Source organism: Haliotis cracherodii, unplaced genomic scaffold, assembly GCF_022045235.1.
Source record: "Haliotis cracherodii isolate W230 unplaced genomic scaffold, xgHalCrac1.p SCAF_17, whole genome shotgun sequence".
Classification (NCBI taxonomy): Eukaryota; Metazoa; Mollusca; class Gastropoda; order Lepetellida; family Haliotidae; genus Haliotis; species Haliotis cracherodii.
The window spans coordinates 16,204,018-16,276,106 of NW_027266272.1; the positions used below are offsets into that span (position 1 = coordinate 16,204,018).

A 72,089-nucleotide genomic window follows, 5' to 3' on the forward strand; every position below is an offset into this window, starting at 1 on the left:
AAGTCAGGAGACTTCTCATCCAGTCTAGATTTTCAAGTATGACCAAAAAAACACCATCTATTTAGAATGATTAAAGCTGCTTTTATTTCAGTATTTATTAAGGTCCATGTATTTAAAACTTTATGATTGTAAACAGCAAGCTGTTACTGTTCATTGTTTGCATGAACTGAATTTTTTCTCTTTCCAGGTTAAGTCTCTCCTGTTGAATCTCTCCGAGGGACCTCAGCTCACACAGAATGCCCTCAAGGAGCTGCCCTTTTCTGTCTTCATACCCGGACAGGGTCTTCATGTAGTCATCCCCTTTATCTGACAAACAGAGATGATTTATTCCATTCAGTGTGACAACTTTGTTAACAGGGTCATTCACTGTGGGACACCAGAAAGCTATGTCTGAAGGATACTTTATATCAAAATTTAAAGAACTGTTCAAAATAATGATCACTAAGCGAAGGTTAATATTATTGTTGTTGTTGTTGGTTTGTTTAACGCCGCACTCAGCAATATTCCAGCTTTACGACGGCGGTCTGTAAATAATCGCGTCTGGACCAGACAATCCAGCGATTAATATCATGAGCATCGATCCACGCGATTGGGATCCATGACATGTATCAACCAAGTCAGCGAGCCTGACCACCCGATCCCGTTAGTCGCCTTTTACGACAAGCATAGTCGCCTTTTACGGCAAGCATGGGTTACTGAAGACCTATTCTACCCCGGGTCTTCACGGGTCGGGATCAGTATATGATACTTAAAAATCTATATTAACAGATGCATCCAAGGATGATAATGCAGTTGCTAGTGCCACCATTATTGGATCCATGACTATATCATCTTGAACACCAGATAACTGTTCCATTTTTACAGCCGAATCAAACGCCATAATAACAGCACTAAAATACATTCATAAACAATCAAAGCATCAACAATTTATAATGTTTTCTGACTCTCTTTCTTGTCTCCAGGCAATTACAAATCAATCTACCAAACATGGACTTTTAATCGAAATTGTTTAATTATATAATGAACTTGCTACTTGCCAATACGACATTGTTTTTTCCTGGTTACAAAGCCATGTTGGCATCATAGGTAACACAATGATGCTGCAGCTGAATCGGCACTCGACAAATCTGTGACACCACTTCGTATTCCATACACTAATTACAAGCATGCATTGGATCATATATCCTATATCGGTATAAATAAATTACATGACATAAAACCAAATATAGGTAGAATAGATCTTCAGCAACCCATGCTTGCTTAAGGCGACTATGCTTGTCGTAAGAGGCGACTAACGGGTCAGGCTCGCTGACTTGGTTGATGCATGTCATCGATCCCAATTGCATGGATCGATGCTCATGATATTAATCACTGGATTGTCTGGTCCAGACTCGATTATTTACAGACCGCCGTTATACAGCTGGAATACTGCTGAGTGCGGAGTTAAACAACAAACCAATCAATCAAACAATCAAATTATACAAAACAAATTAACAAAATTTACTATACAACTCTATTTCCTTTAAAAAAACAATAATGAAATGAGAACAAATAGTATTAAAACTGATCTGACCACTTGATAATGGAGGGACGGGGTGGAGACTCGGATTATTTTGACAAAATTATTTCTAATTTGTCCCAGCAATACTGGAAAATGGGACACGCCCTGAGGTTTACACACAGAAGATTGGTCTGTTGTTTAACGCCGCACTCCAGCAATATTCCAGCTTTATGACGGCGGTCTGTAAATAATCGATTCTGGACCAGACAATCAAGTGATTGACATCATGAGCATCGATCCAGTGGATCGCAATTTGGATCGATGACATGCATCAACCAAGTCAGCGAGCTTGACCACCCGATCCCGTTAGTCGCCTGTTAGGACAAGCATAGTCGCCTTTTACGCCAAGCATGGGTTGCTGAAGACCTAATCTACCCCGGAATCTTCACGGGTAAACATTGGTACTGCCAAACTACCAGTCTTTATTGTCTAGTGATTGGTTAAATAGACAGGTCTATGGAATGGCGTATTTTTACTGAATATATCATTCTTTTGGGCGAAAACGAACATAAAATAACTCCATGAAATGAGACTCCACAGCATTCATTGGCGGTGACATACATTGCATGCAGCACCACGCCATCAGATCGGAAACAAGTGTACATGACAGCATTGTGATACATTAATTGATTCATACACTTTCCGAAACAGGAGTCCAGTTGATCACAAAACGGTTCATTAGAAAACATTGCAAACATGTACCATATGTTATATTCTATCGCACACAATACGTGAATTACAGACGTACATGTAGGTGTCAGGGCTCATGTATGTGCATGCTAAATTCATGTGTGTGTCGGTATCGTCATTCTTCTTATATTGCATGTTAAAAACATGAGGCTAGATGGTGACAGCCACGACTATGCACACATACATGCAGTTAAACACCTGCTACCATTATACCTCACACTACCCTTGACTAGCAGTTCTACCTTAACTGGATCACTGCAAGCGTTGAGGACTCCCGTGGTCTCCCTTCCCCAGTGTCAGCTAAGACTTTGCGTTTACCCTCTCTGTTGGTTGTTTCAGCAATATATACACTTACTACTTGACAGTCAGGAAACGGTTACTATGGGGAACAAGATCTCTCAAAAGGAAACGGAAAAATGTAAATTTCAGAAGTTACGCCACAAATTTACCGAGCATCTGATACAGTTGGAGCCTGCGTTGAAGGAAGATGACTTACGGGATGAGGTAGATTCTGATAATACCCTTGATAAGATCGACCCTGGAAGATATGATTTGCCTTTCGAAAACCTGGCGTTCGAAGGAGGTGGAAATAAAGGACTTGCACATGCCGGAGCTGTGAAGGTAGTAAAAAATCCTGTGACATGGGACTACATACACATGACCATAGATGTACACCCTTTATTGCTTTAAACGACTTCTTCTCTGGAAGGTAGAGATAGATATCAACCATATTTGGTTGGAAGCATTCTCCGGTGGTGAGAATTCAAAACAATACTAATTGACTAATTGTAAGAGGCGACGCGACTAACGGGGTCGGGTGGTAAGGTTAAAGCATGTCATCGATCCCAATTGCATGGATCGATGCTCATGATATCAATCACTAAAATTGTCTTGTCCAGACTAGATTATTTACAGACCGCCGTCAAAAAGCTGGAATATTGCTGAGTACGGCGTTAAACTACAAACAAACGTCACCTTCAGGCACGCCTATTTTGGTGTAGACAGCTTATGAGGTTCAAAGACCAGTCTGGGAAGATATACTGTTCCCAGATGAGTCCAGGTTTCATCTGCACAGCTCTGATGGTCGTGTAAGGGTCTATCTACATGCGTCCTAGTGAAAGCTTCCGTTACTTAACGTCGTCAATTTTGAGTTAGATGTGTAGTGGTGTTGGGTGGCATGACAACTCATTGGAGAACACAAGTCATCATCGGACCCGTGAAGATTCCGGGGTAGAATAGGTCTTCAGCAACCCATACTTGCCGTAAAAGGCGACTATGCTTGTCGTAAAAGGCGACTAACGGGATCGGACGGTCAGGCTCCCTGACTTGGTTGATACATGTCTTAGATCCCAATTGCGTAGATCGATGCTCATGATGTCAATCACTGGATTGTCTGGTCCAGACTCGATTATTTTACAGACCGCCTGCATATAGCTTGAATATTGCTAAGTGCGGCGTTAAACAACAAACAAAGAAAAGAAAAGAAACAAGTCGTCATCGTTAATGGCAAGTTGAATGGCGCACGCTACCGAGACGGCATCCTTGGAGATCTTGTTCTACCCAAATGCAGGGACGTAACGTCAAGCAGCAGCAGCAGCATCATGCACGCCATCATGTTGTAACTTTTTGAGGGGGCATAACATTGTTGTGCTGCCATGGCGGCTGTTTCTCTCGACCTTTCCCCCCATAGAACATGTCTGACCATGAGATGGAACAACATCTACAACAGGAAACCAGAACCAGCCATCAACGCCAGCAATCTTTGGTTGACATTAAGAATATGCCCCCACTGTTTTCAACCATCTGCTGGGGACACGGATGGCCCAGTCGTCTGAGGCGCCGTGATTCGCTGTGCAGATTTGCGTCCCTTGGGCACGCCAGAAACCTATGATTGTGGGTTCGAATCCCGGTTCGGCCCGATTATGTTTCTAGGTTTGTCAGCACCATACCCGTGCTCGTTGGTTTCACCGAAGTGGTAAACGTCTGAGACCTGCATCACTTCGGGCTTTCCTCCCACATTAAGCTGACACGCCGCGATATAACTGGAATACTGATAAAAGCGGCGTTAAACATAACTCACTCACTCACTCACTCCCTCACTCAACCATCTGCTGTCTTCAATGCACCGTCGCTGCCTTGCCTGTATCAACGCGAATGGTGGTCTCACTCAATATTAACATTGTAAATTCAGTTCATCAATACACACACAGACATATATGGGTTACGTCAAGGATTTTGTAATGATTGAGCATTGGTCAGACGAATGACCAAATATTATGTTGATATGATCAAAAACATAACATTTGCGCCAGTTTACACTTTTCCGCTTGTGAATGCAATTATTTATAGTTGGTGTTAATTTGTGTCTTATGCAGCAGGTGTCGATAGAAGCCAGATTATGATTTGTTGTAATTGTTCTTCTTGTCATGTGACCTCCCTCGTACGACCAATATGGAGTTGCTTTCAATAAAACTGTTTGCAGATAACATGTCTACCAAAGTAAGGTGTAAAGAAATCAGCGCCAAGATACTATCTCCAATCATAGCCATTTTTGACTGGATGAGTGAGTGAGTTGGGTTTTACGCCGCTTTTAAAAGTATGCCAGTTATGTCGCGGCGTGTCAGCTTAATGTGGAAAGCCCGAAGTGATGCAGGTCTCAGACGTTTACCACTTCGGTGAAACCCACGAGCACGGGTATGGTGCTGACAAACCTAGAAACATAATCGGGGCCAATTTTGACTGGGTAGCAGCGATATATTGGCTTAACACTTACCTTCTTCTGAAAGTTGTGTGAGTGGCGGGTGTTACCAGTAGAGCAGGACCAACTTGCCCTTTTCGCGTAAACCTGATGTCATGCAATGAATGCCAGTGATCCATTCACATAATCTTGTTTTGTGCTGCATTCACTCAAACTCACTCACCAGTTACTCACTCACTCACTCGCTCGGGGGCACGGGTGGCCCAGTCGTCTAAGGCGCCGCGATTCGCTATGCAGAGTTGCGTCCCTTGGGATCGCCAGAAACCTATGATTGTGGGTTCGAATCCCGGTTCGCCCCGATTATGTTTCTAGGTTTGTCAGCACCATACCCGTGCTCGTGGGTTTCACCGAAGTGGTAAATGTTTGAGACCTGCATCACTTCGGGCTTTCCTCCCACATTTAGCTGACACGCCGTGATCTGACTGGAATACTGTTAAAAACGGCGTTAAACCCAACTCACTCACTCGACACATGCTACCTTTCGCGTATATACACATAAGTTGAAGTATGGTTTCATTCCAGTATCTGGAGGAAATTGGAGCCTTGTCAAACATCATACGTTTGGCTGGAGCCAGCGCAGGGTCATTGATGGCTGTGCTAATTGCCGTTGGATGCCAGTCAAGTGAGCTACAAGTATACATGGAACAGGATTGGAGTTATCTGATGCGCGGTAAGATCTATTTCGTCGTACATGCAGCATGATACAAACTATTTGGGACAGAACATTTCTACAATTGTTTACAAATGCCAATAATTCTGAGGTGCACAGAGACACAGATAGTAAAAAGAATGTACATTTTATTCATCTCATGGACAGATATTCTGATAACAGCTAATTTATTTAAAAAGGTTTTCACCATCAAGGCCTGGTTATGTCATTCGAATTTCTTATGGTAGACATTCAGAGCATTTTTTTAAAATAGGACACGTTGCATGTGATCGATCCCAATTGCATGGATCTATGTTCATGATGTCAATCACAAACAAACCCCTCTTTGCAAGGATTGGGATACAATTACATTCATTGCAGTCAACTGATTCACCTTACATGACCACTTTATTCCTTTCATTGCCTCGTATGACAAGCTGTATTATTGATGTGGATCCCGAAATTCGGCTTGTCTTCATTTGCCCTACACCTATCGCCTGCAATAAATAACATGGTAAATTACATCACCCCTATCAGAAGGGGTATTGTCAGCTCACCTCGACCTCTATTGATTGTATAAACTCATAGTCTTGTTAACAAATGGACATACGCTGGAAGTTCAAAGCAGACTACTAACACTTCTCATCGTTTGTTATTTGTCCTCAGTGTACAGTGTATGTTGTTATAGTTGTTATTAGTCGGTATATATATACCTCTGTCAGTTTTAAATTCTATAAAGGATGAAATCATAATCAATACGAAAACAGAAATGTTTCATTTGGTAGGTCAGCACAAGAGGGATGTGCAATCAGCTGTACATTTGTTTGGATAAGGGTGTAGGCCAAATGGCGTGTAGGCCATATAAATGACAGGCCCGCTATTCTTACGTAAAATCTCCTTGGGGGTCAAATGAATTGCGAGAGGGTGTAACAAGTCCCTTTTTGTCAATAGAATCTGCGTTTTGAGAAATGAACAAAAAGTTTTGGAATTGTTTTGAAAGTTGTCATATGATGGTTGCAAATTGGTTGGTTGCTTTGTTGTTTAACGCCGCACTCAGCAATATGCCAGCTATATGACGGCGGTCTGTAAATAATCGAGTGTTGACCAGACAATCCAGTGATTGATATCATGAGCATCGATCTACGCAATTGAGATACGATGATATGCATCAACCAAGTCAGCGAGCCTGACCACCCGATTCTGCCTCTAACGACAAGCATAGTCACCTTTTACGGCAAGCATGGGTTGCTGAAGACCTATTCTACCCGGATTTTCACGGGTCAGTTATCGTATGAGTTCATATGAATGCGCAAATATGCCTAGTTCATTCCGATATTTGCATATGCCTGTTTTGGCCTTATAACAATAATAAATGTATAGAAAGAGTACAATGTGCCAAATACTGATTGTTAGAGATTTTCACGTCTTAAAAAATACATTTATCGCCCTTGTCCTTTGTATAATGTGACCTGTGAAGATTCAGGTTAGAACAGGTCTTTGGCATTCCGTCCTTGCCATATAAGGCGACTATGCTTGTCGTAAGATGCGACTAACAGGATCGGGTCGTCAGGCTCGCTCGTTCTTTAATCGTTCGAGGATCCTATACTCGTGGATTCGAATCCGAGAGTCGTCCTGATCTTTGCTGTTTGGATACAGAGTTTGAAAAGTCACACTTAGCTTGATCAGGCATCAACCTGGGGTAGAATAGGTCTTCAGCAACCAACGCTTGCCGTAAAAGGTGACCACGCTTGTCGTAAAAGGCGACTAACGGGATCGGGTGGTCAGGCTCGCTGACTTGGTTGATGCATGTCATCGATCCCAATTGCGCGGATCGATGCTCATGATATCAATCACTGGATTGTCTGGTAAACACTCGATTATTTACAGAACGCCGTCATATAGCTGTAATATTGCTGAGTGCGCCATTAAACAACAAACCAACCAACCAACATGTGTAATTATCTTTGTCTGGTTTAGCTACAATTTCAATGAGAGATCTTCTTGGATATATTGATTGATCTCATCCAAGTTATATGGGGGCGGTCGGGTAGCCTCGTGGTTAAAGCGTTCGCCCGTCATGCCGATTCCCTGCATGGGTACAATGTGTGAAGCCCATTTCTTGTGTCCCTTATTGCTGGAATGTTGCTTAAAGCGGCGTTAACCCATCCTCACTCACCCACTCCAAGTTATATGTCCCGTGGTAGCTAGTCTTGGATGATAAATACTTAGTTTTCATGAGATATTATGATAGTGTGCGTGTGTCTAGTCAGAACCTATTGGAAAAGGACCGACTTTTTATCTCAAATCTGTTTAACAGACGGGGGATTTTTTGGTGGTTTACGAAACATGGTCAAGAGGTTTGGCTGGCATCCTGGAGACAGAGTGTACGACTGGCTTGGCGAAATATTACGGAAAAGGACAGGATCTGAAGACATCACATTTGAGGAGGTTGAACATTCATGCAGTTGTTTTTTTATTTAGCAATGCGTAATTATCGATAAATATCATGATCAAATATTCAACAGGATGAGAAAATACACTATATAAAAGTGTGATTATTCAACAATGATAGAGATGAGTGATTTTCATCAGTGATGAAAAACAAAAAATGACAAATATAGAACTCCTATCCATTTTTCACGTGATAGGTCAAACTCATATGTACATTCTTATTACGTATGGCTTTCGTTGTGGGATGTGGCAACTGTTCCTGCTCTGTCGAACGCTGTCAACGTTGACAACGCCTCATTGATATAATGACGTGTTGACAACCCTCAGGGCAGGTTACTCCATTCGTCCGCGAATGCCAGCTCCGGGAGTTATGTGCACTTGTTCGAGTTCAACCTAAGGGCCCTGTGGGATTTGGGTTGAGGTGAGGTGAAATGGGGTTTAACGTCGCGTCCAAGATTATTGCACTTATATAGCGAGGTGCATGCACGTGTGTGTGTTTGTGTGTGTGTGTGTGTGTGTGTGTGTGTGTGTGCTTTTACTAGTCCGGACTGATGCCGATTTATTGTGCTAGCACTCTGGGATACCATGCCGCAGTTTAACATGAATACTCCACTCAGACACAGTATACTGACTCCGAGCCGACCAGTCCTTGTTTTAGCCCCTTAATGCCGAGCGCACGACAGGGTAACAACAAGTACCATCTTTTAACGTCTTTTAGAATGACGCGGCTCGGGATCGAAAGGTACGACTAAAGAGCATCGTGTGATCATGCTCCGTTAATGATTGTTTGCGTTTTAACGCTGCACTCAAAAATATTCTGGCTGTAAATTATCGAGACTGCACCAGACAATCCCATGACTGAAATCATCAGCATCGATCAACTCAATTGGTTGGTTGGTTGGGTTTATTGCTTAACACAATATTCCAGCTGTATGACGGCGGTCTGTAAATAATCGAGCCTGGACCAGACAGTGATCCAGTGATTGATATCATGAACATCGATCCACGCAATTGGGATCCATGACATGTATCACGTCAGCGGTCCTGATCACCCGCCACTTCGTGGATGCATGTCATCGTATCCAAATTGCGTGGAGCGATGCTCATGATACCATCATTCACTGGATTGTCTGGTCCAGACTCGATTGTTTTCAGACCGCCGTCATGTAGCTGGAATATTGATGTCATGTAATCAAATCATGTAATGTAGCGTTAAAACGCTTATAAACACAAACAAATTCCATTACTGTAATGCATGTTGCACTGAAATCCTCCAATGTCTTAGGTACGGAAGAAATATGGCCGCGAGGTGTGTGTGGTTGTCACCAACCTGAACCTCATGACTGCAGAATACTGTCACCCCAAAACTACACCGGATATGCCAGTCAGAGTCGCAGTGCGCATGTCGATGTCAATTCCAGGTAGGCATTTTATCAGTTGCTTTCTCATTGTCATCCGTGTACGTACGGAAGCGTCGTGGGGACACGGTAAAATGTATTTTTCTAAGTATCTCCTACGTAGGACTTATTTTCTCCTACGTAGGACTTAGTATGGACAAGAATAACCATCTCCTACGTAGGACTTAGTATGGCCTAGAATCACTATCTCCTACGTAGGACTTACTATCTCCTGCGTAGGAGATACTAAGTCCTACATGTACGTAGGAGAAACGTAGACAAAAAACATTTCACGTAGTGTACGATATTTAGGAGGATAAGAATGTTGGGTATAACTGTATGTTTTGTTATTCACAGGTCTATTTACTCCCATAGAGTATTATCAGCACGGATCGGAGGACACGTTCATTGACGGGGGAGTCCTCTGTAACTACCCAGTGCACTGTTTTGATGGTGAGAATATTGTTTGTTTGAATGTTTGTTTGTTATTTAACGCAACACTCAACAATATTCCAGCTATATGACGGGGAAAACGGTATATTGCCACGGTATTTTTTACGTTCGAGGCAGTCTGTCAGTCTGGTCATGTCACCGATCCCAATTGCGCGGATCGGTGCTGATGTTATTAATCACTGGATTGTCTGGTCCAGACTCGATTATTTACGGACCGCCGTCATATAGCTGGAATATTGCTGAATAATTAAATTTTCGTTGCATAAACGTGCAGGCTCGCTCGCCTGTTTTTTTCCCCGCTGGCCTCGGTTCAACTTTCATTTCTAACTAGTATTTCTCCAACTGTGTTTTACCGTAATCAGGGAGGTAATGTTTGAATCTCGCGGTAACTGACTAGTTATTTGAAACAGCCGCCTTCTCTTGGACATATTTCTTCCGGTTCGTTACATTCTGACTGTTGCAGTTGTTTTCGCCTCTTGCCTTAATTGACAGGTCCAGTGAACATTGTTTTGATCCCACTCTCCGTTGACTGGCTACTGACTGTGTAGGCGTGTCAAGTTATGTGCACGATTCATGTCACGCCACTGTATCTATTCCTACACCTGGAATGTTTGCCAATCTCGTCATTTTTGTCTGTTTTGATATATACAACTGTTTTTGGTTAAACAATATGACTGTATTTTATTTCGTTTCATTGAAGTATGAATAAATAAAAACCGATGTGCAAACTTTTGTACGCGGATACATACAGTTTGCACATAGGTTTATCGATTCATATCTGAATGAACCGAAAAATACACAGTCAATCCTTAAGTGCAGCGTTAAACAACAGCCCAACCAAACAACCCATAATTCCACGCGTCAGTCAGGGTAACAAGTACCATGTTTTAAGGTCTTTTGGTATGATGTGGCCAGACCTTCCTCTCTTTCCACTCCATCACGGTGATGCTCACGTAGAACGTTACATACATGAAAGATTTCGTCAAATGCTAGACTGGAAGTCAAGAAAAGGTATGCTTTTTTTCCAAATGGGTTCCAAACACAGAACTTTTTAATTGCTTAGTCGGGACTGAGTGGTTGAAGGTCTATGTTGAAACTATTGTAAATATTTTTTCTCTGCTGTGAAACGTATTTAACACATGCCATTCAAAGAAAAGGTAAGCAATTATTTACAAGTAAAAGCTAATTACATCCATGTTTTCGGTGGTGTGTCGACCTATATACCAACAGTTTCATAGGAAGAAACTTGTTGTATTCACCGATACACCAAGGAAACAGAGGAAACAAACATCTCTTACAAACACGGTCCCTCTATTTTTACACATCCGGGTTGGGTTGAAGCATCTGATCATGACATGAACTGGTGTATGTCACAGGTTGGTTCCTGTCAATGGACAAATCTGACAACTTCATCACACGTCTACAGCCACTGGAAGACCTGCCTATATTGTATGAAAACAGGTTCCGCCCGACCAACAGCTTGAACAAAACACTTGGCTTTCTTCTTGTAAGTAAGCTTGCCCCAAACGTATATGTATAATATGCATAATCGTTTGGTGCGTACAAAATTTAATTAGGAAAAGAAATATAGTAACTCCGACTTCAAAAATGATCTTCTTTGTATACGAATTACTTTTTCTCCTTCACGTCGTTCATCAGTGCATGGCCGTTACAATGCGCCGTCATCATTATAATATGTCGCCAAAGTGTTTGCAGTAACAATGTGTACCGTTCCTGCACCAAGAAGCAATTTTCGATTAAATGAAAAGAGGATAATTCACCTTCACATACTAATTAATGCATAAGAAATAAATAACCCCTGTGCTTTATGTTCAATTTGTAAAATGTTTTTTGTCTTTTTGCTGATGGTTTCTGGATAGTTAACAGAAAAAGTTATCGGCCTTTCTCTATGTGGCCGCTGTTCCCACGTTCCTGGGTTTACTATGGCCTAATCATACACTAATGGGTGTAAATATAATAAATTTAGAGGTTTACCGGTTTAGAATGGTATAGTTGCTGTAAAGAAGACCCAAGCAATGGTTCCAAAATGCCAGAAATAAAGGATGCGCTCCATTTTGAAATCGACGGAAATAGAATTATTTTAACTTGCCTCCTTTGTTCTGTCTGTCTGTTTGTTGTTTAACGCCACACACAGCAATATTCCAGCTATTTGACGGCCTGTAAATAATCGAGTCTGGACCAGACAATTCAGTGATTGACATCATTGGCATCGATCCACGCAATTGGGATACGATGACATGCATCAACCAAGTCAGCGAGCCTGACCACCCGATGCCGTTAGTCGCCTCTTACGACAAGCATAATCGCCTTCTATGGCAAGCATGTTGTTCCTTCTGAAGGCTACTACGACATGTTTTCAGATGTCAGAGAAAATTCTCAGCAGTATCAAAGAAAAAAAAATCATTGAAAAGTCTATTACAACCTTTACTGGTTTCATTTTTATTTCCTCGCACAGTACTCGGACGCTGAGAGAGATTATCTGAGGCCCAGTCTGGAAAGGAAGGTCGGGCCTGTCAAACCGGTCAAACCAAGCGTTGAAACGAAACTATACAAGTGGGTATCTTGTAAGGGTGAAACGATACACCGATATTCCGATGCATCGCGATACTTAACCCACGATACGATATACGATAAACGTGGGCCCATTTATCGATACGCCACGATACGGAACGCAAATCTCAAGTACAGCGTTTCCTCGCTACTGTGCCTTTCAAAAAACCGCAAACTTGGTTATAGCGCGCGGTAACGCATGGCTCCCAAAAACGTACTTACATTTTTAATAAGCTCAGGTTTTACAACGACAGATGTTTTTCCCCATCTCATTAAACATTATCAGCTGATCCCCGCAAGCACATAACAATGGAAATACAAGTCTGCAAGTCCGAACTGAAGTACGCAATTCAATACCATTATTATATTATCTTGTTATTAAAACGTGTTCATTGTATATCTGGACTTGTGTTTGTAGTATATTTTATTAATTTTACTCAAAATTTCATTTAAAGTCTTGTTTTTTTATCATTGCGTATCGAGATACGTATCGTATCGTGACCAGAATATCGAGATGCGTATCGTATCGTGACCTTCCTGTATCGTTGCAGCCCTAGTATCTTGCCTTATGTGTACTCAACCACTTAAAGCTTCACGGTTACATACAGTCTACATGTACATGTACATGTACAAGTGTACATCCATTCGGATGCAGGATTCATCTTAAACGATACACTTTAAATGTACTAGGTGAGGCGAAATGGGGTTTAACGTCGCGTCAAAGATTATTGCACTTATATAGCGACGTGCATGTACGTGTATGTGTTTGTGTGGCTGCTTGTACTAGTCCAGACTGATGCCGATTTATAGTGCTAGCTCACTGAGATACCCCACTCAGACACAGTATACTGACTCCGAGCCGACCAGTCCTAGTGCCGAGCGCCAGACAGGGTAACAACAAGTACCATCTTTTAACGTCTTTTGGTATGACGCGGCCGGGGATCGAACAGCGGATCTTCCGCTCTCCGGGCGGACGCTCTACGACTAGACCACGGAGGCGGTCTGTACTAAATGTACTAAATAGGCACAATGTCTACTCTCTTTATAATGATATTAAAGGCGTCTCAGTTTGATATGAAGAGTTGCGTCCTCTGACGTGACAGAAATCTATGAGTGTGTGTTCGAATTTATCAGTACAATTCCCGTGATGGTTCCAACAACAAGCTGACACGCCGTGATATAACTGAAATACTGTTTAAAACAGTGATAATTCTACCTCAATTAATCTGAATCATGACCCGTGAAGATTCCGGGGTAGAAAAAGGTCTTCAGCAACCCATGCTTGTCGTAAAAGGCGACGAACGGAATCGGGTGGTCAGACTCGCTGACTAGGGTGATACATGTCATCGATCCCAATTGCGTGGATCGATGCTCATGATGTCAATCACTGGATTGGATTTTACGACAAGCGTAGTCACCTTTTACGACAAGCATGGGTTGCTGAAGATCTATTCTACCCCGGAATCTTCACGGGTCTCGTCACGATACGGCTGAAATATTGACGATGTGACTCACTCACTTAACTCACTCACTGTAACTGTCTCTGTCACTTTTTGTATTGTGCTAATTTACTTTACCCACATACATATATGTTCATTACAGGAAATGGTTAGAAAAACGAGAGGACATGATGAAATCAAAAAGAATTCACGAGAGGATCACAGACGCGATGAATTCGTTCTTGAAGGTAGATCATAGTTGTTCTATATATGTGTAAACGTTCCAATATAACTAACCTCCATACAGGTTTTATGGCATATACACTTACAATCACATTAATTAACTTCATTAATACTGTAAAGAGTTGTTATCCATAAAATTATGTCTACTTTGACATCCGTCAACTTCTAAGTAATGCCAATCAAACAACTTACATTCTCAACATGAACGCCGCGTCTTCCATGTATCTGGAAATCTGGAACGATTCTGATTAGTTTTATTTACAAGTTCGTTGGTTAAAATAGGTAACACTTTCGACTGTCAAGGTGGGAGAGAGAATGTTCATTTATGTAGTCGTAGTCGGCGATGTTATAGCTACTTAACAACTGCCCGTGAAACAACTGACTCTGGGCTCCGCAAAACCGATGGTTGATGGTATGAGCAACGACCCATGCAGTCGTGGTGCGATGACATGGTCCAGGAAACAAACAAAGCCCTATGAACGGTAGATAAAGTATTTAAGTAGTAATTAAGAGGTAAAATACTAATTTAACCCTCAGCTGCATCCTTTATGCAAAATACAACTGAATATTATATTGGCCTACCACTCAGTCTCACATGTAACTTTCAGCTGAATCCTACATGTAACCTACGACTGAAACCTACATGTAACCTACAACTGAATCCTACCTGTAATCTACAACTGAATCCTACATGTAACCTACAACTGAATCTTACGTGTTACCTACAACTGAATCCTACTTGTAGCCTATAAGTGAATCTTACATGTAACCTACAACTGAATCGTACATGTAACCTACAACTGAATCCTACATGTAACCTACAACTGAATCCTACCTGTAATCTACAACTGAATCCTACATGTAACCTACAACTGAATCGTACATGTAACCTACAACTGAATCGTACATGTAACCTACAACTGAATCGTACATGTAACCTACAACTGAATCCTACATGTAACCTACAACTGAATCGTACATGTAACCTAAAAATGAATCCTACTTGTAGCCTATAAATAAATCGTACATGTAACCTACAACTGAATCTTACATGTAACCTACAAATGAATCCTACTTGTAGCCTATAAATAAATCGTACATGTAACCTACAACTGAATCTTACATGTAACCTACAACTGAATCGTACATGTAGCCTACAACTGAATCCTACTTGTAACCTACAACTGAATCCTACATGTAACCTACAACTGAATCCTACATGTAACCTACAACTGAATCCTACATGTAACTTACAACTGAATCCTACATGTAACCTACAAATGAATCCTACATGTAACCTACAACTGAATCCTACATGTAACCTACAACTGAATCCTACTTGTAGCCTATAAATGAATCGTACATGTAATCTACAACTAAAACCTACTTGTAGCCCATAAATTAATCCTACATGTAACCTACAACCGAATCCTACTTGTAGCCTATAAATGAATCGTACAAGTAATCTACACCTAAATCCTACACGTAACCTACAAATGAATCCTACATGTTACATACAACTGAATCCTACTTGTAGCCTATAAATGAATCGTACATGTAATCTACGACTGAATCCTCTACGGAGTATGTCATTCAACTGATTCTCGTCTTTCAGGTCATTGACGAGTGCAATATGGATAAGGGCAAAGTCATTAACCGGGAGGAGTTGGAAAACGCCTTGAAACGTGTACGTCAGTTTCAGTAGTGAATACTGTCTGTTCATTGAGTGAATAAATATTTTTTTAGTTATTAATAGCTGATTAGCGAATTCACCTTGCTTTCGCTTGTTAGATACCTTTTCACACAACTCGTTGTAAGATAAATGGTATCTTAAAAAGACTCGTGTAATCGCTATTTCTCGCATTTTGTGTACACTTTGATAATCTAATCCAGGTCTATTCGACCAGCAATTTCACGTATGACTAGATGGCAATCTGCCTCTATTATTAAATTCTATTTCAATTCTTTTAATATGCTAATTATTATAGAATGGAGATATTCATACTGGATTGGTGGTGTAATATATTGGAACACGAAGATGGGCTGATGGTAACTGAATGTGTATTCCAGAAATCGTTCACGAAAGACCAGGCTGACATTCTGTTCGGGGAGAATGCGAGTCCAGAGGAAGTGTTTCGTCTTCTGGACCAGGATGACACGGGGCAGGTAAATGTGGACATGACTGTTAACAGGTGGGCAGGGTGGAGGTTGTTAGACGCCACACACAGCATTATTCCAGCTGTAAATAAGCTAGTGTGAGCCAGATCATCAAGTGATTAATATTATGTGCAAACCGTGGCTGCTGGTCACCAAGCCATTAACTAGCCTCTAACGATCAGCAAAGGTTGATGGAGTTCAAAGCGAATTCTTGAACTGATGTTAACTGATCAACCTAATTAATATCACTTAGACATATTTCTGACTTTCGAGTTGTGAGTTTCAAAGTATAACATGGTAATTCTCAACAACGTAATTCTCACATATTAACATAGACTTGCGATAGTTCTAGCGCTATAACAATCTAAGTTCCAATACTTTAACATGGACTTTACGACAGTCGTAGCGTTAAGACGACAGTAACTTTCATACATTAACATAGACTTGCAACAAGTCTAGCGCTATAAAGATCGTTGCTCTCATACTTTAACATAGACTTACGATAGTCGTAGCACTAAGACGACAGTAGCTTTCATACATTAACATAGACTTGCGACAGTTCCAGCGCTATAACGATCGTTGCTCCCATACTTTAACATGGACTTACGATAGTCGTAGCGCTAAGACGATCCTAGCTCCCAATTGTGTGGATCGATGCTCATGATATCAATCACTGGATTGTCTTGTCCAGACTCGAGTATTTACAGACTGCCGTCATATAGCTGGAATATTGCTTGGTGCGGCTTTAAACAACAAACAAACCAATCAACACATACATTAACACAGACTTGCGACAGTTCTAGCGCGAAAACGACCGTAGCTCCCACACTTTAACATAGACTTACGATAGTCGTAAAGCTGAGAGGATCGTAGATCCCATACTGTAACATAAAATTACGATACTTTAATATAGACATACGGTCCTCGTAGCGCTAAGACGATCGTAGTTCCCATACTTTAATATAGACGTACGGTCGTCGTAGCGCTAAGACGATTGTAGTTCCCATACTTTAATATAGACTTACGGTCGTAGTAGCGCCAAGACGATCGTAGTTCCCATACTTTAATATATACTTATGGCCCCCGTAGCGCTAAGACGATCGTAGTTCCCATACTTTAATATAGACTTATGGTCCCCGTAGCGCTAAGACGATCGTAGTTCCGATACTTTAATATAGACTTACGGTCGTCGTAGTGCTAAGACGATCGTAGTTCCCATACTTTAATATAGATATTACGATAGTCGCAGCGATAAGACGATCCTAGTTCCCATACTTTAATATAGGCATACGATAGTCGTTGTGCTAAGATGAAACGAGACCCAGAATTTGGGGTGACCGAGGGAGTTGTTTACGCCTTTGACGCTCTGGCCTCCTGTGTCGTCTGTGTGTGTACATAAGTACGAGTCTACAAGGATTGCTTTTTTCAGATCCATTACACTGAACTTGTGAGTTTCATGGAAGACCTGGGCATCAATATTCGGCACCGATCGATTGGCTTTAGAAGAAGCGTCGTCAACAGTATACCCAGCTATGTCAACAGCATCTTAAATACACTTCTCATTAACGTCAAGAGGATCACCACCAAGGTATTCTTTATATCAGAAAGGAAATATTCCCTCCTTAGTCAATCTCATTAAAATCAGATCTTAGTTCTCGCTACCGCTAAACAAAGATCTGAGGACATCCCATTACGGGTCACGTGAGACCGACCTTGCGCGAACTTTGACAGACCAATGGTAAGACCAATCAGAAGGCAGCTTTCTCGTGTTTTATGGTACTAATTTCAAATTGGCGACTCCGCTTCGAAACATATTTTGACAAATTCTCGATTACAAATTTGAAACCTGAACTAAAGAACTTTCTGGGATGGCTAAAAGATGGTCTAGATTGTATGGATTCAGTCGTTAAAGGGGGCTACCCTTGGGCATGCCAGTTTATGCAAACTGAATAACATCTTTATATTTGATTTGAACCTATTATAGACCAATCGGTTCCAATTAAAACGGATTATCTAACCCTTTTGACCAGATTTGATATAAGCGAACACGATTCACGTGTGCTCAGGTTTTTAAAAATGTTGACACCTTCGGGAAGTGCATGCGTCAATGACTACCCTCGTAAGTTTGCCAAACAAAAGTGTAAAAACGACAAAACCATATCCATTATCGGAAGAAAGATCTGGTAAAAACGCGAAACGTCCATTGTACCATTCCGACTATATTTGAATCATGTGTTTTTGAGTCACTATAAATAGTAACAATACCGACCCATGAGGATCCGTGGTAGAATAGGTCTTCAGCAACCCATGCTTGCCGTAATAGGCGACTAACGGAATCGGGTGGTCAGGCTCGCCGACTTGGCTTATGCATGCAATCGTATCCCAACTGCGTGGATCGATGCTTATGATACCAATCACTGGATTGTCTGGTTCAGACCCGATTATTTACACATATAGCTTGAATAGTGCCGAGTGTGTTGAACAACACACATGCAAACAAACACATGTAATGATACCAGATGTTTTCGAAATTGTGAGCGTATGCTGCGCCACTGATGGCACCCGTCACAAACACATGCAAAGGCATGTCAATTGTACATCTGAAAACAAAACAGCGAAGCAGTGTCTTCATTGGTTGGTTTGTTGTTTAACGCCGCACTCAGCAATATTCCAGCTATATGACGGCGGTATGTAAATAATCGAGTCTGGACCAGACAATCGAGTGATTGATATCATGAGCACAGATCCACGCAATTGGGATCGATGACATGCATCAACCAAGTCAGCGAGTCTGACCACCCGACCCCGTTAGTCGCCTTTTACGACAAGCATAGTCTTCATTGAATTCGAATTCAAGCGATGCAACCCAAATTATTTTAACTACCCATTTTTCCAACAGCCCAGTGACATTGACAGAACTGTTGGCATCAACACGGGACACGTGGACACGACAGACTTCGAAATGGAGGGGGCAGACAAGGAGTTTTTGTCGATGGTAAGTGCTCTTCTTAATGCAGAAAGGTAGGGAGCGAGTGAGTATCCTTGTCAAGGTATATAACTCAAATGAAGTTAAAAGTACACCCGACTTTTCGTATGACTACAATTTATCTGTCACAAATTGTACATGTATGTATGTTATTTAGTAAATAGTTTACAGAAAATCATGCTTGTGGTATTTTTGTAGCGGGGATACAACTCCTGCCGCGCCTTCTTACAACATTTCATCGCTGATAACAATCTGCAACCCAAAGAGGACAAGGACAGGGCCGAGGACACAAAAGTGGAAAACACGGCGGGTTAGATATGCAGTGTAGGTTGAACTAAATACCAGACTCCGATACGACCATCCTCAACTACCACATCCGCACTCCGACACCACCACTCTCCGATACCACACTATAATACCACACTCCGACACCATCACACTACACGACACCACCTTCCTACACTACCACTCTCCGATACCACCACACTCCGACACCACCACACTAAACTACACCACCACACTACCCTACAACCACACTAAACTACGACACCACAACACTACACTACCACTCTCCGATACCACACTATAATACCACACTCCGACACCATCACACTACACGAAACCACCTTACTACACTACCACTCTCCGATACCACCACACTTCGACACCACCACACTACACTACCACTCTCCGATACCACCACACTCCAACACCAATCTATAATACCACACTCCGACACCACCACTCTACGCTACCACTCTCCGACACCACCACACTATAATACCACACTCCGACACAACCACCACACTATAATACTGCACTATAATATAACACTCGACACCATCACACTACACTATGACACCAGCACTCTACACTACTGCTCTCCGACACCACCACCACACTCGGACACCACCACACTATAATACCACACACCGACACCATCACACCACACTACACTACCACACTTCGACACCACCACTCTACACTACCACACTCCGAGACCAGCACACTACACCACCACTCTCCGACAGCAGCACACTACACTACCACAGTCAGACACCACCACACTACACTACCACTCTCCGACTGCAGCACACTACACTACCACTCTCCGAAAGCGGCACACTACACTACCACTCTCCGACACCAGCACACTACACTACCACTCTCCGACACCAGCACACTACACTACCACTCTCCGACGCCACCACACTACACTACCACTCTCCGACACCACCACACTACACTACCACTCTCCGACACCACCACACTACACTACCACTCTCCGACACCAGCACACTACACTACCACTCTCCAACACTACCACACAACACTACCACTCCACGACACCAGCACACTACACTACCACTCTCCGACACCAGCACACTACACTACCACTCTCCGACACCAGCACACTACACTACCACTCTCCGACACCAGCACACTACACTACCACTCTCCGACACTACCACACAACACTACCACGCTCCGACACCTCCACCCTCTACTGCCACTTCAGAACACCACCAAGCCACACTGCCCCTGACAACATCACACTATACCACCACACCCTACCATCACCATGATACACTACCCCTCTCCTACACCATCACGTTACAGTGCCACACCTTGACACCATCAACCTTCACATCAACAGCCGACACCACCAAACCTCAACCTTCACATCAACACCTGATATCACAAAACCCCAACACAACAATGTTACACTGCCACATAACCCCCCTACACAACAAGACCACATGTCATCTCGGTACACAACCAGTCAACACCAACCCCGGTCCCCAAGAAAACACACCACACACCAGACCCGTGAAGATCCGGGGTAGAATAGGTCTTCAGCAACCCATGGTTGTCGTAAAAGGCGACTAACGGGATCGGGTGGTCAGACTCGCTTACTTTGTTGATGCATGTCATTGATCCCAATTGCGTTGATTGATGTTCATGATGTCAATCACTGGATTTTCTGGTCCAGACTCGATAATTTACAGACCGCCGTCATATAGCTGGAATATTGCTGAGCGGCATTAAAAATCAACAAACAACACTCAACACACCACCATCACCATTAGAATACATTCCCACAACATCATAGTCAACACAAACTTATGCTCTGACCTTATCTATCTTCAGGAACCACCACATCCACAGCTGGAAGATTATGTCCAATGGAAAGTGAAGGATGTGACCATTTGAAGATGCATTTCACTCTGGTGATGGTTTCGATATATACTTATAGCTGTCAGAATATGTTTTATATAAAGAAGTATTAACGAGTGTGTTTGGTCAATTGAACATGTCTATTGTACAGTTGCACTGTAATGATCAACACCGGATCCCACGCCACCATTATTACTTCCCCGAACTAATGAACTAAGTGGGTGGGACCTGATTTGTTTCAGTGACTTAATTGCTAGTTGGTCAATGATAATAAAGCAAACCGATCTTTACGCCTTGCGTTTGATAAGTTCGGAACACGTGTTGTGATTGACTTGGTTTTAAACGCTGCTTTTAGCATTATTCCACTTATATCACGGCGTGTCAGCTTAATGTGGTAGGAATGTTCAAAAGGTTTCTAATCTCGACGTTTACCACTTTGGTGACACCCACTCGCACGGGTTTAGTGCTGACTATCCTTTAAACATAATTGGCACGAACGTAAAATTCGAATCCACAAGTCGCCACATGGCTGAAATAATGCCGATACGACCTTAAAATTTAAGGTGATGCATGTCATCGTATCTCAATTGCGTGGATCGATGCTTATGATGGCAATCACTGGGTTGTCTAGTCCGAACTCTTATTATATACAGACCGCCGTCATATAGCTCGAATATTGCAGCGTCGTTAAACAACCAATAAACAAACAAAATATCACTTAATTCTTCAACAGATGAGTGGATCTTGGAGTATGATCCGTCAGTGTTCCAACTAACAATACTCCTTTGGTCTTCCACATGTTCGTTGTTTTCATAGTTTGGGCTCTTGCCGTATTCTTTAGGTTCCTTCCCTTGAGCGGTACCTTTTACTGCCGAGTTGTTTTGTGTTCAGGGTTAGGATTATATGACGCTTCGCCCCAACTCAAACAATTGTTTTTTTCTTGCAATAATTGTATCGTCGTAGGAGTAGTTTTGAAAGAGTGGCATAAGAAAACTGACATTTGTGTGCACCCAGTGGATGAAACTTTGCCATCCACTACCCAAAAGAGTGAGTGAGTGAGTTTGGTTTAATGCCGCTTTTAATAGTATTTCAGTTATATCATTTCGTGTCAGCTTAATGTGGGAGGAAAGGCCGACGTTTACCACTTCGGTGAAACCCACGAGCACGGGTATGGTGCTGACAAACCTAGAAACATACATGGGGGCGAACCGGGATTCGAACCCACAATATTAGGTTTCTGGTGTGCCCAAGGGACGCAACTCTACACAGTGAATCCACCCGTGCCCCCTACCCAAAAGAGTGAGTGAGTGAGTTAAGATTTAACGTCACATCGGCAGTATTTCAGCCATATCGTGACGAGAAGTACATTAATAATACATATATTGATACATTATAAAAAGCTGTCAACGATGGACAGTACAATAACAAAATATCACAGAGTCTATTTAAAACTAGTTGAGGAACATTTAAAAGCAGAAAAAATTAACAACACAATATAAAAATGGGCTAGAGATCGTCAGTAACTATAGGGAGATCACCATACTAGGGACCATGGGGACTTACAGTGCCTGTGCTTCCTGCATGGACCCCGGCAGGATTTATATCATCTCTTCAGTCACTGGCGATAGTATTCCAGTTAAGCCTTATATTAAAATGACACAAATGCGTTTTAAAAGTATGGTATGCATAAAAGTACTTCGAATGATTTGGGACTTACATACCCTCTTAGGGGGACAATAATTTTACGCTACTTCAACCCCCTCGAGGGTACAGCCACTCACAATCTAAGTTATTAATTAGCACTACCAATTTATAAAATAACACATTATGTACATCAAAATGTATGGACAAGATCGATTTCTTTCAAAAAACATAATATTAAAAGAGAATTAACATAATCAAAAAGGTCCTAAACTGTTTTGACACTGAAATATCTATCCCTTGTGATGGAAACATCAATGCAGTCAAGCAGGACATGCTTGACCGTGATTCTTTCATCACAAGGGATACAAAACGGAGGATCCCCACCTTTTAATAAATATTCATTTGTGTATCTGCTGTGGACCAATACGACATCGTCGCATAATGACCTTTTCAAATCTGGTCTGACAGTCGAAGTAGGTGTAACCGACATTTGGTTTAATTTCATGTTATTTATTGATACCTACTTGGGTGTCCCACTTCTTTTACATTAGTTGGTTGGTTGTTTTGATGTTTGACGCCGCACTCGGCAACATTCAAGCTATATGACGGCGGTCTGTAAATAATCGAGTCTGCACCAGACAATCCAGTGATTGATATCATGCGCATCGATCCACGCAATTCGGATCGATGACATGCATCAACCAAGTCTGACCACCCGATCCCGTTAGTCGCCTTTTACGACAAGCATGGGTTGCTGAAGACCTATTCCACCCCGGAATCTTCACGGCTCTTTTGCATCAGATGACGGATGTAAGATCTAATAACAGGTTTATGATCAGTGTATGGGATAAGAAGTGGTGTCACAGATTTGTTGAGTGCTGCTTTTGCAGCAGCATCGGCCATTGTGTTACCAATGATACCAATAAGGCTTGGTAACCAACAAAAGACGATGTCATATTGGCCATTAGCAAGATCATTTAATGATTCGAAAATTTTGATTAAAAGTTGATGTTTAAATGACATATTTTTAATTGCCTGAAGGCATGAAAGTGAATCTGAAAAAATAATGAACTGTTTAAGTTTTTGATATATATTTCAATGCGGTAAAAAATGGCGTTTGCTTCTGCTGTAAAGATGGAACTGTTATCTAGTTGGTTGGATTGTTTGTTGTTTAACGCCGCACTCAGCAATATTACAGCTCCATGACTGCGGTCTGTAATTAATCGAGTCTGGACCAGACAATCCAGTGATTAATATCATGAGCATCCATCCACGCAATTGGGATCGATGACATGTATCAACAAAGTCTGCGAGCCTGACCACCCGATCCCGTTAGCCGTCTCTTACAACAAGCATAGTCGCCTATTACGGCAAGCATGGGTTGCTGAAGACCTATTCTACCCCGGAATCTTTACGGTCTAGCTGTCAACCAAGGTAGACATCAGACCACTTACAGAGCTTTCACTCTAAATGGGGCCAAGTATTCATATTTGAACAGCTTATTTTGTGCTTCTACACCATTGTTCGTGTTTACAACAAATGACAACAAGCTGTTCCTGAAGGCCATACCCATTTCTGAAAAGATGGTAAGTCAACATATTTTGGAATGTTTGAAACATTTCTGTATGAAATACATTTCTTAACATACAAACTCATTAAGTCTCTTGTTGTAAGAGGGCAGTTTCATGCTCTTTCAGATACTACAGGTATTTTAACTAACAAATGGTACACAATGCACCAAAGTTACTTCAGTCGTGTTGTTGCCAAATATATTAGATATATTGGAAATGGATCATCTGCAATTAGTTGATATACACTTTGCTAATTCACTACCCGTGTAATCGAAACATTTAAAATGTCACATGGTAGACCATAACTGATACATTACCCCCCTGTGTATAGTTTGGTAAAGTAGCAAAAATAATGTACAATTTGTCACATACAAATGGTAATTCTCTATCCATGATTGATGATGACAACTATACGTGAAGTGACCAACCTTATATTTGTCCTCTGCCAGCCAATGATTGCTAATGTAATTTCTAAACCTCAAGTTGCTCCAAATAGAGATTTGCCTCAGCACCTCTTTGTTTCTCTCAAATTTCTCAGTTGTTAAGGATTCTGCAACACGCTTAGGATAAATAATTAAATCAAATACAAATCATATTCAACCTTTCTTAAATCCCTGACAAAGACCGTACGTTCAGAAATGTTGTTGATATTGCCTGATATTGAGAATGTACATAAGAGAGTTCAATAACGTATAATGTAATATATCAGATTAATGTACTTTGTTCATTATGATAACAGACCCGTGAAGATTCCGGGGTAGAATAGGTCTTCAGCAACCCATGTTTGCCGTAAAAGGTGACTATGCTTGTCGTAAAAGGCGACTAACGGGATCGTGTGGTCAGGCTCGCTGACTTGGTTGATGCATGTCATCGATACCAATAGCGTGGACCGATGCTCATGATATTAATCACTGGATTGTCTGGTCCAGACTCGATTATGTTGTGACTTTATGTTATGCATTTTGTCTAATTATTGTTCTTACAGACTCTTCTTCCACTACTATGGAATAAACTCACAAACCAGAGCCTGTTGTTACCACTATCTCATGACTACAACACATACCCACCCAACTGATTTGTGGAATGGACGAACAGATAACCTGAGCTGACACGCGAGAAACATTTGTCAAACTTACATTCAGCAATCTCATTATTTCTTCCTGGTGTTCCACCACTCCATTCTTCACAGCGGATGTCCACCTCTGCCAAGCCTGTTCCCTGTGGAAGTCGCAGATGAATATGTCTGCATCTGAAATATAAGAGGTAATGATTTTTCGGCTTTATTGGGGGTACTGAAAAAATTGTGAAATGAACTACAATGAATATTGATCTAAAGATCGTAATAGTTGGCATATCAATAAAGTACAAATATATTCACAATGATCATATGTTTGTAAGAACCAACTGTAACACGTGCATGCTTTTTCAACATAACCGTATTTTTAGGCATCACTCTTTATAATCAGGACCTGTGAAGCTCCGTGAAGAGAATGGGTATTCAGCAACCCATGCTTGCCTAAGAGGCAACTAAAAATGCTTGTCGTAAGAGACAACAAATCGGAATTGGTTGTCAGTCTCGCTGACTTGGCTGATGCTTGTCATCGTATCCTAATTGCCTGGATCGAACCTCATGTCAATCACTGGATTGTCTGGTGCAGACTCGATTATCACAGACCGTCATAAAGTTGGTTGGTTTGTTATTTAACGCCGCACTCAGCAATATTACAGCTATATGACGGCGGTCTGTAAATAATCGAGTCTGGACCAGACATTCCAGTGATTAATATCATGAGCATCGATCCACGTAATTGGGATCGATGACATGTATCAACCAAGTCAGCGAGCCTGACCACCCGATCCCGTTAGTCGCCTTTTACGACAAGCATAGTCACTATTTACGGCATGCATGGGTTGCTGAAGACCTATTCTACCCCGGGATCTTCACGGGTCAGGCCGTCATAAAGCTGGAATATTGCTGAGTGTGGCGTAAAAGAACAAACAAACTTTATAATCTGTATAACTTTAACAAACACACACTGACCTTGGAATGTGTTTGTTATTGCATTTGCTTCAATCTCAGAAGCATCTATCATGCAGCTTTTGGGTTTCCATGATGAACTATTCCCCTTGATGACTTCAAGAGCCTCCCCGACTGAGTCAGAATCTTCACGCTCGACAACAAAAGTTGCAACAACAGCATAGCCTTGGTTCGTTTTTACACATATGAAGAACAGTGGCAGAGCATACCTGGTGGTTCTGTATGTGGCATCCTAAAAGACGATCTCTTGTCCGTATCTCTTCAGCAGCTGTTGTTGCCAGTCCGATTGGAAAACAAGGAGCAAACTTTGACATAAATGTCCACCTTCATCATTTGATGTTGTTGTAGAAGGCCGAAAATGCCGACTGTCTGAAGGTCTTGCTTTCTTCCAATTTTCGATTTTACTTTGTAAGAACTCTTGGTCCAGTAGGCCACGCTGAAGATTTCTACCTTCTCTATAGATTATCATCTATTAAATCTCTTTGGCAAGGTATTGGGAGCTTTCAAATCTGCAGCCTGAAAAAGAATCAAAATTACAGTTATAACTGGTGTGAGTGAGTGAGTGAGTGAGTTAAAATTTAACGTCGCATCGGCATTATTTCAGCCATATAGCGACGAGACCAAGCTAATATATACACAATTTAGTTATTTATGCAATGTCATTTTCTAAAACAATTAACGAAACATATTGGAGCATACTATATTTAAAAACAATTGATGAAACATATTTTAACAATATCATTAATACAGTTTAAAACACGGGCTATAGGCCACCAGTAACCAAAGTTAGGCCACCTCGCTGGGGATCATTGGGACTTACAGTACTTCTGCTTCCTGCATGATACCCCAGCAGGATTTACGTCATCACTTTAGCCACTGGTGGTTGTGCATAATACTAGCCAATATTAAAAAATACCCATCAATGAGTTGGCTTAAAACACTGGTTGGTGATAGGTACATCGATTACTATAGGATTACGTGTCACACAGGGGGACACTATTTTTACGCTACGTTAACCTTCTGAACAGAGCCTTTAATAATGTCAGTTGCTAATAGCATCACACCAAATTTAAAAAAAACATTTAATTATTCACATACATATTTAAAATTTATTATACAGACCAATTTCTTTCAAGTAATTTATGATGAGATGCCCGCTGACACGGTAAAAGAGATCTTTTAGATTTACACTTTGATAATGTGAATCCCTTGCGATTGCAAAGTCCACACAGTCAAGCAATATATGCTTGACAGTGAACCTTTCATCACAAGGGATACACTTAGGAGGTTCGTCCTCATCTGTCTTAAGCAGATATTCGTGGGTAAACCGACTGTGGCCAATACGACACCGTCGTAAAACGACCTCGTCATGTCGTGACTGACAACCGAAGTAGGTATGACCGATTGTTGGTTTCAATTCGTGTAGTTTATTGCCTCCTACTCGGGTGTCCCACCTCTTTTGCATGAGATCCCGAGTATAAGATGTGATGGTTGGTTTAAAATCACTGTATGGGATAAAGAGTGGAGACAACTGTTTGTCAAGAGCTGCTTTAGCTGCAGGATCGGCTTTTGAGTTACCTGTTATTCCTACATGACTTGGTAACCAGCAAAAGACGATGTCACATTGGCCAGTAGAAAGATCATTATAGAGTTCTAAAATGTCAAGGATTATAGGATGATTGGAGGAGACACTTTTAGTGCCTAAAGGCATGATAATGAATCGGAGAAAATGATGAAATTTTTGGATTGGTTTTGATGTTTGATATAGGTCAAAGCTGTAAAAATAGCTTTGGCCTCAGCAGTAAAAATTGAACTAGTATCTGGTATTGGATCCAATGATATTGCAACTTTGCCACCATCCTTGGACCCGTCTGTAAAAATGGACCTGTGAGAATTATATTTGGAGCGTAATTGGTTATATGATTGTTGATATTCCAAAGGATTGGTATCCGACTTTTTTAGATTGGTTAGAGTGAGGTCTACTTCTGGCTTCACCATCTGGTGTGAATTTAATTCCCATGTGTTGTCAAACAGGGAATAATACGAAAGCCTATTAGGGCCAAATTTATTGATAACATTTTTTGTAAGTTGTAAAGGTGTAATTACAAGTTTCTCAAGGTGTAATTACAACTTCTAAAGGTGTTATTACAAGTTTCTAAAGGTGTAAAAGTTTAAAAAGTTATAATTACAAGTTTAACCATTTAACTGCTTATAAATTCAGAATAAGGGGCAAATGAACATATCTTGGAGGGAGGACGTCTGTCCCAAATGGCATCAAGAAACATAAATAGAAAAGTGAAATTGTATTATGATTTGGGGCTTGCACTAACAAAAGTATTGTGCTTTCTGGCATTAGCAGACAATGTTGTTATCAGTAAACGAACTCTGAAACGGGTTCTCCGTGGACTGAATCTTCGAAGAAGAAAAGAACACACAGACTTGTTAGATGCTTATTTATTCATTATTGAACAATTCATCTAAAAACATCTAAAATTGATTGTCCTCGTCCATACTTCTACGTCTGTCCTTCAGGCAATACAGAACTTCAAATGTTTCGATCATTCAGTGACATTTCACATTTCTAACTCATAATTACACCTTTTCAAACCTGTAATTACACCTTTCAAAACTTATTTCCATTTCTAAACTTGTAATTACGCCTTTAAATCTAGTTATTACACCTTTAAAAACTTATCTTTTAAACTTGAAATTGCACCTTAAAAACATGTAACTACAACTTTTTACAAGTCGTAATTACACCTTTTTAACTTGTAATTACACCTTTATAACTTGTAATTACACCTTTACAACTTGTAATTACAACTTTTAAATAAAAAATGTTATCAATGAATTTCGCCCTAATAGGCTGTCGTAGCTTATAGGATAACAACAGGTGATGTATGATATCACTTACATGTAGTACGGGAGTGTATTCATACCCCATGTGTTGTCATTATGTAGAATGATACATCACTTACATGTAGTACTGGTGTGTATTCATACCCCATGTGTTGTCATACAGAGGATAATAACAGGTGGAGTATGATTCAACACTTATGTGTAGTACTGATGTGTATTCATACAAAATGTGTTGTCATTATGTTGGTTGGTTGGTTTTTTAAAGCCGCACTCAACAATATTCTAGCTAAATGACGGATATTCCACCCGGGATCTTCACGGGTCCATAAAGATACAGAGGATATGTTTATGGCACTCTATTACAAATACATCACGAACGCCATTTTGCATTCTATAAACATATTTAATACTAGCATTTTAGGGTGGAGACAATTTTTAAGAACGGTAAACAAAATATATCATTATCCCTAAATACGAATAACAATGGTTCCTTCTCACCATCAAAACAGTGGACTCCCCCGTCAATGAAAGTGTCCTCCGATCCGTGCTGATAATACTCTATAGGAGTAAATAGACCTGTGAATAACAAAACATTCTAAATCCTCTGAAATTATTTTGTTTGTTTGCTTGTTGAACGCCACACTCAGCAATATTCCAGCTACATATGGCGGCGGTCTGTAAATAATCGAGTCTGGGCCAGACAATCCAGTGATTGACATCATGAGCATCTGTCCACGAAATTGAGATACAGTTACATGCATGAAACCATGTCAGCGAGTCCGACACCTGATCTCGTCAGTTGCCTCTTACGACAAGAATAGTCGCCTTTTACGGCAAGCATTGGTTGCTGAAGACCTTTTCTACCCCGGATCTGCACGGGTCCTGAAATCATGTACCCAGAAACAAACTGATGAATGCCTACCTGGGGTGGACATTGACATGCGCACTGCGACTCTGACTGGCATATCCGGTGTTGTTTTGGGGTGACAGTATTCTGCAGTCCTGAGGTTCAGGTTGGTGACAACCACACACACCTCGCGGCCATATTTCTTCCGTACCTGACGTATTGGAAGATTTCAGTACAACATACACTACAGACATGAAATTAGTTTGTGTTTTAAAGCGTTTTGACGCTACATTATATGATTGGTTTGATTGGTTTGTCGCAACACTCAGCAATATTCATGCTTTATGACGGCCGTCTTTAAATAATCGAATCTGGATCAGATAATCTGGTGAGTGATATCACGAGCACCGATCCACGCAATTTGGATACGATGATATTCATCAACCAAGTCAGCGAGCCTGACCACCCGATCCCGTTAGTTCGCCTCTTTCACGGCGTGCATGGGTTGCTGAAGACCTTATCCGGATCTTTACGGGTCTACATTATATAAATATCTGACTTTGTTCATGCATGTGTTCGTATCCCAGTTGCGTAGAAAGATGCACATGATGTCAATTACTGGATTGTCTGGTCCAGACTCGATCATTTACAGACCGACGTCAGATAGTTGGAATATTGCTGAATGTGGCGTTAAACAACAACCAACCAAACAAATCATTACTCCGACATAAGGCATTTGGGACATCATAAACAGGGAACAACGCGACTGAGATATTCAAGTAGGATCTGACTCATAATATGCCACCAACACATGTCGTCCTAAAGTAATAGGTCCTGATGCAAACACGAAGAAGAGCTGTCGGCAACTGCTTTGGTCATCTGACACCACTATGACGTGGACAGAATCGACCGTTTCTTCTGACAAACTCGGCACGCTTTTAGTATTTGATATATATCTCAAAGGTCAACCATATAGTCTTGTTGCAACGCACCTTGAGTTTCTTCTTGTTGCATGAATGTTGCAGAAAAGAACAGGATATGAAACGTTTCCGACCTACATTGTCATTTTACTTAAATTGGTGTAAGGTTAAATGTGTTATTGATGCCGTCCGTTTATGAAAACATTTTCCCGTGTTTTTTCAGGTGAAGAATTGACTTGCATTTGCATGTGTTTGTGACGGATGCCACAGGTGCGGCAGGATACGCTCACCTTTTCGCGAACACCTGGTATCATTACTCTTTGATATTGATTCATAAACGCATGCCCATGGTATAGTCGGAATTGTACAATCGACTCTGCTTTATGCAGAAATTTCTATTTCTAAAAGGTTTAGTCGCTTTATACACTGATGAATCGATGTCAATATTATTGATGTACAAATCGATCTCGTCACTATAAGGCTGAACTATTGCTGATGTGACGTTAAATCTTAACTAACTCACTTACTCGCTCACAACACTTACTAAAAGGTGAGGATCCTCCGTTTTGTATCCCTTGTGATGAAAGAATCACAGTCAAGCATGTCCTGCTTGACTGTGTTGATTTTTGCATCACAAGGGATAAATATTTCAATGTAAAAACAATTAAGGACCTTTTTAATGATGTTAATCCTCGTTTAATATTATGTTTTTTTAAAGGAAATAGAACTTTTTCATAAATTTTGAGGTGTTCAATGGATTGTTTTAAAAATTGGTAGTGCGAAATTCATAACTTAGATTGTTAGTGGCTGTACCCTTGAGGGGGGTTGAAGTAGCGTAAAATTTTTGTCCCCCATGCAGGAAGCAAAAGTACTGTAAGTCCCCATGGTCCCCAGTATGGTGATCTCCCTTCAGTGGCTGACGATTTCTAGCCCATTTTTATATTGTGGTGTTCATTAATGCTTACTGCCTTTTAATATTCTCAACTAGTTTTAAATCAAGTCTGTGATATTCTAGTTATTCTACTGTCCTTCGTTGACAGCTTTTTATTCAGTTTAAATATATGTATCATAAATGTATCATAAATGTAACTTCTCGTCACGATATGGCTGAATTATTGCCCATGTGACGTTAAATATTAACTCACTCACACTCACTCACTCGCTCACACACTATATTAGTTATGCCTAGAGCTTCAACAGACATATAATCGAGCTATATCCATTTAGAATGTACGATCTTCTATCGAGCTTCCCCTTGAACGTGACACACCCAACCACTTACAATTTGATTTAACGTAAAAAGGTAAGCGTGGTGACATGAAGTCAGTTTAGACTTCTCTGGACAGATATCTAGACTTACTTGGGAGGATTTGGTTGTGCCATCAGTGTCCCCTTTGAAGCGTATTTTGTGGCACTGTTTCGGGAGTAATTTGTTGACGACTCCCCGACCAGGGCCCCGTTACACAAAGCGAATGTAGCGCTAAGGCGACCTTAACTCCTATACTTTAACATAGGATTACGACAGTCGTAGCGCTACGATCTTGGAACGGGGCCCTGATCACCAAAAGTAAACATTTCCGATACAAACCATTCGAAAACTCAGTAGGAGTTTATGCCTGTCTTCAGATTATGTGGCCCAAAACATCCCATTTTCCCTTTTTGTCTTGGAGAAAACGGTATGGATTTTATGATTTACCAACTGTCTCTTCTTCATGTTTCACCCTGTCATTACAGGACTTTTACAAAAAGCAGCCATCTGAACTATTGATAGCATAAGGGTCTAATAATGCCAGATAATGTTTGAAATGTTTCTTGAGTGGATGTCTCCGCGCTCACTATCCCTGCTGTTAACGACGGCCTGTAATTATTTTGAGTTTGTACCAGGTAAATCAATGATAGATAATTTACATTCACGATATCGGGTGGAAGGGATCTGACTGCCATGTCGTTTTTTTTACGGAGTAGGTTATTGGGGATCTTTTATAAACTCGGAATCCCCAGGCGCTGTTTGCACCCTCCCTGTCCGTGTGTAAATTTCTCCAAAGAATCATGTGTTCGAATCAATGTTTTAAGCCTGTGGTTATATGGAGACTTGCTAAAATATTGGAACAAGGATGGGCGTTTTCCATTTTAGTAGCGTTATGAAGTATATTTATCATCGAGCATACTTGTTTCGATCAAAATTATGTCAATGAATTGAGTTGAGTCTGAAATATAAATCGAATCATCAAACCCCAGTGGTGACAAGACAATCATTTTATCTCATTATATTCGCTCAAGATCAATCCTTTGACATCGTTAATGGCATGGCATCTGTCGATTGTTCATGACCTGCACAATATACTGTTAACGTAAATGTTTGCAGTGATGATGTACCTTTATGTCTGTTTTACTGTTTACATATAAAACGTTTCTAACACAGCAACCAATGATGTCTTTTCCTGACATTCTACAGATAGCTCTCTTGCCTAGCAGCGACAGTGTTGATTTCGCTTTTGCATGGACACTCTCATCAAATCACAGAACCCAACGAGCCAACCCATGAAGTTGCCATTAGGACAAGCATAGGTTGCTGGGGATCGGTTATCGGTGGCTTACTTACCACGGCAGTTGTGGGACACAGAGTCTACCTATAGCTCATACGATGTACATGAACAAGAAGACAACCTTAACAAACAGAGCTTCAGCGAGTATCAACACAAACAAGTGATTAAGAACAGAAACGGAGGATCTTGGCCAGACAGCTATTTCTGATTATATGAGAGTGACACCACGAGTGTTGGAATCAAAATCAAAACGCAATGGATGTTTTTGGAGAAATGAAATGTCTGGAGTTGGTTGTATGTTATGTGTGTTTGCTGAGTTGTTGCTGTGGGGAGACTGACCCTGTTCGACGACAGCATCAACAACTGAAACAGCTTCTACTGTCCAATTACTCTAAGACCGTGTCTCCTTACGGAGACACCACTCGTATCAACGTTACAGCATCCTTCGCTCTCTCAGCCATACTAGCTGTAGAAGAAACCAGTCAAATATTTCGTATGAGCGGAGTTCTCGACCTGGCTTGGTCGGATTCGTGGTTGACCTGGAACGACAGTAATGATGTTATGATGCTAACGTTTACGAAAAAGGAAATATGGACCCCCAACCTCATTATACCCAACGGTGTTGGAAATAAAATAGCATCCATCTTATCCACCAGTATGACTATTGATGTTACGTCCTCTGGTGAAGTGCTGATGTTACTATTTGGTGAGTTTGAGACAATTTGTGATATTGATGTGAAATGGTATCCCTATGATGAACAAGTGTGTCACATGTCAGTTTTATGTTTGAATGAAGCAAACTTAGATCCGGGTGATCATGACTCCGGGACAATCTTCTCTCAGTATTTTACTGGCAGTAGTGAGTGGGAGCTGGTCAATTCGACTACCAACTTGAAATACATACACACAGAATTATACACTGTTTCATATGTTGACTTTGAGTTCCGACTCCGGCGACACAGCATCTTCTACACCCTCAGCGTCATCTTTCCAATGTGTCTTCTCTCCCTCCTCAACGCCTGTGTATTTCTGCTGCCCGCGGCCTCAGGGGAGAAGGTCTCCTTCCTTGTCTCCATCTTCGTGTCCGAAGCAGTGTTCCTAAACTACATCAATGACGCTATCCCCAAGTCCGGCAATGCCTCTCGTCTCATCATCTATCTGGTTCTGCTTCTGTCACAGAGCGCCCTGGCTCTGCTCGCCACTCTCCTGGTCATGAACACTCACCATCGCAAGGGGCCGCTGATTTATTTATTGCGTAAGATCAAGGTCAGCCCAGCAACTGCAGGGACAGAGGCGACTGGCTTCCAGGAAGATGAACTCGTAGACAAACTGGACAATATCCTCTTCGTTGTATTTGTGGCGATAGCTATTGCCTCCCTGCTTTTGTGTTATGTTTGACTTTGACATTGTCGATTTGGATCTTCTTTGTAGTTATTTTGAAATACACTCAGTATACTACTCAAGCCGAATATATATTTATAGGCTTTTGGTCTTGCACCTACAAGCTGTGTCCTGTTTTGAAAAACAAAAGTAACAAAACCGTAAACTGTTTTAAGTACCTCTGAACTGAGAAGGACGTTTATTCCGAGTTTGAGTTTGTATCGGTATCATATTACCCGGCAATGGTTATCCTTTTGTACCTGGAAAATTACTGAGTGTGGCGTAAGTAAATATTAGCAAACAAACTGAACAGTCTAAGAACTCTTCAATAAAAAACATAGGTGCATTTCATTAAGATAAAACTACCTTGTGCATTTGATCAAGATTCAGTTCTGTCAAAACGTCACCGCTCTACATAGTACATATTCGACGTTTAGCAAACTTGTTTCGATTTAGGCCCGCACTCAGTAATATCCTATCGTGTGTTAACGGGACAATTATAATAGCTATTCGTCACAGGGATCAAGTTTTACACAAGGTTCTTATTATTGACCATAAGAGAGAAATGTTCAGAGGAGATAATGCCGGACTGCACGTTCCACTCTTACCTATGAATACATTACATTACCACTTTCACATGGCTGTCCAAATCGTCAGACATTAACTCCACAGAACATTTGGGCTAGCTAGCACCAAAAGCTTTCTTCAATCCATGCCGGGACGATGCGGATCAGTTTTGGAGTCACGTAGTGGTCTCAATGGCTACCGAGAACAAGGCCCATTTGAACTTTTATTGACTTATTCACAATTACTAACATTCTCACATTCAGGCCATCATTTTCATCTGAGACGCTGACGTGCCTTTACACGTGTTCCCAATGGGTGGGGCAGAAAAATCGCACCTTTTCGCAAACAGCTGATGTCATCACTACTTTTCACAATTTCTGAACACTTGATATGGTCGCACTCGTAGAATGGACACGGATGTCACTTTTATTTCCAAGTTCTAATTTTAGCGGTTACACTATGTGTAACACTCACGCACAATAATTATCCCCCGCCCCAACGAAGTTGGCGGGGGATATAGAAATTTGTTCCGTCTGTGTGTGCGTGCGTGTGTGCGTCCCGAAATCGTTTCCGTAGCATAACTCAGAAACCGTTAAATATTTCTGTACGAAACTTTGCATGTTTACCAGACACATACTGAACTGGTGCCTTTTGCTATTTAGGAGTTTTACAATTTTTTATTTTTTTACGTTTCCATGGCAACAAGTTGCACTTACATGTAGGTTCTATAAGGGTGCTGTTCGTTTCCGGAGCGTAACTCAAAAACCGTTAAATACTTTCTTACAAAACTTTGCATGTCTACTAGGCATATACTGAACTGGTGCCTTTTGCTATTTAGGAATTTTATAAATTTTTATTTTTACGGTTCCATGGCAACAAGTTGGACTTAAGTTCCATAAGGGTGCTGTTCGTTTCCGGGGCGTAACTCAAAAACCGTTGAATAATTTCTTACAAAACTTTCCATGTTTACCAGACACATACTGAACTGGTGCCATTTGCTATTAAGGAGTTTTACAGTTGTTTATTTTAGAATTTCCATTGCAGCTATTTTGACATGGCCTAAGAGAAATGTTGGGTCAGTTACCTGGTTTGGGACCATAACGTGTTAAAATGGCGGGGGATATAGATGACTTCGTCGACTATACGCTTGTTTAATTTATCAGGGAATGGTGTTGGCGTTTGCTGTATATTACAACATACATGTGGAAAGGAGCAATGCCTTTGATCCCGTTTGTGACATGTATAACACGTTCATCGACTATCCAGTGGTATTATAACAGTGATTGATGATAGATGAACTGTTATAAAAATATCGAGCAATTAAATTTGGAGAATCGACATCTGATGTGGACATGGCAAACGTTGGATTACGAATTGTTGTATAAGAGCACCAATTACTGCATTTTTAAGATATCATATAATTCCCAAATCATTAACGATGCATCCAACAAAAGGTATATATCCAATCAACAACATTAGTAATCTATGTTAAAATAGAAAACATGTAAGTCTCCTAAAAGCAAGGCTTGACCAACTTACTGGTACATTAGCATCACATAGGATATCAATATGGTCTAATCTATGTATTGATGTACGTGGGAAGACCTGGCCAGCATACATGTGTAGTAATATACAAAGCAATATGTCATAGAATAGAATAGATCTTCAGCAGCCCATGCTTGCCTTAAAAGGCGACTATGCTTGTCGTAAGAGGCAACTAACGGGATCGGATGGTCAGGCTCGCTAACATCGTATCCCAATTGCATGGATCAATGCTCATGATATCAGCCATATATCATGAAACACTGAACATTGAACCATATATGTAATCCTGACACAGGACACCTCACATTTGAAGTCAGGATTTGTGTGAGTCAGTGTGTTGGGTTTAACGCCGTTTTGAACAGTATTCCAGTTATATCACGGCGTGCCAGCTAGACGTGGGAGGAAAACCCATAGTGATGCAGGTTTCAAACGTTTATCACCTTGGTGAAACCCACAAGCACGGGTGTGGTGCTGACAAACCTAGAAAGGTAATCGGGGCGAACCGGGATTCGATCTCACAATCATGTTTTCAATGGACCTCACTCTGCACAGTGAATTGCTGCGCCTTAGACGACTGGGCCACCCATGGACTCAAATCAGAATTTGATCAACAACTGTTTCTGCAACGTTGCGAGGGCAACTTTTTAAAACGACGTCCAAGCTAATACTTGATTATCTGTTATTCTATGTATTGAACCAATGACTTGCATGCAGAAAACATTATAATGATGTATGGTGAAACTATACCATTGTCACAATGGATGTTATGTGTGGATAGTACTTGAATAGGATCAGACCCGTGAAGATCCGGGGTAGAATAGGTCTTCTGCAACCCATGCTTGTCGTAAGAGGCGACTAACGGGATCGGGTGGTAAGGCTCGCTGACTTGGTTGATGCCTGTCATCGTATCCCAATTGCGTGGATCGATGCACATGATGGCAATCACTGGATTGTCTGGTCCAGACTCGATTATTTACAAACCGCCTTCATATTTTTATAGCTCGAATATTGCTGAGTGCGGCGTTAAACAACAAACAAACAAACTGTTGATAGAATTTTAGATCTTCACAATCACCGGGTGTGACCATGTAGACAGAATCTCATTAGGGTTTGTGATTTTTACATTTCCCCAATGACCATGGTGAGTATTGTTGGGGATACCAAAGGTGACAGTTTACTATTAGAGGAATATGGTTGTGAGTACTTATACCATTTGGATAGGATATCTTTAGGATTTTAATCCTTTCTTTCTCTGTGGGTAATCCTTTCACGTTGATGGAAGGGAGTCACTCAACCAAGTCATGACAATGGTTATGCGCAAGGCTCGGAAACGCGAAAAGATCACTAGAGGTGTTGATGGAGGCTGGACATACAGCATACAGCATTTCCAGTGTAGGCTGGCACCTCGTCTTTGTTTCACTCGGTATTTAAAACCTTGACCATTCACAGTTGCATTTGTCTATTTACAATGACGTTGTTTGGCGTTCCCGGTATTTCTATACTATCTCACTGATTACTTAGTATATAAATACTCGACACTGGCTGTGTAACACCAAGACATGCGGTTTGAAATCAATCACTGACATAAGAGATGATGTTAATCAAACACACAATTTTGCTTTCATATGAAGCATTATGAGAACTGGGGAGCCAATATGCAAGTATTACACGCATTCACACACGGAAGAAATTTATAGTTGATATTATATATTTTTCAATCAATCTGAACACATGTTTATCAAAATAGCAAATAAACAAGTCCATGAAAAATGCTTTGTTGCTCGTAAATGTTTTTTGCTTTCACTTTGACATTATATATCATAACAGAGTAAAAAAAGGTTTGGGATTCCTCTTGAAAGTACTAAAATAACAACTGTTGTTTACTGACCAGAGAGTTTTTATGAAATAAAACATTGTCAATAAATTTCTTCTCTCATTTTCCAATGTAGTTCACTTCAAATATCTTCTCTTTTTCTAAACTGTTAAGAAACAATGTTTACATGATCACAAGGTAAGGAGCCTGTTGAATGTTACCCTGTGAGATCTGTCAAATCCATCACGGACGCTATCTACAGGTTCAGGCATTTCCAATTTCCTCCACTTGTTATTGGAAACGTTAAGGAAAATATTTCCTTTCTCCCTTAATCCCATCTTTCATGCATGTAAAACATATACTTAGTTAGAGCTTTATATAATCCACACAATAAACTAATGTTCATTCATTATGATATTGATGAGTGTAGGGAACAGTCCCTTTGAATTTTATGATTTAACACACACACACATTTATGTACAGTTTGACAGATTATAATAATATGAATATAAAAAATCATCACCACTTCCCAAATTCACTACAATGTCACTAGTGGGAAGTTGTCGCAGATAAACACGGATTCTAACCAATTTCCTCTCATAATAAAATGTTCCATTTGACATCAATAAGCACCAATACTCAGCAGGATCATTTGGGCAATTGTAAAAATCACCTCTAATGTGCACCCCCCAGTGATTGCTAAGATAACAAATCCTATCTGTTTAATGTATTACACTGCATTACATTACATTACATTACATTACAACAACTGATAATATTTTTGTTTTGCAGGCGTTGTGTCAAAAGTATTTAAGAAAACCAAAACATCGCTTTTATGCCGCCTTTATAGATTTTAGAAAGGCGTTCGATTTTGTTGATAGAAAGAAACCATTGTTTGTACTTCTCCAAAAAGGCGTTCATGGTAAAATGTATAAAGTTATTGAAAATATGTATAAAAATGTTTGTGCATGTGTGAAGATAAGTAATAGCAGATCGGATGTTTTTAACACCTCTTGTGGTGTAAGACAGGGCTGTATGTTGAGCCCATTATTGTTTATCCTCTTTATTAATCAATTAGTGTCTGAAATTGAGGCAAGTGAATGCCGGGGCATTTTTGTAAATGAAGTTATTGAAACAATTAGGCTGCTGCTCTTTGCAGATGATGTTGTCCTACTTGCAGACTCCGTGATAGAATTGCAAAGAAAATTAGATATATTAGAATTATTTTGCAATAAATGGGCAATGGAGGTAAATATGGAAAAATCAAATATTATTGTTTTCAGAAACGGTGGGTATCTAAAAAAAAGTGGAAAAATGGTTTTATAAATCTATGGAAATGCAAGCAACTTCACATTATAAATACCTGGGCATTATATTTTCTTCCAGGTTAATCTGGTCTAAAGCTTGTGAGACTATTTCATTACAAGCTAGAAAGTCATGTTTTCCGTTATTTCAACTTATGAAAACTTATCCAGATATATCTTTGAAGACAATTGTTGCTTTGTTTGATTCAAAAATTGCACCCATTCTATATTATGGCAGTGAAATTTGGGGATATACATACAGAGGATCTATAGAAAGAGTACAAAGTTTATATTTTAAAAGATTTTTGAAACTGGGAAAACAAGCGTCTTCAAGTGCCGTTTTGGGCGAAGTTGGCCGTTATAACCTATGTATAAATTATTTTAGCAGGTGTCTAAAATATTTGTGTAGACTTATTCGTATGAATCCGAAGCGTTACCCCTATGCCTGTTATAAAATGTTACAGTCACACGATGCGATTGGGGCTTTGAACTGGGTTTCACATGTCAGGATGTTGTTATTTCAAACAGGTTTTGGTTATGTCTGGATTGCTCAGGATTGTGGAAACACGAAGGGTTTCATAACTATGTTTAAACAGAGATGTGTAGATATGGAGATACAGAAATGGTTTCAAAAGATTACCAGCTCACATTTCCTGTCACATTATAATTCATACAAGTCATTACTAGCGCCAGAGATGTATATCACATCGGGTGTTTTACATAACGACTTGATCTGTGTATTAGGTAAGTTCCGCACTCTTTCGCATAGTTTGAAAATACAAAAACTGCGTTATAGTAAAAATAATGCGAAAACAAATGTTGATCAGCTGATGCTATACTGTGACCAGTGTGATGAATTAGTTGTAGAGGACGAGTACCATTTTGTACTAGTCTGTTCATACTATAAGCAAAGTAGAAACACATTTATTCCAACATATTCTCCAGCAAAAGTAATAAAGCATTAAGAAACCTGACAGACACTTTTGACGTTCAATCCGTAATCTGTAGGTTTGTTCATAGGGACAGGACGTGGATCTTTCTGAAGCATTGTTGTCACACAACAGCCGATAATCCCTACGCTTACTCTGCTCCATTCGCCTTATTCAAAAAAATTCTGCGAGAGAAGTTTCAGCTCTAGTGACCAATTGCGAGGGTAGGCTTCTTTCCCGGGAATACCTCTGCCTTCTGGCTTCAAACGACCGAAGCAATTATTTTGTAATCTAGGCTTACATACATTTACCCACACGCACGCACACACGTAAATACACATACATTTAATCATACATACAGCCATACATACCATGCATACACACAGCCATGTAATCATACGTATATACTGAATAGGAAGCGTGTGTATTGATCTGTTGTCTTAATCACTGACCAATCAAGAGTGTCAGTCGTATCAAATCTTTATATTGTGATAACTGTCACACCTGACTTATTTGTCTGAATGACACGTCTGAAAACAAGGGGTGAACCGTTACACAGTAACTCGGGGTAACGATTGTCTGTGCTATAGAATCAAAGTACCGTTGTGCTGCGTGTGTATGGAGTACATATATCTCACGATGATGTGTCATTCCATAACCAGTACGATGTATGGCATAAGTATATACACTTAAAAGTAGACACATGTTAACGATAATAATGACAGAGAGATAAATAAACGCAGGTCGGGTAAGTATTATTACCTTGGTTGCCATTTTGTAAACAGTTTTTCATAAGATGAAAGAAATGATGGTGCAGAAAAAAAGACTAGCAATTAACACCATAACCTTGATGCAAACGCGTTACTTAATACAATCCACAAAGAACAATATATAGGGCGCCTTTTTACTATTTATTCGTTATATGATATCAATAATTCATTTATGGATACTAAAGAATGAATTTATATCACACATTTGATTTTGTTTTATCATTAAATGTTTATTAATATGGCAAATCGGTTTTAGATATCAATAACTGAATTTATTATCAAATGATGTACTTTATCATCTAAAAAATAAAATATGGTATTGTATCTATAGCCCTCGTCTCCGTGAACTTTATGCCCATTTTTTAATAATTCGTGAAGATAGGTACAGTTTCGTAACATTTGCATATATAGTCATATTCAGATGATGTCTCTACATATAAGTAAGGGCAAGCTTCTTCCCTTTGTTTAGTCAGCAGCTGTCCTCCTGGCTATGAATGTGGAATACAGGCTTCAGGGTTACATATGAATCTTGTTATCATTGTATTTTAATGCGATTTGAATATCATTATTTACTATCGTACTTACTTCATGTTTTAAATGAGACGTTTTATATTTATATGTCATCACAAATTACAATTATTGCTTGTAAGCTCAACACAATGGACAAATACTCTAAAATATATGACGAGTAAACCATTAATGTACGTTGAAAAATGTTTATAACACGTCCCATTTTCATTCTGGAAACCCAAAAGTCCAGAAACTCTACGCTCTTTGCCCAGTCTTGGTTAAAGGTATTTACAAAATTAAACATGCCGTTTTCATGGGAACATACCAAGGAAGAAAAATTGTTTAAAAACTCAATATTTAGACTATGTCGCCCATGGGCCTGCCCATGGGCGAAGTGTGGCCCATGGGCCTGCCCATGGGCAGGCCCATGGGCGAGAATATGTTCCTTTACTTAAAACTCATGATTTTGTTTCACAAATATATTAAATGTATTTATTTAAGTATCATGACACAAAATTTAACTCATTTTAACTTAATTCAACGATTTTATAGCGATATTGAAATATTTCGCCCATGGGCGAGAAAAAGGTTTGGCCCATGGGCGAGAATGTGTTCCTTTACTTAAAACTCATGATTTTGTTTCGCAAATACATTAAATGTATTCATTGAAGTATCATGACACAAAATTTAACTCATTTTAACTTAATTCAACTGTTTTATAGCGATATTGAAATATTTCGCCCATGGGCGAGAAAAAGGTTTGGCCCATGGGTAGGCCCATGGGCAGGCCCATGGGTGAGAATATGTTCCTTTACTTAAAACTCATGTTTTTGTTTCGCAAATACATTTAATGTATTCATTCAAGTATCATGACACAAAATTAAACTCATTTTAACTTAATTCAAGGATTTTACGGCGTTATTAAAATATTTCGCCCATGTTTTCGTCAGTCCCTTTCAAGCATCAACTAACTGTTTGCAAAGTATATTGTATCGTGTGAAATATACTTTATATTATATCATTACATTACTATTTAAAAAGGGCATTTGGTTGGATGTTTCCTCTAGTTCTATAAATTTCACCTGTTTTACATATTGTAGCGATCTTTAATGAACCCGGCCTTACCTCTCAAAACGTTTTGACAGTTTATCATACGAATTCATGTGCGTGTACTCCAATTCATTGGAGTTATTTTCCACAACATTAAATTTTAGTTAGTTTCTATTTCATTTCCCATTTTATGTCCCGTTGATACATCACACTGGGCAATTACGTGACACTAGGTATGCAATATACAGGTACGCGTGCGCGTATTTTAATGAAAAAAACTATTCGTCTTTTATTGCATAACGTTTGGCTGAATATCTTAGATTCTAACGAAATCTCGAAATAATTATTTAATTATTAATTAATAATCGGTTTCGAACTGACCAGTGGGAATTATGTTTCAATGCGATTGGGGAAAACGTGAGTGAATATTGTGACACTAAAGCAACCTTTAACTGCCTTGTCACTTTTGGTATGAAAATGGTAACAGTTCAGAAAAAACAACAGCCTTCTTATGATAATTCTCATTAGTACGTTGTATCTAATTACAGTGTCGGCCTTATTTACAGGTGATTCTACAATACCTGCTCTCGGTCAATTACGATCTACCACACCACGCGTGAATAAACAGTTATGCAGGTGTTGCTGTGGGCAAATACCTAGCCTGAGGATACATGTTTTACAAATGTTCGTTGATATGTGGATATATTAAGCACAAAGACAAAAAAAATGTTTATGAAAGATGAATTAGTGCCTTGATATATTCATCGAGATGTGTATCATCGTTTAATGGAGAAATTCAATAAACGTATGTTTGGAGGAGATATCAAAGGAGCCGCCCAATATACACAGTGTCGTCCGGTGAACTACCACCCCACCCTGTCCATTGGAGTTATGTAATCGGTACACAAATATATTTGATGCGGTGTCAGTGCGGAAGGAGTTTGAATTACGTCCGCCACAGAAATCCTCAAAGTATAGAAACAATAAACAAGGTCAATCCGTACTAATTACCTAGTGACGCACGTAACAACGACTGTCAATAGGGAAAATGGTGAAAACAAATTGAAATAGGTTTTAATAAAACATTATAGTACTAAATAACTCGCAAAAGCGGTGCCTAAAATTGTTTGACCGTGTTATGTGTGTTGTAAACTGACGAATAGCAAGTAATTGTCATGCTGTACGCATGGTTCCATATACAAATTCAGTTATACAACCGGTATGAAACTGAGAACTGAGATACCAAGTACAACCTGCATTCACACACGGAAGCAATATACTTGTGTGTATGCCCTCTCCTCTAAAAAATGTATCACTAAAGTATTTGCATTGTAATAAATATAGTAATGATAAAACTTGGTAATTTGGTAGGTCTCCGACAGATATGATTTTCAGTTTTTTTACACCTTTGATTGATACGGATTACGTACCTGTAGTCTAGTCACTGTCTCTAATGTATCTGCTTGTTAGAAATTTCAAATGTCTTGTTATAGCACCGTTCCTAAAATACGGCAGTTTCTTTTATCGGTTATAAATAGTTGATTCGTCTTGTCACGCAGTCATTTTTACTTGATCGAATGATTTCCACAAAAAATTACGGCAGAGAGTTTTGTATTTTATTATATTTTTAGAAGATTTTAGAAGATTCTTACATCACTGTATCTCTGAACGTAAAACTGATAACATTCAAACATGTAATTAGTACACAGTTAATTGTTACATATAATTTCCTGCATATTCCTTTTTGAACAAAAAGCCTACATGTATACTGATATCGGTGTCCACTGTTAAAAGGGTATTAGTGCAGTCAGCCATGGTAAATGGAGAGACAATAATAAGGGGATTAATTATAGTCTGTTGCAGAATATGCGGTATAAGTGTAGTCATTGATACATATACACATTACACATATACAGATGAAATACACGATATGATGCAGTGCAAGAACAAATTAAGATACGGTTTCTATTAAAAATAATTATACGATTTTGGATTTAATTAGCATGTTTATATTTTCAGGCCAACACGGCTGAGATACAGCATCGGCATACTCAACTGGAGTTGTTTTCTGCCGGTCGTAAGTTCATTGTTTGACCGAGCATACTCGTGTCGGGGTTGCGATATTTTCTTCTCTTTGTTGGCAGCCTGCCACCGGTCTGAATTTTGAGAAAGGTCTCAGCATGGGACTGTTAATTACTTCTTAATGATGTCTACAAGCTTACAAACTTGTAGATGTTGGGTGCGGTTAGGACCAAACTTTTTCAGCTCAGAGTGTTAGTGGTCCTGGAACCCATAGTGTCAAACAGGTTCTGCACAAAACGTCCATCAGATTCTACTGTTCAGCAACATTGTCACTGAACTTCAGAACTCTGGCATGATATAATAATCAAGGATTTCGAAGGTGAACGAGGGGAAAGGCAGACGCACGTGGATTTACCCTCAGGTTATTATTGTCTGGAGTTCACATTTTGGGGCATTTCATATACTAATTGAACGGAGTTCACCTGCACATGTCCACTTTAGTGATACAGACTGTAACCAAAAATGCAATGAGCCGTAGCTCTTAATCCCTTATAACAACGGTAACAACAACCAGGGTGAGGCAATGGCAAAATATATACCAAAACTCAAATAGCCAAATCAGGAAAGTACTCAAAAAAAACCTAAATAAACCCAAAATACTACACCCATCCAAAAAAATCGACAGAATAATTACCAAACTACAAACAGGCCACACCAAACTAAATAATCACCGTAAAATAGCTAATCTACACACAACAGGAAACTGCCCACATTGCAAACAACAAGAAACACCAGAACACGTACTCATTCACTGCACACACTACCAAACACACCGAACAACACTACAGACCACCCTAAATCTTAAAACCGGACTTACACTAAAATCAATCCTAAATCCACAAAATAAATTAGAAAAATTCAAAGCCTTAGGCATATACCTAATAAAAACAGGACTAATTAGTCGCATTTAAACCCCAAATAAAATATTAAAACCTATAAACTACTTTATTAGATAACCACCCAACACACACAGCTCCCTTAGTTCGTCCCCCACCCACTCTTGGCATTCTTTCCAAATCTCAAAATTTCAAAATTACTATATAAGTAACCCCTAAAGCCCCCTCCTGGGTTTCACAAACTCACTTTTCCCCTTTTTGGAAACACATTAAATGGCCTGGCCGGGCCCGTGTGCTACATACGCTTGCAGTCGGAAAGCGCACGTTAAATCTCCAATATAAGTAAGTAAGCAGGGTGAGGACACAGTAAGGTTAAACCGTGTCCAACAGACAATCTGAGGTGGCTATCTCCCATCAAGTCAGCTCTGTTTTTAAGCGCATAGTTATGTTTTTGAAATTGAAATAAAAGGAATTTAAAAAATTATATTTAACAAACCTACACATTACCAAATACAAAACTTTATAACCCTTCCTAGACTTCGTTCCAATTAACCTGGATCATTCAACTCGCTCGCGAAGGTCGTATGCGACTTTAAAGTGAATACGTCTACAGTGTACAAGTAACTTTTAACTGTATCATATATACTCATGATAAGCAATTATTTTCGTTCCTAATTCGAATGAGCACATTCTGAGGCTAAATCTGCAAAAGGACAGATAAAGCATTTCTTTGTACAATGCAAACGATACAAACGTAGCGGCTGATAATAGAGACAATGATTTAATAATCTGCAATATATCAAGTGTTCTCGTTCAATCTATTGTACATATTGAAGTGATTGTAAAGTTTCAAGGAGTACTAAAATGTTGTGGTATCATGAATGTATTTAGAATATGAATAGCGAAAAACAGTCACCATATCGGATGTACATGTATAACTTGTCTTCCAACACCACGCTTGTGCCGAGGCCCATGGTCATAAAACTAATCGGTCCCATAAAAGGAGCAAATAGTTTCGCAGATACTTCTTGCTATGGTTCACTCCCAATTGTCAGACGACCTAATCATCAGTCAGACCAGTCAAGTGTGACCAGCGTACCTGCCTGGTTTTGGCTCCTAATTACTGAACTGCCCAATACTGTCATACTGTGGGCAGAGTAAGCGGCCTCGTTGAGTGATACAGACTAACCAGATTATGATTGTGTTTGTAAGTTGCGTTTAATCTGTGTCGGGTTGCAGTTGTTTTATTAGTCAAGACTAGGGGTAGTTTCTTCAATGAAACCTTTTAGCCGTTGAGTTTGTTTTGCATTCATTTCATTAAATACATTGTTAGGTAGAATAATAACACGTTATATGGATTAAACATCTCCCTAATCTGAGTATAATCTCACATGTACTCTAAGTACCGTACTATATTACTTTGCGGAGACACTGAGTATAATTTTTTAGTTGGCATTGTATGCTGTCTGAATGACTTTACACAAATCCCTGCATTCAATAGACCCGTGAAGATCTTCAACAAACCATTCTTGGCGTAAAAGGGCGACAGCGCTTGTCGTAAGAAGCGACTACCGGGAATGGGTGGTCAGGCTCGCTGACTTGGTTGATGCATGTCATCGTATCCCAATTGCGTGGATCGATGCACATGATGTCAATCACTGGATTGTCTGGTCCAGACTCGATTATTTACAGACCGCCGTCATACAGCTGAAATATTGCAAAATGTGGCGTTATACAACTAACAAACAAACAAAACACAAAAAGAGAAAGTGTATGAGTACTAAAACTTGCAATAGATATGCGTACCCTACGTACACACATGAGTCCCATTCGACAGTCTACAACACACGAATAACTGTCAAACAAATTTGGGTACCCCTTCTGTTCAGGCAAGTTATTTAGTTCGATAATTTTGTATTAAAATCCTTTTCAATTTGTTTTCATCCTTTTTCCCTATTCCATGCATGTTTATGTTGCTACATCTTATTGCTCATGTTTCCAAGTATTGTAAAACACTTTAATGTTTCTCCTTCTTAATCTAACGTTATAACATTTCCGGTCATTGCCATCATCTAATACACAAGAGATGATACCAAGACATATTTTATTCGGTTTTATTGTCTATGCGGTCTTACAATTGATTTTATTAGTCTTTAAATCTTATGTCTAGTAAATATTTTCACAAACAGGGCTGGTAACAGGAATGTAACATCCAGTTGAGGACTGAATACGACGTACGTTAGTCTGGTAACGACATTTCTACAATTAATATTTTGAATAAGCCGTTAATACCCCCTTTGTGACAGGGATGATGGTATGGTAGATGTAGCAGACATATTGACAGCCGTTGTTACGCGAGTCACTAGGTTATTAGTACGGCATTGGCCTTGTTGATTGGTACTATACTTTCTGTGGCCACTGGCGGACGTAATTCAAACTCCTTCCACACTGACATCGCACCAAATATATTTGTGTACCGATTACATAACTCTTACTGACAGGGTAGGGTGGTAGTTCACGCGAAACGGACGACACTGTGTATATTGAGCGGCTCCTTTGATATCGCCTCACAACATACTTTTAATGAATGACCAATTAAACGATGATACACATCAGGATCGCGGAGAAAATACAAGCTTCGTTCGCGTTGAATATATATATCAAGGCACAAATTCATCTTTCATAAACTTTTTGTGTCTTTGTGCTTAATATATCCACATATCAACGAAAATATGTAATACATGTATCCACAAAAATATACATGTACAGGCTAGGTATTTGCCCACAGCAACACCTGCATAACTGTTTATTCACGCGTGGTGTGGCAGATTGTAATTGACCGACAACAAGTATTGTAGAATCACCTGTAAATCACCTGTAAATAATTAGATACAACGTACTAATGAGAATATGAGAATTATCATAAGAAGGCTGTTACGTTTTTCTTAACTATTACCATTTTCATACCAAAAGTGACAATGCAGTTAAAAGTTGCTTTAGTGTCACAATATTCACTCACGTTTTCCTCAATCGCATTGAAACATAATTCCTACTGGTCAGTTCGACACTGCTTGTAATTAAATAATTATTTCGAGATTTCGTTAGAATGTAAGATATTCAGCCAAACGTTATGCAATAAAAGACGAATAGTTTCTTTCCATTAAAATACGCGCACGCGTACCTGTCACGTAATTGCACAGTGTGATGTATCAACGGGTCATAAAATGGGAAATGAAATAGAAACTAACTAAAATTTAATGTTGTACACGCACATGAATTCGTATGATAAACTGCCAAAACGTTTTGAGAGATAAGGCCGGGTTCATTGAAGATGTTGGGTGCGGTTAGGACCAAACTTTTTCAGCTCAGAGTGTTAGTGGTCCTGGAACCCATAGTGTCAAACAGGTTCTGCACAATACGTCCATCAGATTTTACTGTTCAGCAACATTGTCACTGAATTTCAGAACTCTGGCATGATATAATAATCAAGGATTTCGAAGGCAAAACCTTTTCTCGCCCATGGGCGAAATATTTCAATAAATCTGTAAAATAGCTGAATTGAGTTTCATTATGTGCCATGAAACACCTGCATGTATTTGCGAAACAAAATCATAAGTTTTAAGTAAAGGAAAATATTCTCGCCCATGGGCCAAACCCTTTTCTCGCCCATGGGCGAAATATTTCAATATCGCTATAAAATCGTTGAATTAAGTTAAAATGAGTTAAATTGTGTGTCATGATACTAAAATAAATACATTTAATGTATTTGCGAAACAAAAACATGAGTTTTGAGTAAAGGAACATATTCTCGCCCATGGGCCTACCCATGGGCCAGACTTCGCCCATGGGCAGGCCCATGGGCGACATAGTCCAAATATTGAGTTTTTAAACAATTTTTTTTTCATTTTTTCATCCTTGGTATGTTCCCATGAAAACGGCATGTTTAATTTTGTAAATACCTTTAACCGAGACTGGGCAAAGAGCGTAGAGTTTCTGGACTTTTGGGTTTCCAGAATTAAAATGGGACGTGTTTTATTGTAAATGCCAAAATGATGTATCCAGGATCAAGCAGAAGATATATGGACAGCAGCACTGGGAATTTATTCAACAGGCCCGTGAAAACAACACTGCTTTAGCTCAATGTGTACCACTCCTGGCGGCCATTATGCGACAGTTATCTTACACACAACCCCGTGCTCAAGTCTACAGGTCTCTTCCTGTGGTACGGTAATTAGTAGAACCCTCATTTCTCGCCAGGAAATCAAAAAGTTATCTCCTTGTTACCACCTCCAGGTTCAGCTAGACATTGGTCCTCCTTTGGTCAAAAGTTTGTTCCCCCTCTAATGAGTGACACGCGTTGCACACGGGTATCACACGCGTGGCGGAGGGGGTGCACACGGGTTGCGTAACGGGTTGCGTAACGCGTTGCCCATGCGTGTAAGGGGAATGGACTTCTAGGCAGTAGTGTATTTAAATAATTATATCTACAATTACAGGTTTACAAAATGCAAAGATGCTCTAAATTTAACAATTGAAACCTCACGTTGCGCGTTCGGTTCCAAATTTAATTTAGCGCGGTTAAATATACAGGTAACAAAGCTCTACATTGAAAACACAGTGTGTTTATCTCCTAATTCACAAGATTAGTTTGACAAGAGGTTTGTACATTTTGTCAACTTTTAAGGTACATTTGAGCAAGCCCCTTCTATGATCATTTCAAAGGGCATCATACGCCTTTTGCTCAAACGGTGTTTAGAATATTGCTAAAAGCGGCGTAAAACCAGACTCACTCACCCTTCTGCATGTGTTTGTGACGAGTACCGACAGGGATAGGGGCATAAAACAAAAACGAAGAAAGCTAACAGATCCCAGTTGAAGTATTGCCGACACAATACCTGTTTATAAAAATCCAAATAAAGTAAACACTAGAAACACTGTTATAAATGTAGATAAAATTAATAATCACATTTTGCTAAACGTGAAATATGTGGCTACTGTAGGGTAGTGACGTTTTGTGGAACGTCATGTATTTCAATCATTATCAAACGCGCACCGTGGTAGGAACTGAATGTGTTGAATTTCAGTTTGTTTGGAGAATTTTATGTTCAGGATTTTTTTGTTAAAAGAATTGCATTGAGCAATCACTGCCGGCGTTTTATATGCATACACTTTTATCTGTTAAACATCTCCAGAGACAATGTAAATGTCCGTGCATGTTCCCGAGACCACGCCAATGAAACAATCAATAGGTGCGACGTCATTAAGGAGATTAAATCAGTATTCCTTCATCATTAGGGTTTGGTGATTCGATTTGGACTTGAAATTCAATGGAATTCACTGCCATAATTTGGATCGAGAATGTTAGCAAATATCCATAATGACAAATACTCTTGTTATCACTCAGAAAGTGGAAAACCAAAACCCTCAGCCTTGTTCCAATATTTAAACCATTTTCCACATAACTGACAGACTCTTAAAATATACCCGAACAAACATTTCCTTGAGAGGAATTGTGTACACGAAGACGGAAAGCACAAACAGTTGTGAAGATTTTGTGGATGCCAATTAATCGGATTTTGTACTCCGTGAACGTTTTTTTTTTCATTTTTCAAAATAAGATTCAAATTAGGAATCTAATTCCATTACTCTTTTACTCAAAATACATAATGTGCAAATACATCGATCTTTTCATAGCCTACATATCGTTGATTATACCACTGGCTGCGGATAACTGTATATCACTCACTGGTATACTGAAGAAGCGACCCGTGAAGATCTGGGGTAAAATAGGCCTTCGGGAACCATACTTGCCGTAAAAGGCGACTATGCTTGATGTTAAAGGCGACTATGCTTGTCGTAAGGGGCGTCTAACGAGATCGGGTGGTCAGGCCCAATTGGGTGGATCGATGCGCATGATGTCAATCACTGGATTGTCTGGTCCATATTCGATATTTTACAGACCGCCGTCATATAGCTGGAATATTGCTGAGTGCGGCGTTAAACAAACAAACAAACAAACAAACAAATAATCATAGCTTCACCAGCATCCCTGTCTCATGTCACTGTAACGCCTATACATGCTTCACGTACCAGTACCAAAGACGACTAGATTTGGAGTAAATTCGAAACGTCAACTCTTGTGAATAATCGTCTCGTATATCTGACCGCAGTCCGTTGCCGAGAGAGTCTCTTGTATCTTTTGGAGAACCTGGGTTTCATTATTAACAAAGAGAAATAAGTTATTGCTCCGAGTCAGAAACTCAACTTTCTGGGTTTCGAGATAGATTCTCAGTGTCCCACTCTAACACTTCCCCAAAAGAAAGTGATGGAGAGCCTTCAAAGATGTCACAGGATACTGAAGCAACCAGTGGTAAAGACTCGATCACTAGCCACTTTGTTGGGAAAGCTTTCAGCATCAATGAGAGCAATTGTTCCAGCACAGTTATATGCAGGTTCCTACAAAAGAAATCATCACGGTAACTATTGGAACACAGGATCAAACTTTCCAGAAAGTGTGTGCTAAAATTCGCTGGTGGGTATACAATCGGTCAGCCTTCAACGGCAAACCCATTTCAGCAACCCATCCTGATCTGATATTACAAACAGATGCTTCCAATCTTGGATGGGGTGCAGTATGCAATCAAGACCGACTGGGGGTCAATACAGACTAGAGGAGAGCAAATTCCAAGTAAATAAGGAGGGAGGGGGCAGAACTGACCTTAATAACTCCTGTGTGGTAGAGCCAGGCGTGGGGCCCTGTCCTGTTGGAGATGTCAGTGGCGTTTCCAATGCTTCTACCAGTGTGGGACGACTTGCTTGAATCACCACAAAGTCAAACACACACTCTGGTAGCAAAACGGGGCACTGCTATTAGGGGCCTGGAGGGTTTCAGGAATTTGGTCACTTCATTCCTCCTGGAAGAGGTGGCCTTGATGGTGTGTGGAACGGCAACTCAATCCCTTTTCAGCCTCTTTGGAACATATCCTAGAGTATCTAACATGTATGAAAGTGGATCTGAATACAGAACCTTTAACACTATAGTAGATCAGCTTTGTCTGCCTTTCATCCTCACATACATGGCTGCGCAGTTGGTCAACATCCTTTGACAGCTAGTTTCAATCAGAAACCTCAATGTCGATACCACCAAACTTGGAATGGAGACGTGGTCCTGGATCATATTGGTTACATGCCTGAACATGGTCAATTATCAGATAAGCATCTGACAGAGAAACTGGCTATATTGTTGATGCTTACATCAGCAAGTCGATCAACTTAACTTACTACCATGAACGTAAAGTTAACATCTGACAAGGGCGACAAAGTTTTCATCCTTAAGCCTACAAACGTCTCAAAACCTGGTTGACCATACAAGCTTATCCAAAGAATCCTTTGCTCTGTGTACTGCAGTGTATCAGGGGCTACCTTAACCGCACACTCTTTGTGGAGAAAGGATGGGAACAGAGATAGTTATTACTCAGTTTTGTGAATGCCTGCAAACCTATATCCGCAGCTACAGTTGCTAGATGGGTAACCAATGTGATGAAGGGTGCGGAGATCAATGTAGTAGTGTATTGTGCACACTCTGTTCAGGGGGCTTCTACTTCAAAAGCTTGCACTAAGGGTGCTTCGATCGCCGAACTTTTAGAACTGGGAAACTGGTCTTGAGCTTCTACTTTCAAGCAATTTTACTTGAGGGAGACTCAAGAATGTGGAATCCAGTCTAAAATACTAAACTGGAGCTTTAAAGCACAACTATCACATATACAGAGTTTATGTGGTGAAATTGTTAACTTCCTAAGCACATGTAATGTGTGAATTGAAATAATAATTTGATTGATAAAAGTAGGTGGCGCTTCGCCCCGATTATGTTTCTAGGTTTGTCAGCACCATACCCGTGCTCGTGGGTTTCACCCAAGCGGTAAACGTCTGAGACCTTCATCACTTCGGGCTTTCCTCCCACATTAAGCTGACACGCCGTGATATAACTGGAATAATGTTAAAAGCGGCGCTAAACCCAACTCACTCACAAAAGTAGATGTGATAGGCCCACGCTTGAGTTCCCCCCAAAGCTTGTATTTTGACTGAATTGGTGTATCTCTTCTCAGAGGACGCCATTAGGAGACCTGGCTGAAATTCCTACATTCCAGATGTCCTGCTTGGGCGAAGATTATCCGTCCGGTTGCTGTCTCAGATGAGACTGTTGATTTTGTAGTTTGTGTTCGGTACAGTGTACACAGATTTGTATTTCTGGGTTACTTTTAGCCTTAACCTGGGACATCCCAAATAAATGTTTGATTAAAGATCATTTTTTAGTTGTTTTTAGCACTTCGGCATAATGATTGGTTGTTGTTGGTTTGTTGTTTAACGCCGCACTCAGCTATAAATATATGACGGCGGTCTGGAAATAATCGAGTCTGGACCAGACAATCCAGTGATTGACATCATGAGCATAGATCCACGCAATTGTGATCGAAGAGATGCGTCAACCAAGTCAGCGAGCCTGACCACCCGATCCCGTTAGTCGCTTTTTACGACAAGCATAGTCGCCTTTTACGGCAAGTATATGGATGCTGAAGACCTATTCTACCTCGGACTCTTCACGGGTCTCGGCATAATGAAGAAAGGCTTATGTGTAATTTGGTCTCGCTCTCGTTTAACGAGATCATAACCTTTGAACCTGGCATTTTTTTGCCTGAGTAGATGAAGACACCACTATCATTTCTACTTTGTTTTTTGAATGAACTTATTATTTCAATTCACACATTACAGGTGCTTATGTAATTAACAATTGTTGGACCATTTGAAAGTCGCATTCTTTTCAGAAGGTGAGTGATTTAGTTGGGTTTAACGCCGCTTTTAACAATATTCCAGTTATATCACGGCGTGTCAGCTTAATGTGGGAGGAAAGCCTGAAGTGATGCAGGTCTCAGACGTTTACCACTTCGGTGAAACACCCAAGCACGGGTATGGCGCTGACAAACCTAGAAACATAATCGGGGCGAACCGGGATTCGAACCCACAATCATAGGTTTCTGGCGTGCCTAAGGGATGCAACTCTGCACAGCGAATCGCGGCGCCTTAGACTACTGGGCCAGCAGTGCCCTTTTTCAGAAGGTTGTATAGAGGGGGTGGTGATGCCTGAAAGGTGTTCTATAAAGTGGTAATACGAGGCCAAATCTAAGAAATGACACACGTCATGGACATTTTTAGAGGGTGGGATCTGTGTTACTGAATCTAGTTTTGAAGGATCGACAAGGATGCCATCTTTGACAAAGATATGACCGAAACTAATTTTGGACAATCTGAGGCAAAATCTGATCTTTGTGATCGGAGAAATGCATTTTACTGTGTACTTGGACTTTCAATTTTTTCAAATTGCTTTTGAGGACATGGATAATTGTTGCCGCCGTCGCCTCACCAACGACTTCAACGACGAAGTATCGCCAGTCTCCCCTTCTTCCAGTGTGCCTGTAAGGGCTCAGTCACACATTCAGGATTTATACTGCCCTCCTTGATATGACCATTCCCGATTAAAATTTGTCAAAAGTCTGATCAAGATCCTGTGATTCGTGGCGGGAAATTCACAAACAATGAGATATTGTTCAGGAAGCGTCCCCATTCAGCCGTTTACAGCCCAATTCGTCCCGATTTGCAATCCGAATCTGATCCGATTTGTATCTTCTGGTACAAAACGACCGTATCTGTCCCGATAGCGTCCCCATTCTCCCGAATGTGATCAGACAGATCAGATCAGAGACCGGACAGTGAACCGACAAAGACGGTTTGCATTCGGCAAGATCTTGACACAAACTGGACTCAACTGATAAGAAGGGGCAATGAAAAGTTCATGCCCGTTCATCACGACAGTTTCACTTCAAACTCAAGTTCCACTGATCTGGAAAATGGAGCAAGTGCATTACTCAGCAAACTGTTGTGGTTGTGTTTGTAACACTATTCGGTGTTTTGGACCCAACGTGTCCAACTTTCAGTTTGGTAACGTTTCTCTTATTCGTCAGTTTACCTCAAAAGTATGCTACATATGGCCATCATCCACATCATCTTTGTTATTGAAAAGTACATTCCTCCAGTAGATTTGAGTATAAACATGTCAAATTGTGTGAATGACTGAGTGAGATTGACTTAACGCTGATTTTAGCAATATTCCAGCAATATCACGGCGGTGGACACCAGGAATGGGCTTCACACATTGTACCCATGTGGGGAATCGAACCCGGACCTTCGTCGTGACGAGCGAACACTACCCGACCACCCTTACATGTCAAGTTGACTGGGTTTTGCTTCATATGGTGATGTAAAAAATGGTCTTTCATTTAATATTTCTTAAAAAAGCTTTATAACATTGATATTTTCAATGTTGTGTTTTAAAATCACCTACAATTTACCTAAAAGTTAAAATTTTAACATTCTTTCCATAGGTTGAATTTGAAGTGTGTCGTAACAAAATCTCAGCTCTCTTTTCAGAAGAAAAACACCTCTGACCATAAAAATGAAGAAAAAAACAACATGACGCTTCCCACAAAACAAGTAATTGATCTTGAACTTGAGAAGTATCATGTTACCTTTTCAAAACATACTACCCCATTTGGGATGTTCTAAGACATCTGACTTCTATATTAAATTCTGTATGGGATAAAAATGATCCATCTAATACTATCGCTTTACTGATGTGGTTTTAAAATATATAGAACACAGGGTACATAGTCCATTTGTTTGGTACCAAGAAACCAACATCCTCAAAATGATTTATGAAACTTTTTTTGGTTAATAATTTACAATTTTGGGCATAGTTTCCTTTTTATTCCACTCAGCAATATTCCAGCTATATGACGACGGTCTGTAAATAATCGAGTCTGGACCAGACAATCCAGTGATTAATATCATGAGCATCGATCCACGCATCTGGGATTGATGACATGCCTGACCACCCGATCCCGTTAGTCGCATTTTACGACAAGCATAGTCGCCTTTTTACGGCAAGCATGGGTTGCTGAAGACCTATTCTACCCCGGAATCTTCACGGATGACACCACGTGTTGGCACCTTAAGATTTACAAGAGCTTACGAAGAAGTTTCAATGGGTTTAAAAGCATCACTCGTGGACTATAATAATGTCGAAATTAGAAACAAATATGTTTGTTTCAATTCACATTGACCTTTTCCTTTATTCCTATCACTTCCAGTCACTGAGTGGTGAAATAGGACATAGAAATGTTCGGTATTCCTTATTATAAATATGATAAATGGAAACCGATAAATGAAACTAATATATGAATTATCTAAGTGAAAATGTGAGTCATTTTACACATTGACTGAAGCATTTACATGAACTTGTTTGCTTTTTGTGTACGTGTACATGTAGATATGAAAAGAAAAAACATTTCAGTTGGAATGATTTTATTTCTTTTGGAATGGCACAATGAAAAATAATATTTACAATAATTAAATTGTAAATCGACTTCTATGCCAAAAATGAGTGCATACATCCTGACGCACTCTAGATCTTCACTGCATCAAATGTTATAATAAATAATAAGAGATTCTTCAAAACAGATGTTGAACTAGTTTTGTACACGGAAAATGTATATATTGCAACTGCTATTCTATGTTCGTAACCATGAGTAATGATTGTAAAAATAAAGTTTATGAAAAAATGTTAGTTGTGTAAAAGGTTCAACTGATGACAACATTCATCCGGTTCATTTTAAGTTTAAAGATCCACGCTTGCACATTGGGAACTGTGGTTAGTCAGGATGAGTGCGTGACAGAACCAAGAACACGCCGATTGTTTGACAGTACGGCGGATCTGGTGGTGACTCTAGCAGCTGAGAATGTATTATGTTTGAACGTGTCACCATGGAAAAACAGTCCTGAATGATAGTATATCACCATACACCGATATCTGCTACCATTGTCAACTTTTGTTTAGTTAACTCGAGGCTATGGTTTTGATTTGGGCGTAAACCGTAAAGGTTTTGTTAAAAAGTGTTCATGTAACTCAGCAGAAGTACATTTTCCCGGGTACGGGCGTTAACTGACTATAAAACTCACGTTTCCGCCCTTGGAGAGCTAGGCTGGAATTCCGGAGTTGGCTGGACTAATGAGTCAATGCCAAGTTCAACCAAAATCGCGTGACGTACTGGACATCCGGTTCGCAAACAACATGGACTTCAACGTGTACCGCCAGCTGAGCATCGACAGGTATTTTGCAAATCTTTTCATATTTTACTAAAGGTGCTCAAGTGATTGGATGCACTTCGCGGGATAAGACCTGTTTTATTACAATATAGATCATGATTATCGATCAGATCGTCTTGACAGGGTGCCACCATTTTGTTTAAAGCAAGTGCAAGTGATACGAGAGGAGGAACCTTATTGGTCAGGTGTAGGGATATGTAAGGGGCGTAACTCGTAAAGGTCACTGGTGGCGCTACGATCGAACTTCGAAATCACAGCCTAGTTCGCAAGGAGTGGAAACTTTTATGGTCAGTTAACTCCCATGCCTCGGGAAGGTGCCAGAAGTATTGCATGCACATGTGTGACTACATGTTAGAGGGATTTAGTTCATGGTCTCAAGGCCTGTCGCATCCTACAAAACCAGTCGGTGCATCTCTCGGTGTGTTCTTTCATCGTCATCTTCAGGTCGACACAGATGAGGACGTCATTGGTGGCGTGGTCCAGGGCACGAAGTCGGGTCTCGTAGTCCCCCTAGACAACAACAGGTTCAAAGTATAAACACCGAAGTCTGAAGTTGAAATAGATATTGGCAGAGAATAACAGTCTTCTCGATGGCCCCAAGAACGCAAATCGTGTCATGTCAGGGTGTCTATGAAGGTGCATGCATGCTGAGTGTGGGAATTGTTTTGTCTCTTTTATTTATTGAAAGAATAAAGAAGTTGAAATCCTTAGTCCGCTTTGTCTGGTAAGTGCAATGTAACAAATGTTATATTTGGGATAACACTTTCTTGGTAAAGTACAGATTCCAGTACGTTTTGGGGTTCAGTCCACATTTGCCAGATTGAGGCACCTAATCACCTCATATTGTCTCTTGGCTGATTGGTTTAGATCGCTGACTGTGAGTGCTGAATTAGGTGCCTCACCCTGGCAGTGTGTTTTCGAATCCCGAATGGGACGCAACCCCTAAAGGGTACTAGAATCAGTACTTAACTAAGAAAGTGTTATCTCAAATATAATTTTTTTTTCAAATGACCACTTGACCCGTGAAGATTATCGGGTAGAATAGGTCTTCAGCAACCCATGCTTTCCGTAAAAGGTGACTTTGCTTGTCGTAAAAGGCGACTAACGGGACCGGGTGGTCAGGCTCGCTGACTTGGTTGATGCATGTCATCGATCCCAATTGCGTGGATCGATGCTCATGATGTCAATCACTGGATTGTCTGTTCCAGACTCGATTATTTGCAGACCGCCGTCATATAGCTGGAATATTGCTGAGTGTGGCGTTAAACAACAAACCAACACCAACCAATCATATGACCGCTTTCTAAATGGTATGTCCGTCAAGTGCAATGTATGTAATGATTGAACTGGGCATACCTCAGCAAGGAATGTGAGAAAAGACGGTATTGGGGGCATCGTCAGGACGTAGTTCTCTATGTTGAGGCTCTGTATCGGCAACGGGCAGTAGTCATTGACGCCGACTGATGAAAACATCCTCTGTATCTGCCCCCCTATGCTCCTCATGACGCCAGCCCAGTTGTCACGCTGCATGGTCGCCAGCAATGTACATGTGTCGTCGTAGGTGCTGAAATGTGTCAAGATACTGAACATCTTCCTCGCATTGAGTCACCCTTTTTCGCGAACAACTGGTGTCATCACTGATTTTTAGCTGTCCATCCATAGAATTCCCACAGCTATTTTGCCCTTTAAGCCAAATGGAATCGGTTTCGGCATAAAATCTAGGATGGTTATTTTCTTGCCTTGACAATTTATATGTACATAAAACTATTTGGCATTTGGAACACACAAAAATTCGCCATACTATTAATGGGTGTCTATTTCGTCTGAACTGTTAACTGCTTCAAAGGTTAGAGAACAAATATTTTACACAGACTCCACTGTTTACAGGCCGCTGTAATATAAATGCAGTATTGTCCTTATACATTCACAGAAACGTTTTTAACAACTTCCGTAAACGATACGAGACCAACGAAAATACTTTTAAAATAAGCTTACCAAGACCCTACGTGGAACAGGCATGGCACTGGGATGTCGAACCAATCTCCTTTCCTCTTTGACGACAGTTTCAGTATCATCCTGTTGAGGTGCGACCGAGTAGACGAGGCTCGCAGCGTGAAATTCATGTTGCCGGGAACCATGACTGGCATGGGCGTGACGGCAAGGTTATGAATGGTAATAGAAGGGTCAGAGCCTGGAAAAAAGGGTCACAATCATGATTGACATACACAAGTCCATCCATACCAGCAGTCATGCAACAGCTATATTCCACGCCGTTGTTGACAATATTGCGTGTCAGCTCAATGTTTGTGGCGAGCCATATTTTGGTTTGGTTTGGTTTGTTGTTTAACGCCGCACTCAGCAATGTGAGGTGATTCAGGTCTTAGACTACAACACTACTTGTGAAACCCAAGAGCACGGTTCTGACAAAGCAAAGCATCAAGATCATCAGGTGAATGGTTGGTTGGTTGGTTTGCTGTTTTACGCCACACACTGGTCTTCAGCAACCTATGCTTGTCGTAAAAGGCGACTAACGGGATCGGGTGGTCAGGCTCGCTGACTTGGTAGATGCATGCATGTCATCGATCCCAATTGCGTGGATCGATGCTCATGATATTAATCACTGATTGTCTGATCCAGACTCGATGATTTCCAGACCGCCGTCATATAGCTGGAATATTGCTGAGTGCAGCGTTAAACGTTTAACAACAAACCAACCAACCAACTTTAAACAAACAACAATTGATCAAAACGGTGCTGTTTGTCAATTAGTTTTGTATCTAGGTTCATAGGTTAATCATGTCAGGGGCGAATGGTCATCTGTTATCAGAGGCCATGTCAAACACAAGTAAGTTCATATGTACACACGATACGCGGTGATAATCACTCACTCTACTTGATAACAAGTGCGTGTTATCTCTACGTGTCAGTGGTACGTGGGAATGTTATCATCTTTTGTGATAACCTATCAGCAAGTGAACCCTACTTACTCACAATCATCAGTGAAACCCTGTTGATGCGGATCCTTTTAAACCGGCAACTGTCTTCATGAACACGATGAATATCATCCTTTAACCCGAAACTTTGTCGGGATTAGTAGTGCTTCATAGTACAGTAAACTACGGTTAGAACGAACGCAAAGGGACCTCTGATTTTAGTTCAATATGACCGAAGTATAAGCATGTATACAGCATATATAACGCAAATGGACGGGACCAAAAATATCTTCGTATGTCCGTCCGTTCGTTATAAGCATGTTTGTTATAAACGTAGTTAACTGTAGTTTTGTTTATTTCCGCGATTGTTTGATATACAAGTTTTTAAATAATAGTTATTAATACCATTGAATGATGAGTATAAATAGTTTGTTTTTTGTTTAACGCCGCACTCAGCAATATTCAAGCCATGTGATGGCGGTCTGTGTAAATAATCGAGTCAGGACCAGACAATCCAGTGATTGACATCATGATCATCGATCCACGCAATCGGGATCAATGAAATGTATCAACCAAGTCAGCGAGCCTGACCACCCGATCCCGTTAGACGCCCCTTACGACAAGCATAGTCGCCTTTTATGGCAAGTATGGGTTGCTGAAGATCTATTCTACTCCGGAATCTTCACGGGTCCAGATGCCTTATTTTATTCCAGAATAAATTTATTTTCATTGAACCTTATATGAAGAACAGTTACTGTTACAAAATATGTCATTATCGATTGATTATCGATTTCAGTTTAGGCGGTCCAGGCATTATGTGAATAGAGCAGCAGAGTACATTAATGTAGAATTGGGTCATTTACATCACATTGTTTATATTGACGTTCCTGTATTGTTTGGAGAAATCAATACATTATTCATCTGTACGTATCATTGTTGACATCATTTAAGGTTTCATGAGCTCTTTGTCTGTACAACACAAATAAGAGCTTGAGTCTATTTACGAAACCGTAAAATATACTCAACGTGGACGTGTTTAGACAATAATTGATATATCTGTCAAAATACATTAGCAAGAAACTCATAATCCGGGTTACTAAAGATAAGAATTTTAAGGTACCCATCGGCATTTATGTATGATGCGATTTTTTTTTTTTTTAATTTTTTTTTTAAATAGTAGCTTCGTCATGTCCCTGTGTATCCGACGACATCGTTGGTGATTCTAAAACTATAACATGCCCCGTGAAGTGCGAGAAGACTGACAGATAAAGACATAGAAATAGATTGAAAAGAAACAACGTCAGAAAATAGCGATTATCTGCCGAAACAAATTCCACAAAGCGTTAAACGCAACATAGCCAAGAAAAGTATCTGAATGGATCAGTAAACGTCAGCGATGACACCAGGTGTTTGCGAACAGGGAAAGCATGTCTTGCTGTACCGGTATCAACCGCTATTTGAATGAGAAAGTATTTCTTTGTTGCCCAATGCCGCACAGCAGTACCCAAAGAAATTCCACACAGATCCCACACCCTTAGCACAAACATGATCGGTATTGGTGTTTGACTTTCCGACTTTTGTTTTGAAACTCATACTAGTTTAGTGGAACAGCACAATATATAAAGGCCCATCTGTTTGTTTGATTGTTTGTTGTTTAACGTAACGCCGCACTCAGCAATATTCCAGCTCTATGACGGCGGTCTGTAAAATAATCGAGTCTGGACCAGACAATCCAGTGTTTGGCATCATGAGCATCAATCCACGCAATTGGGATCGATGACATGTATCAATCAAGTCAGCAAGGCTGACCACCCGATCCCGTTAGTCGCCTTTTACGACAAGCATAGTCGCCTTTCACGACAAGTATAGTCGCCTTTTGCGGCAAGTATGGGTTGCTGAAGACCTATTCTACCCCAGAATCTTCACGGGTCTGTTGGTACAACAACTCATGCCTTTAACATTTTCACATAATTTGAAGAATCACAACGACCCATAAACCATTAAAAAAAGAATATTCTTACCACAATCGCTCCATTGTAGAGATGTATATTCGGATCGTACAACAACAATGAAAACCAAAATGCAAATCGCCGTCCCGAGAGATTTCATGTTGTCAGTTTCGAGAAGGCACTCTGCGACCAGAGTTCAGAGAATTGTATGAGTGTTTGAATGTATAACGTGACAAGAGGTATTTATGTAGGCTGCAGGTGCTCGTACGATGTCACATCGCGCGATATCATAATGTCACGTGGTCGTATTCATTCGGAAGACTTCGTATGTTTTCGTATGTGATCCTGATAATTATCTGACTATGGTTTGTCGCTTTTATGATTAAAACCGGTATCTGAAATAAATCTTTTTTTTCAAATTGTATTTTATTTCCAATATAAAATCATGAGTTAATTGAATAAAACAAGAAAACATTCTGCAAGAAAGCAGCTGTGAGAACATTGTTGATTGATTACGACGAAGGTTTACGATTGTGGGACAACACTTCCTGATAACTGTATATGAGGTGAATGTACGCACTAACAACCGTTGCCCCTGATATTATTTCTGAGTTGACGGTTTCGCTTTAATTAATGGAACTTTGATGTGTTTCAATTACATGCACATACAATATTTATTGTACACATTTGTAAAGTATTTTGTTGTTGACGATTCCATCATTCCAGACCCGTGAAGATTCCGGGGTAGAATAGGTCTTCAGCAACCCAGGCTTGCCGTAAAAGGTGACTATGCTTGTCGTAAAAGGCGACTAACGGGATCGGGTGGTCAGGCTCGCTGACTTCGTTGATGCATGTCATCGATCCCAGTTGCGTGGATCGATGCTCATGATATCAATCACTGGATTGTCTGGTCCAGACTCGATTATTAACAGACCGCCGTCATATAGCTTGAATATTGCTGAGTGCGGCGTTAAACAACAAACAAAAAAACACTCACTCACTCAGCCAATTGCAACCCACTTACGCAATACACGGTTAAGTTTATTAATTATATATCTCGGCCACTGATAATACCGTTTAGCAACGAGTTCATCATTATGAGAATAAACGAGATAGTGATTCACCACGGGAATTCGTCACACCAAACCTCATGGTGGAGGGGTGCAGCAGGTCAATAGGTTTGTGTATCAGTAAACCGCTATCTGCACGTGTCCGTGAATGGTGTAAGTGTTAAATACAGTCACAGAGGTCAATGGTACTTGAATGCCTCTCCTATATTATGGCACCGCCTCCGTGGTCTAGTGGTAGAGTGTCAGCCCGGAGAGCGGAAGGTTCGGGGTTCGATCCCCGGCCGCGTCATTCCAAAAGATGTTAAAAGATGGTACTTGTTGTTACCCTGTCCGGTGCTCAGCATTAAGGGGCTAAAGCAGGCACTGGTCGGCTGGGAGTCGGTATACTGTGTCTGAGTGGGGTATTCATGTTAAACTGCGGCATCATTGTGCTTAGCACTATGAATCGGCATCAGTCCGGACAAGTACAAGCAGCCGCACTCACGCTACATGCAAGCGCAATAATCTAAGACGCGACGTAAAACCTCATTTCACCCCTCCTCACTGCTTTATTATGACGCATACATTGTTTGATAGGCATTACTAAGAAGTTGGCGGATGATAAAGCAGACACAATTGGATGAAGGTCAATACCTTGCTTGACAACGGTATAAGGATCTATACCGAAATGTTGCCTTTACAGTAAATAAAGTAGTTATTATCCATCAATAGTGTCTAATTAGTAAGTATGACGCATGCCATTCAGTGAGCTTCAATTTGCGTTTGTGTTTATCGGTGTTACAATGTATGACTTAAATATTAACTCTCAATACAAGAGAATAACAGAGCGTCGTCATATAGCTGGAATATTGATGAGTGCGGCGTAAACGACAAACAACCAACCTAGATTTTCTGCATAAACAGATTCCACTTGGCGTAAAGGACAAATAGCTGTGGAAGTTATATGAATGGACCACTGGATATCTTTAGAAAAAAAACTTTAAAAACTCAGAACTGAAAGGTGAAGGTCAATGCCATCGTCAGTAAATGGCGGGATTGTATACACTAGGTTCCTCCATCAACAGGGTTTGGTTTGTTGTTTAACGCCGCACTCAGCAATATTCGGCAGTCTGTAAATAATCGAGTCTGGATCAGACAATCCAGTGATTGATAACATGAGCATCGATCCACGCAATTGGGATCGATGACATGCCAACCATGTCAGCGAGCCTGACCACCCGTTCCGGTTAGTCGCCTCTTGCGACAAGCATAGTCGCCTTTTACGGCGCGCACGGGCTGCTGAAGACCTATTCTACACCGGAATCTTCACGGGTCTAACGATACACGGCTTACTACAAATACTACACCGCATATCAACGTAACCCATTGTTTTCATAGGTGATGGAAGGACGTATTGCTGACGTGTCAACGGTTGTTGTCGTTTTTCATTCAGCAAAACATTTGTACATACGCGTTCCAGGTTTCGCAGAAACTGCGTTGCATAAACAACTTTGTACGTTGCAGTTACAAGAACCCGTACATCGTGACGACCATCTTAAAGTTTCTTTGTGTGTTTGTTGTTTAACGCCGCACTCAGCAATATTCCAGCTATATGACGGCGGTCTGGAAATAATCAAGCCTGGCCTCAGACATTCAACACAATAACAATTAGTATCATACAAATCTTCTACTTGGTGATAATCTAACGGGACATGTATGGAATTTATATCAAAACAGCGAAACGTAATGTTGCAAAGTGCTGTAAGTAGAGCGGTGATTACCTTATCCAACTTGACACTTGATAAAAAAACAGCAAAAGAAAAAAAGACTCCAAATACAAAGCAAGTTATCGTTTAACTGATTTGAGAGACATTTAGAAGTTGGAGTACTAAGTAAAGATACGATATGGATGAACAATTTCTGCATTACAATCAGGGACTACGTTTCGGTGTAGGTTCCAACACCGTTATCAAGAAATATCCATCTGAGGATTTTGTGTTATTCATGGATATTCAACCTTCTTTTAATAACAATGTTTCACAAATAATGTTATGATAATGAATTAAACTGTATATCCTTAATGGTCAGTCGACAATTTTCATAAGAATACTCTTTTATCTTGTTGAACTTGGATGAAAATTGTAGATTATATCCCATATCATATGTCTCTCAAATGACTTCAAGGGATAAATGTTGGTAACTTTATTTATTTTAAGTATGGGTAATGATTGATATTTTAAATAGTGTGTTACATAATTAATTTCTATAAACGAAGCCAGTATGAACCAGCAAATGTTCATCTATTCATTATTTAGTTTGGAAAAGTTTCAACATGTTGAAAGAATTTCAACAAATATTGTGACAGGATGTTATACCATTTTATCGTCGGAACATATGTTTTTGGACGGCCATGTTTATCGCGATTTCTCGCGCTATAACGTTTAAAATTGTTTGTTTTGTCTATTTGTTGTTTAACGCCACACTCAGCAATATTCCAGCTATATGACGGTCTGTAAATTATCGAGTCTTGACCAGACAACCCAGTGATTGACATCATGAGAATCAATCAATCGGCGCAATTGGGATACGTTAATATTGTTGCATGTATGGCGACATGTTGGTTTATTTAAATTTCAAGCCACACATTTACCGAAACGAAACATACAAATCATGTGCGTGGAATGTTGATGCTATTCTTTTCTGGCAAATAAGAGATACTTCAAAATCGTCTTGCTATTCTGAGACTTAGTCACGTTTCGTAAAGCAGATAACCCATGACATTTGTTCATTTTGTTTTTAAAAGAGCTAAAAATGTTTAGGGGAAATATGTATCTCATTTCGCTAAAGTTAACCGGTCTATATGTTGTAAGAATAAACTATTGCGCATTGAGCGATTACCTCCTTTAGCTATAGGCGTAGTGTACAGCTTTATCACGTACTGACCTTGCAATGCTGTAATCGTATCTTATTCAAACTGTATCACCGAGTGTGAGTGACTATCTCCCTTACCCGAACAGCTCTATTGCGCACTACCTTTGCAATGTGTCGTATGTTATTCAGGCAGCCATCGAGAAAAGTTTCAGGGAGGAACGTAGGTCAAGCCCGTCGCGCGCACTCAATCCTTCAACTTCACATTGCTGTTGAAACATATTGTTCAACACGATTAAATATCAGGCTTCTATAAAGTATGACTTTGTTCAATATACACATGTAAAACAACGGGTTTGATATGAGAAATTTATAATTAGTTGTCTTCAAAATCACACGACCCTTGCTGGGCATAGTTGAGCACAGTATAGTTTCAAATATTTCACTGTATGTAATGTATGATTCATACCGTTTCATGCGGCGGTTTACAGTTCTGCATGGTTTATTGTTGTGCCATTTTTTTTGTAACTTTCGGCAGGGATTATACACCCGTATATGTTCTTTGCTTCTGGATACATAGGAAATCAACAGGTTGGTCTGTAGTTATATTTTCCGAAAAGATAATACGGTTGCATGATATCTTCACGATGTTTGGGTTGAACATAGTAGCATTCTTCTAAACATACTTCAAATCTAAACTGGAAGCAATCACAACACAAACCAAGTTAGCCAAACGGAACCGTACACAAGAGTGAGTGAGGGAGTTGGGTTCAACGCCGTTTTGAATAGTATTCCTTGTCAGCTTGATGTTGGAGGAAACCCCGAAGTGATGCAGGTCTTAGACGTTCACCACTATGGTGAAACCAACGAGCACAGGTTTTGTGCGACAAAACTACAATTAAAAAATAAAGGTACATTCAACATACAAAGGAGGTACATTATAACAATTTTATTTCAAAACAAGTGTATTAAAATATGAGAAACAATATGAGAATTGCGCTAAACTATGGTAATGTACATACAAGGAATTTGTTTGTAATTGTTGATATGATAACAGATCTTGGAAGTTGTTTCTGGATAACTGTTCGTAAAATTATTAAGAACTGTTCCTTTTAACAGAGTGTATCGTATTCTTTATCATGATTGAGGATTATTTTGTGATTCTCTTTCTTGTTTGTATTTTATACAAGACAGTGTTTCACAGAGACGTTGTTCCAATGGGGTTGGTGTTTTTGTATATCTACCAATTTTCAATTTTGAGTTTGTGATTACTTAAACGAAGTTTTGAGGAAAGTGACCTATGACCTTTGTTTTTGCAACATGTAAGATAATTCTCAATATTTATAGATGACTTGACCAATCTGTGTTCTTAACTTGCTAGATAAATATGAATCGCTTAATGATTGCGTGATTTAAAAAAAATTTGAACTGAAGTTTATTTACAGTGGATTCATTCCATTTTTTTGTGTTTACGATTTTAAAAGTTGTTTTTTTTACCTCAACCAACATTTTGACCAGAAATATTGATATTTGCTGCAAAAGTATTTTAAGAAAGACATTTGTTGACATCTATATATGACTTGTAATCAATTAATTTTTTTACTGGTACTAATAGTTGGTATATATCAAGTTCTGCTTGACAGGCTCAGTTTTCTTGCCTGGGTTTTCCTGCTGACCATTTAAAGACACTGTTTCTTTTATTGTGCTGTCAACGCGCATGTTGACGGGGAATTAGCTCTTGGACAAAATCGACATCACTGTCCAGGAACGGTTTATGCACAACATGTAAACAATAAACAGCAATTGCACAATGAACGGAATACCTGCTCTGACAACACAAACACAGCGATGAGCGGACCTTCCAGCTCAGGCGTACAAGAGGTGTGCGGAGCTCCAGCTCACCTCAGGGCGTTTCCTACGAGCGGCACATCCTGCTCGAGATCGTCCCTACGTCATGCACCCTAGTAACTGCGTAATGGTAGCACATATATAGTAATGAACAACAATGGAAAGACAATGACGTTGCTCTGGACATGGGACTTCTGGGGGTGACACAGCTTAGAGGATGAACAATTAAGGAAATAAATGTCATACTGTAAATAACAGTAATTAACGGGAAGTGATAAAGTAGCCCAGTTTGGCTGTCAGTCAATATACAATGAAATGTTGGTGAGGATTAACAACGGGGATTAGCGCCTAAAACGTAATGACAATTAAGTTATGGAGACATGGCTACAGGGTAATTTGCCTTTGGAGTCAAATGTACTTAAGACAATGGTAGTCATAAATCAGTCGCTATGACAGTGCTTTCCAAAGATAACTGCATTAATAACAACCGATTTGTACTTTACACCAGTTCTCTCCTTCCATAGCTTACAATTCCTTCCTCTGAACATAGCATTGTATTGCGGGGAACAATTGATGCTTTGCAGCAATCTCTACTTGTTGGATTAATTGATCCATATTTCTAATACTTATACAACGAAAACTGTATTTTTAATAGACAACATACAGATATTGCAATTAAATATACACTCAAAATAATATCGTACAAGGAGTTAAAAGGTTATGATAAGTATTTTTACATGAAATAAAGAAATAATTAGTGATGCCGGTCAAGCAGTAGGTCAAGTTATTAATAGGCATGACCCCAAGAACCGGAAGTTATGTTTCGGACATGCGTAGATGTTCTAGATGCTATTGCACATTATTATTATGCTTGATTATGCCTCCAGATAAGGCCAGGGGCGGTCGGGTAGCCTAGTGGTTAAAGCGTTCGCTCGTCACGCCGAAGACCCGGGTTCGATTCCCGACATGGGTACAATGTGTGAAGCCCATTTTCTGGTGTCCCCCGCCGTGATATTGCTAGAATATTGCTAAAAGCGGCGTAAAACCAAACTCACTCACTCAGATTAGGCCATCCTTTGCTTTGAGCAAGGAACTGATGGAAGATGTCTCTTACTCTATTGTATGGCACATTATTATTCTGCCTGTTTTGGTCTAACGCCTAAGGGGGTCCATTCTATGTAGTAGGAGCGAGGGACTGATGAGAGGTATGGCAACAAACATTTTGTTTTTGTAAATGTTTCACAAAACAGGGACCCACTGGTTTTAATCTGTGTGACCTGTTTCCTCATCTTTTAAAGTCACATGATCATTTAAACAAGAGTGAGTAGTGAGTTTATGCTTAACGTCACATCGGCAATATTCCAGCCATATCATGACGAGAAGTTATACAGTATTTATACATATATTTAAACCAAATAAGAACCTGTCAGCGATGGACAGTAAAATTACCACAATATCACAGATTTAATGTTTTAAAACTAGCATACAGCAATAAAAAGATATCCCTAAATAGTCATGAAACATTACAATTTAAAAAAGGGCTATAGATGACCAGCATCTGAAGGTAGAACACCATGCTAGGGTCCATGGGGACGTACAGTACTTTTGCTACCTACATGGACCCCAGCCGGATTTACATCATCCCCTCAGCTGTTGGCGATTATTGACAATACTGCGATTAAAAACGTGGCTGAAATAAATATACTTTGAAAGACATGGTCTTACATATCCTCTCAGGGGAACAATAATTTTACACTACTTTAACCCCCATCGAGGATATAGCCACTAACAATTTCAGTTATTGATTTATTCAACCAATTATAAAATGAATTTAGTCTTGAGCGATGAAACTTTGAAATATTTATCCCTCGTGATGGAAAAATCAATGCAGTCAATTTAAACTAGAGAGGGATATAATGATTGAATAGTGATTTTTTTCTCCCACATATCACCTGATGGAGTATTATATACGTTAATGACGACGTCATAATAAAGGCTGCACAACGTCATGCTGTAAGTAAAATGGGTGCATCCGTGTTTCCGTAGGCATCGGTCCGCACATTCTGCAACGTTGTTGTTCACTGTGGACTCCAGGATAGACAGACTAGAAATCACTGGCTCCTGTACTAGAGAAAACGCCAACATCGGCTCCTGACAAGGGAGTTGAGGCTTTTCATCTGAGAATATAAACAACAAAGAAGAAAAGATATCACTGTGCATATATTTTTATATGATATAAGCGATAAAAGAATTTCCATTTTTATACCCTCGACGGGGGTTGAAGTAGCGTAAAATTATTGTCCCCCTGAGAGGGTATGTAAGACCACCTCTTTCAAAGTATATTTATATCTACCTCTATTTTAACTGCAGAATATTTGTTAACTTTTAATATCTGACTAAACTCGCAATAATCACCAGTAACTCGGGGAAGTGTAAATCCTGCTGGGGAACCATGCAGGTAGCAGAGGTACCGTAAGTCCCC

General features: G+C 40.1%; 4 protein-coding genes and 1 pseudogene across 4 annotated transcripts in view; 3 read left to right on the forward strand and 2 right to left on the reverse strand.

Moving 5' to 3' along the window:
• The first annotated feature begins 2,395 nt into the window (after window positions 1-2,395).
• Window positions 2,396-20,941, forward strand: LOC139464645 (uncharacterized). The gene is made up of 14 exons (XM_071246168.1): window positions 2,396-2,872; window positions 5,532-5,679; window positions 7,976-8,106; window positions 9,395-9,530; window positions 9,864-9,959; window positions 11,336-11,466; window positions 12,436-12,533; window positions 14,133-14,217; window positions 15,828-15,899; window positions 16,283-16,378; window positions 17,799-17,957; window positions 19,269-19,364; window positions 19,554-19,665; window positions 20,361-20,941. Exons 1-14 carry the CDS (start codon window positions 2,396-2,398, stop codon window positions 20,939-20,941), a joined length of 2,418 nt encoding a protein of 805 aa, XP_071102269.1.
• A 3,346-nt stretch (window positions 20,942-24,287) lies between these two features.
• Window positions 24,288-27,344, forward strand: LOC139464646 (uncharacterized; annotated as a pseudogene).
• Window positions 27,345-34,213: 6,869 nt separating this feature from the next.
• Window positions 34,214-35,356, forward strand: LOC139464647 (neuronal acetylcholine receptor subunit alpha-2-like). Its single transcript, XM_071246170.1, has one exon. It carries the CDS (start codon window positions 34,214-34,216, stop codon window positions 35,354-35,356), a length of 1,143 nt encoding a protein of 380 aa, XP_071102271.1.
• Window positions 35,357-59,326: 23,970 nt separating this feature from the next.
• LOC139464465 (ganglioside GM2 activator-like) lies at window positions 59,327-64,002 on the reverse strand. Its single transcript, XM_071245992.1, has 4 exons — window positions 63,915-64,002; window positions 60,956-61,151; window positions 60,317-60,524; window positions 59,327-59,470 (listed from the first exon to the last, which is right to left on the reverse strand). Exons 1-4 carry the CDS (start codon window positions 64,000-64,002, stop codon window positions 59,327-59,329), a joined length of 636 nt encoding a protein of 211 aa, XP_071102093.1.
• Window positions 64,003-71,503: 7,501 nt separating this feature from the next.
• The window catches only part of LOC139464792 (uncharacterized), a 9,939-nt gene continuing 9,353 nt past the window's right edge, over window positions 71,504-72,089 (reverse strand). Inside the window, exon 5 of the mRNA XM_071246301.1 lies at window positions 71,504-71,784. Coding sequence (XP_071102402.1) covers window positions 71,504-71,784 — 281 coding nt within the window. The remainder of the gene's footprint in view (window positions 71,785-72,089) is intronic.

Excerpts from the sequence above, each read along its gene's own strand:
- LOC139464465 (XM_071245992.1), bottom strand. The coding sequence starts at position 64,002 with ATGAAATCTCTCGGGACGGCGATTTGCATTTTGGTTTTCATTGTTGTT. Across the intron at positions 60,525-60,955 it reads CTGTTCCACGTAGGGTCTTG|CACCTACGACGACACATGTA; the intron begins GTAAGCTTATTT and ends GACACATTTCAG. Across the intron at positions 59,471-60,316 it reads TTCTCACATTCCTTGCTGAG|GGGGACTACGAGACCCGACT; the intron begins GTATGCCCAGTT and ends GTTGTTGTCTAG.
- LOC139464647 (XM_071246170.1), top strand. The coding sequence starts at position 34,214 with ATGGATGTTTTTGGAGAAATGAAATGTCTGGAGTTGGTTGTATGTTAT.
- LOC139464645 (XM_071246168.1), top strand. The coding sequence starts at position 2,396 with ATGAGGCTAGATGGTGACAGCCACGACTATGCACACATACATGCAGTT. Across the intron at positions 14,218-15,827 it reads CGATGAATTCGTTCTTGAAG|GTCATTGACGAGTGCAATAT; the intron begins GTAGATCATAGT and ends CTCGTCTTTCAG. Across the intron at positions 19,666-20,360 it reads AAAAGTGGAAAACACGGCGG|CACACTACACCACCACTCTC; the intron begins GTTAGATATGCA and ends CTCCGAGACCAG.